General features: G+C 45.0%; 1 protein-coding gene across 1 annotated transcript; it reads right to left on the bottom strand.

Annotated features, from left to right (window-relative positions):
• Positions 1-11,471: 11,471 nt before the first annotated feature.
• cd63 (CD63 molecule) lies at positions 11,472-60,520 on the bottom strand. The gene is made up of 8 exons (XM_060821025.1): positions 60,289-60,520; positions 59,952-60,048; positions 24,272-24,460; positions 21,136-21,210; positions 19,715-19,807; positions 18,624-18,755; positions 16,206-16,289; positions 11,472-13,563 (listed from the first exon to the last, which is right to left on the bottom strand). The coding sequence occupies exons 2-8, from the start codon at positions 60,015-60,017 to the stop codon at positions 13,498-13,500; spliced, it is 705 nt and encodes a 234-aa protein (XP_060677008.1). The 5' UTR covers positions 60,018-60,048; positions 60,289-60,520; the 3' UTR covers positions 11,472-13,497.
• Between the last annotated feature and the right edge of the window lie 428 nt (positions 60,521-60,948).

A 60,948-nucleotide genomic window follows, 5' to 3' on the forward strand; every position in this document is an offset into this window, starting at 1 on the left:
ACATCAACTAGCCACAAAAAGACATGACCCACTCTCACTAGTATCCTTACATAGGGATGAGGAAGGACACCACTTCGACTGGGACAACACATCCATCCTAGGACAAGCCAAACAGAGACTCGCACAAGAATTCCTAGAAGAATGATATTCCAACCAAACTCTATCAACAAACACATTGACTTGGATCCCATTTACCACTCCCTGAGAAAAAGAACTGGAAATGACATCACCACATGAAATGACACCACCACAGGAAATGACATCACTAACCCAAGGCAATTCAAACATATAAATAGAAAGCGGACTACACCACCAGTGCTTCATTCGGAGGCTCACTGAAGATGTTACCTAGTAGGGTGATGAAACATCTGAAAATGAACCTTCCAGCTCAGTGAGCAAACCTACATCCATTGTAACTGTGCCCACATTCACCACTTCCTCTGGCAGTTCATTCCATACACAAACCACTGTCTGTGTAAAAAATGCCCCTCATGTCTTTTTAAAATCTTTTTCCTCTCACGTTAAAAATGTGCCCCCTAGTTTTGAAATCCCTCATCCCATAAGGTAACCCTCGGCTTCCTACACTCCAGGGAAAAAAAAGTCCCAGTCCCTCCTCCAAACTCAAACCCTCCAATCCTTATTCTATAGTTCAGCAGAAAATTAGCCACTGAATCAGAAAATCACTGAACAGCAGGAGGCCATTTAGCCCATTGTGTCTGCGTTGGTTCCATCTGCTCAAGCCAATCTCCTGCCTTTTCCTTGCTCACTATTTCTATCCCAATAACCATCCAATGTCCCTCTTGAATGCCTCAATGGAACCTGCCTCCCCCCACATTCCCAGGCAGTACATTCCAGACCCTAACTACTCGCTGGGGGAGAAAGATTTTCCTCACATCACCCTGGCTTCATCACTTTCAATCTCTGCCCCTCTCCTTTTTACATGAAGACTTTTAAACTGATCTGCAAACACTGAATGTTTCTTTGAACAGTCCAAATGGATCTTGCAGCCTCTCGGTCTCCTGTTGGGTTAGGAAGAAGGATGCTGACTCCTTTGGTGAAATGTAGAAATAAGACAAAACAAGATTGAGGTTAGATTAGATTAGATTAGATTCCTTACAGTGTGGAAACAGGCCCTTCGGCCCAACAAGTGCCACACCGACTCTCCGAAGAGCAACCCACTCAGACCCATTTCCCCTCTGACTAATGCACCTAACACTATGGGCACTTTAGCATGGCCAATCTACCTGACCTGCACATCTTTGGACTATGGGAGGAAACTGAAGCACCCGGAGGAAACCCACGCAGACACGGGGAGAACGTGCAAACTCCACACCGACAGTCGCCCGAGGCTGGAATCAAACCTGAGTCCCTCACTTCATCCCTTTCAATCTCTGTCCCTCTCGTTCCTGTTCCTTTTCCATGTGGGAACGGTTTCTCCCGATCTACTCTGTCCAGCCCCCTCCCCCCATGATGCTGGAACCCTCTCTCAGATCTCCCTCTCAGCCTTCTTCCCTCCAAGGGAGAACAGTCCCAATGTCTTCAATCTCTCCTCCTCACTGAAGTTTCTCATCCCAGGAACCATTCTGGTAAACCCCTTCTGCCCTCTCTCTCTCCTCATTTGCCCGAATGGGTGCAGCTCCACCAACAGGAAGCATCCAGGACAAAGCAGCCCACTTTGTTGGCATCCCACCCATCTGGTTAAATACTTCCTTCCTCCATCAACACACAGTGGCAGCTGGATGGACCAGCTATAAGGTGCACTACAACAGCTCAAGAAGGCTCCTTCAACAGCACTTTCCAAACTCCTAAGCTCCACCCCGTCGATGGACAAGGGCAGCAGATACATGGGAACACCACCCCCTGCAAGTTCCCCTCCAAGCCATTCACCATCCTAACTTGGAAATATATCGCTGTTCTTTCAGTGTCATTGGGTCACAATCCTGGAATTCCCTCCCTCAGGGCATTGTGGGTCAACATGGACTACAGTGGTTCAAGAAGGCAACTCACCCCCACCTTCTCAAGGGGCAGCTAGAGATGGGCAATAAGTGCTGGGCCCGGCCAGCGATCCTCCCATCCCATGAAATAAACCTTGGTTGGATGACAGCACCTTGGCTTTCTCTGCCATGCAGATCAACGGGCACAAACATCAGTGGGAGTCCTGGATGGCACCATTCATTGTTACTATGCCCACCCTCTGAGGAAGTGGCACCATCATCGCCATCTTCCGATGCCCGTTCTCTTCTGTTCCGGAGCCCCATCTGGTGAAGAGTGCAGCATGTCCTTGTTATATGTGAGCTCCTGGGAGACCCATGTTGGTGGGTGCCTCAAGATCGATTAACACACTGAAATTGCCAGGGTCCTGCTCAGCGGCGGTATAGACAATGGTTAGACCACATAGCAACGGCACTGTGTGCAGTTCTGGGATCCACATTATAGGAGCGATGGGTTGGCACTGGAGAGGAGGCAGAGGAAGATTTACCGGCAAGTTGTCCAGGGGCTGGAGAGTTTCGGGGATGGAGAGGGATGGGAGAGACTGGGGTTGTTTTCCTTGAAGCAGACGGAATTGAGAGGGGGGACATGATTGAGATGGACAAAACGACGAGGGGTATAGACAGGAAGAAACCTTTCCCCTTTGATGGAGGGACCAATGACCAATAGATTTAAAATAATGGACAGGAGGTTTGGAAGAGATGTGAGGAGTTTATTTTCACCCAGAGGGATGATGGGAATCTGGAACTCACTGCCAGTCAGGGTGAGAGAGGCAGAAGCCCTCATCACATTGAAAAAGGATTTAGATGTGCCTTTGCAATGCCAAGGCATTAGGGCTATGGGCCAAGTGCTGGAAATGGGGATCAGAATAGTTAGGCAGCTGTTTTTGACCAGTAACAGACTTGGTGGGCCAAATAGCCTTCTTCTGTGTTGTAGACCTCCATGATGCTAGTCAATGGGACAGGGTGATGTAACTGTATAACATGGAGAGGGGGTCGTTAATCATGTGTCTCACCAGCACATTCGACAGGGAGACGCAATACAGTCTTCCCACGGCACTCATCAACCCACGTGGACAGAGAGGATGCTGGGAAGAGGGTCATTTGATTGTCCATTCTTAACCCATCCCCCAGCCATTTTCACATCACCCTGCAGAAAATGCTACTTTTTTCAATTTCGCTCCATTGTGTCTGGATTTGAGAACGGAAAACTAAACGAACCAATTGATGCAGAAACAGCTCAGAATTACTCTGCTACTTCCAGAAACGTAAAGATGATCAGCTCAGGCCGGGAGCACTGGCTGTGTGTACTGGAGCGTCTCATGTGTGACCATAAATGACTTGGCATGAAGTCTCACAGCTCATTTAGAAAGCCATCAATCAATCTGGGAGGCATGGCAACACGACTTTGAAGGGTTTAATTGACTGGTTGGTTTGCTTTGGGAGTAATTAGCCTTAGAGCTGTGTACACCCAGAGTGGACCAGGAGCTTCCATTTTTTGCTGCTATATTCTAAGTTTGCATCTTACACATGGCAAGACTGCAAGATGCCCACTCATCCTACCCATAATAAACTCGTCTCTGTACCCTATTCGTGCCTGCGTTTTAAAGTACTGAAGTTAAAAAGCCTCCTATTACTTGGAATCAAACGTATAGATTTTATGACAGACCCCCTTTAGCTTCTGATATATATTATCATTCTTTGTACATAGGAGATGGGCCAGCATTTGTTCCCCACCCCTAATTGCCCCTTGAACTGAATTGCTTGGCCATTCCAGAGGGCAGTTCAGAGTCACAGTTATATAGCACGGAAACAGACCCTTCGGTCCAACTCGTTCATGCTGACCAGATATTCTAAATTAATCTAGCTCCATTTGCCAGCACTTGGCCCATCTCCCTCTAAACCCTTCCTATTCATATCCCCATCCAGATGCCGTTTAAATGCTGTAATTGTACCAGCCTCCACCACTTCCTCTGGCAGCTCATTCCGTACACATACCACCCTCTGTGTGAAAATGTAGCCCCTTAGGTCCCTTTTAAATCTTTCCCCTCTCACCTCAAACCTCTGCCCTCTCATTCTGTACTCCCCTATCTTGGGAATAAAGACCTTGTCTATTTACCTTATCTATGCCCCTCATGGTTTTATAAGCCTCTCTAAGGTCACCCCTCAGCTCCAGGGAAAACAGCCCCAGCCTATTCAGCCTCTCCCTATAGCTCAAATCCTCCAACCCTGGCAACATCCTTGCAAATCTTTTCTGAGCCCTTTCAAGTTTCACAACATCCTTCCTATAGAAGGGAGACCAGAATTGCACGCGGTATTCCAAAAGTGGTCTGGACAGCTCTCTGCAGGAAAGGACCCCACAGATTCACTCCCCTCAGAGAAATTCCTCCTCATCTCTGTCTTCAATGGGCAACCCCTTATTCAGTGCTGGCATCATCCTCAAACTGAGGGGCAGCCAGTGGTGACAGTGATGATTAAAAAACAGATATTGATGTGTTTGATTTGTCTGTTTTACACATGGGTATAGTTGTGTTTTGGTTGTACTGTCATATCTGTTGCCTTTTCCCCCTCTTTTTTGTTGTTATATGTATATAGAATAATGTTTGCTGATGTTGTAATTTATTTTCCTTTTTTGTAAAGAAAGAAAAGATTAATAAAATATCTCTAAAAAGGAGCAGATTTTAAATTGCCCAGCAGCCAAGGGGAGGCTTTGGATTCACATCTACACCCTCCCTCAGATGAGACGATGCAGAGCCTTTCAATATGCTGAAGGCAGAGGGAGGTAGATTCTTGGTGATCAATGGGATGAAAGATTATTGGGGGGATATGCAGGAATGTAGAGATGAGATTAAAATCTGATCAGCTGCGGTGTTATTGAATGGTGGAACAGGCTAGAAGGGCCAAGTGGCCCACTCTTGTGTGGCCCACTAATACAGGCTTTGGAATTGTTGGCCCAGTAACATCACCATGACATGGGGTGGCACAGTGGCTCACTGGGTAGCACTGCTGCCTCACAGTGCCAGGGACCTGGGTTCGATTCCTGCCTCGGGCGACTGTCTGTGTGGAGTTTGCACGTTCTCCCCGTGTCTGTGTGGGTTTCCTCTGGGTGCTCTGGTTTCCTCTCACAGTTGATAGATGTGCAAGTTAGGTGAATTGGCCATGATAAGTTGCCCATAGTGTTAGGTGAATTAGTCAGGGGTAAATATAGAGTAGGGGGGATGGGTTACTTTTCAGAGGGTTGGTGTGGACTTGTTGGGCCGAAGGGCCTGTTTCCACACTGTAGGAATTCTAATCTAATCACTTCCTCACGCCCCTGCTTTAAGCATAGTGACCACACTGCGAAGGTCACGAAAGGTGCTACATAAATGCAGGCTCTCTCAATGTGCATGTGGCTCAAGAACTGGCAAATGCTTGAAGCAAAGGCCAGTGGGTGCTGTGGGCAAGCTGCCAATTGACTTTAGATGCTTCGACACATTGTCGCATTGGCAAGTCACCGTGGGAATTGAAGGGATACTGTTTGGAGAAAAACTAAATTTCAGATAGGCCGATGGAAATTCATCCCGGTATTAATCAAGACAAAAGAAAAGCACTTATTTATGAAGAAGCTTCAAATTAAGAGTAATTCGAGGTTATTTTCTCATCACGATATTGAATGCTAATTTCGAGAACTATCTGACATATTATAAACAGTTCCCACGCAGCTGGCCAATGTAGAATTCATTGTCAGGTGTACTCAAGCACAGGGATACACAGATACAGTGAAAGGCCGTACAATATCCCCATTTCCGACGCCATTCTAGGCTTCCTTAAGGCTGGGAGTCTGCGCTATCCCTCACCTCAAGACCAGGAGTTCATGCTGGACCACACCTCGAGGCCAGGAGTCTCCACCACCAATACCGTCTGAGGAATGGAGGGAATTAGAGAGGAAAAAAAGCAAAAAGAGGAAAACGAAAATAAACAGATCGAGCAGACGAGCTTCAGTTTAGGAGGCCCACTCTGCTGCCATTTTGGAAGGCGTACCAATCTTAATTGCATTATTTGGTCTGAATGCAGAATGGCTTGGTGAAGAGGCAATAATGGAGAACCATCACTCAGTTCAATGGAGTCTGCCACTCACACGGACTTGAATTCCCTAGACGAGTGTTCATCTTGTCAGCGCTCTTTCAAGTACTACGACAATGTAAGCAGTGTGAGAGAAGCTGATATCTCACTTCCTGGCTGATCAGGAAATGTGACACTGAAACCAATTTAACAAAAGCCAGGCCAAGAGGCCTTCGAGCAGAACAACAAAAAAATCCCCACACGAGGCTTCACGAGTAAACTAACTGGCAGGAAGGAGGGGGTAAAAGACGAGTGTTTGTCAAGAACTCTTGGCCAAGGGACATGAGAGAAGCAGACCAGCCTTATAAAGGTCAAGATGAAGAAAACCATGTAAGAGGCAAGATTAAAAAAAAATGTGCAGATAGCAGATAAGTTTAACTGATGAGACAAAAAGAGAGTCTCTCACACACACACAACTGTTAAGGAAATTCAGAAGATGATTTGGCAATAACACAAAGATGTGCATTTATATGGCACCGCAGAACATTTTTTTAAAAAAGAAAGTGCTTTGTGTTGTCAGAATGTGGGCATCAGCGGCTTGGCCAACATTTATTGTCCATCCCTAATTGCCACTCAAAGAGTGTGTCTTGCTCAGCCATTTCAGGGGGAGGTTAAGAGGCAATGACATTGCTGTGGGTCTGGAGTCACATGTAGGCCAGACCAGGCCAGGACAGCAGATCTCCTTCGCTCAGAAGGAATGTCACCAGCAGTGGGACTCGAACCCATGTTCCTTGAGTATTTGCTTCGATTATTATCCAGTGACATGACCATTACTCTTTCCTTCATCACCACACAGCCCCATCCCAAAATTACAACCACTATCAAAAGAGGGACGTGTGGCAAATCTGCACATAGTAAGTTCCCACAGACAGCAAGGTCAATACAAGATTATCAGGGTTTTTTTTGTTGGAGGGATACAGATGAGCCAGAACTTTCTCGCCAAAAGCAATTTTACACTCAGCTGAGGGGGAAGAGATGGCACCTCAATTTAATGCCTTATGCTGAAAGATGGCACCCGAGACAGTGCCCTCAACATGGTACTGGCACAGGCTCAAGTATCTGGGAGTGGGAGTTGAACATGGAATCTTAACTCTGGAGGAGTTAATCTTGAACCCATGGTAGTGCCTCAATTTTGAATTAGGCGATGGTGCATCATTTTAGGCTGCGTTTCAGGGCAATATCACCACTGGGAGCACTGTGTACACATGTACAAAATTCACATTGCTGGGCTACATCACTCCAAAGTCAAATGGCTGTAGCGACCTGAATAGCCAAGATCAGGGGTGGGTGGGGGTAAGGGAAGTTGGCGTGGTGAGTATGTTACTGGAGTCATAGAGTCGTAGAGATGTACAGCACGGAAACAGACCCTTCAATCCAACTCATCCATGCCAACCAGATATCCCAACCCAATCTAGTCCCACCTGCCAGGACCCGGCCCATATCCCTCCAAACCCTTCCTATTCATATACCCATCCAGATACCTTTTAAATGTTGTAATTGTACCAGCCTCTACCACTTCCTCTGGCAGCTCATTCCATACACGTACCACCCTCTGCGTGAAAAAGTTGCCCCTTACGTCCCTTTTATATCTTTTCCCTCTCACCCTAAACCTATGTCCTCTCGTTCTGGACTCCCCAACACCAGGGAAAAGACTATCCATGCCCCTCATAATTTTGTAAACCTCTATAAGGTCACCCCTCAGTTTCCGATGCTCCAGGGAAAACAGCCCCAGCCTGTTCAACCTCTCCCTATAGCTCAAATCCTCCAACCCTGGCAACATCCTTGTAAATCTTTTCTGAACCCTTTCAAGTTTCACAACATCTTTCCGATAGGAAGGAGACCAGAATTGCATGCAATATTCCAAAAGTGGCCTAACCAATGTCCTGTACAGCCGCAACATGACTTCCCAACTCCTGTATTCAATACTCTGACCAATAAAGGAAAGCATACCAAACACCTTCTTCACTATCCTATCTACCTGTGACTCCACTTTCAAGGAGCTATGAACCTGCACTCCAAGGTCACTTTGTTCAGCAACACTCCCTAGGACCTTACCATTAAGTGTAGAAGTCCTACTAAGATATGCTTTCCCAAAATGCAGCACCTCACATTTATCTGAATTAAACTCCATCTGCCACTTCTCAGCCCATTGGCCCATCTGGTCTAGATCCTGTTGTAATCGGAGGTAACCCTCTTCACTGTCCACTACACCTCCAATTTTGGTGTCATCTGCAAACTTACTAACTGTACCTCTTATGCTCACATCCAAATCATTTATGTAAATGGCAAAAAGTAGAGGACCCAGCACCGATCCTTGTGACACTCTACTGGTCACAGGCCTCCAGTCTGAAAAACAACCCTCCACCACCACCCTCTGTCTTCTACCTTTGAGCCAGTTCTGTATCCAAATGGCTAGTTCTCCCTGTATTCCATGAGATCTAACCTTGCTAACCAGTCTCCCATGGGGAACCTTGTCAAACGCATTACTGAAGTCCCTATAGATCACATCTACTGCTCTGCCCTCAATCCTCTTTGTTACTTCTTCAAAAAAAAAACTCACTCAAGTTTGTGAGACATGGTTTCCCACACACAAAGTCACATTGACCACCCCTAATCAGTCCTTGACTTTCCAAATACACGTACATCCTGTCGTTCAGGATTCCCTCCAACAACTTGCCTACCACAGAGGTCAGGCTCACCGGTCTATAGTTCTCTGGCTTGTCTTTACTGCCCTTCTTAAACAGTAGCACCACGTTAGTCACAGGTGAGGTGGAGGATGGCTATCGATGATGCAAATATCTCAGTAAGAGGCCCAGCAATCACTTCCCTGGCTTCCCACAGAGTTCTAGGGTACACCTGATCAGGTCCTTGGGATTTATCCAGTTTTGCGTTTCAAGACATCCAGCACTTCCTCCTCTGTAATATGAACATTTTACAAGATGTCACCATCTAGTTCCCTACATTCTATATCTTCCATATCCTTTTCCACAGTAAATACTGATGCAAAATACTCATTTAATATCTCCCCCATCTCCTGTGGCTCCACATAAAGGCTACCTTGCTGATCTTCAAGGGGCCCTATTCTCTGCCTCATTATCCATTTGTCCTTGACGTATTTGTAAAACCCTTTGGATTCTCCTTAACTCTATTTGCCAAAGCTATCTCATGTCCACTTTTTGCCCTCCTGATTTCCCTCTTAAGTGCACTCCTACTGCCTTTATACTGAGGATTCACTCGATCTCTCCTGTCTATACCTGACATACGCTTCCTTCTTTCGGAACCGAACCCTCAATTTCTCAGTCATCCAGCATTCCCTATACCTACCAGCCTTCCCTTTCACCCTAACAGGAATATACTTTCTCTGGACTCTCATTATCTCATTTCTGAAGGCTTCCCATTTTCCAGCCATCCCTTTACTTGCAAACATTTGCCTCCAATCAGCTTTTGAAAGTTCTTGCCAAATACTGTCCAAATTAGCCTTTCTCCAATTTAGAACTTCAATTTTTAGATCTAGTCTATCCTTTTCCATCACTATTTTAAAACTAACAGAATTATAATCACTGGCCCCAAAGTGTTCCCCCACTTACTCCTCAGTCACCTGCCCTGCTTTATTTCCCAAGAATAGGTCAAGTTTTGCACCTTCTCTAGTAGGTACATCCACATATGGAATCAGAAAATTTTCTTGTACACACTGAATAAATTCGTCTCCATCTAAACCCTTAACAGTATCGCAGTCCCAGTCTATAACGTTCCAAACAAAATCCCCTCCATAACCACTCTATTATTCTTACAGATAACAGATCCCCCTACAAATTTGCTTCTCAATTTCCCTCCGACTATTAGCGGGTCTATGATACAATCCCATTAAGGTGATCAGCCCATTCTTATTTCCTCAGTTCCACCCAAATAACTTCCCTGGTTGTATTTCCAGGAATATCCATGGACTAGCAATTTAGAACTCCAGGCTTATTTTCAGGGACATGGTTTGAACTCTATTATCCTTGCATACCAAGTAGGGGAAAGAACCCGAAAATAATTAGGATGAAGAGTATATGCTTGAAATGCCTATTCTCCTGCTCCTCAGATGCTGCCTGACCAGCACCGCACTCTTCCCCTCTGATCTCCACCATCTGCAGTCCTCACTTGTTCCTGGGTGAGACACCAAATTTTCGAATCTGGAAACAGGCTCAGAGTTGGTGACCCTGAAATCTCCCCTCACAACCCTCCACTTGCAAAGCCCCATCTTAGCAGAAGAGATGGTCAAGCAACTCAGCTATTTGCCATCAAGAGAAAGGAAAATTGCAGAACAATTGGCAGCGACTTCTCCCAATAGTGGCACTGTACATTGGGCGGATTTAGTTGGTGTACGTCCACAAGAAAAGCTGGTTAGTTAATAGTGGGACATCCGTAAGCTTCTCTACACCTTTCATCTGGAATTGGAAAGCAGGCACAAGACGGAGGTCTTCTTTACAGCAACTTGCAGCAGAACAAGTGAATGAGGAACAATTTCTTCACCTTCAGGACTAATTTCCAGTCTAAAAGGCTCAGGAATCGATTTCCAGGTTTAACTAAAACAAGGTAACTCCACAGAGCTGGGGAGAATCACATCATGGAGATGGGGGTGGGAGGATGATGTACAAAAAGCTGGTATTGTCCCTACCTCAGCCAGGAGGCCTACATTCCTGTCTCACCTAAACTAGAGGTGCGTCATACTATCCCTGAACAGACTGATTGCAGGGCATTCGAGATCACGTCTGGAGTAGTGTTAAGTACAGTGACCAGTACTGTACAGAAAGATGTTAATGGATTAGCAGTTCAGAGAAAGTTTACTGAACTAATCTTCTCAAAATGCACTGAACTAATCCCTAGAACAAAGTGGATTGCCTTGTGAGGAAAGGCTGGACAGGCTAGACCCAGTGTCCTGTGGAGTTGAGAGGAGTCAGAGATGACTTAGTTGAAGCAGATAAAATCCTGAGGGGACTTGACTGGGTGGATGTGGAAAGGATCCTCTTGATGACCAAGGGGATGAAAGATTATTGGGGGATATGCAGGAATTTAGCGATGAGGTTAAAATCAGATCTGATAGCCTGTTCTGCCATTCTAAGGGCTGAGTGGCCTACTCTTATAGATATGAAGGATCTAGATCACAGATCAGAGAGACAATGTAAGGGCTAGGTTAGAGCAGAAATGGCTTGTACACCAGGTCGTGAACAAATCAGTGCTTTAGGACACAGGACTGTTTCAAATCAGAGAAATTCCCCTTTGTCCACCAGCTCCTCACCAAAACCCATCAAAATTAATGGCTGTCCCTAAAACCATCCGGCATCAAGTGGTGATCCTGGTAGAAAATAAAGACAAATAAAAACAGACATTGAGATGGCGCACAACTTAGAAAATGTTTATTTTGCCACATGAGAACACCAAAAAAATCTCTCTACATTTGAATATATGAGAAGCCATATTGAAAATAGCATGCGGTCACGTTTTACATGCTAAAGAGATTGTAAAAAGGAAAAGAAAAATACAAACTTCAAAATTCTACCAAGAGGTCTCCAATTCTCCATTATTGTACAGGGTTACAAAGTTTGAGCAGCTGTTGCAGACATAATCCATGGGAGAGGTTGATTAACCCCCAAAACTGCTCCCCCCCCCAAAACACTTCATGCTTGGTAAGTTCCACTCTTCATTTCTGTTGGAGCCAAATATTCTGAACTGGGTCAAGCACACTCATTTGTGAGGGAGGAGGTGGCAGCAAGAGTGAGTCCTTGCATCATGTACTCCCAAGTTCTAGAATTTCCCTGAAGTAATTGGAGGAAATGCGGCCTGAAGACTTGAGACGGCAACAGACCAAAAGTCAGATTCTCATCTTGGAGACAGTGATCTCCAGAAGGAAATCCGGCAGCCCCCTTCATTCTCACAAAGCTTTCAAGTCTCTACTGACAATCGCCGCCGCCCCCAACCCCCAACCGAGGTACCCATCAGCTCAAGGTAGGGGGAGAAAGGAGCACAGGAAGAAATAGTTCAAGTTATTTTCTGTTAAGATTGAACAGGCCATGTTTTGGAAGAGGTCCTACTGTGACACCAGGACATGCAAGATTGGGCATTTTGCAGTTAACCAGATGTTACATCTCAGCACAGGCAAATCTTCAAAAGAGCTTAGAGTGCTACATGCTGCAGCAACAACACAAGCAACTGACCCAAAAATACACAGTCCAGGAGTTTGCACAGTGGAGTCTGATTAATATACATGTGCACACACACAACACTATTGGAGGAATCTTACATATCCCTTTATGGTGCACTGTCTTCCACCAATGTAGTTAACAAATCTTCCCAGCGCTCACAGTACAAAGCCAGAGGGGAAATTCTTATCCTTACCCTGGATACTGGAGAAGTGAACGTGTGTGTAAATGCACTGAAGTTTTAAAGATTCAAGAAGGTTGCAAGCTGCACAGAGAGAGAAATTAAAAAAAAAGGATTCCAAGGACAGAAAGGAATCAGAATCAGGTTTAAAACATGCATTTTCACAAGCACTTGAATGAGGCACCGAACAACCCTTTTGCAACGGCGAGAATCTTTCCAAACTAAAAGACTCAAGTTTGCGCCTTGACAATATTTTTGGAAGAAATGAGAATCTTGATTGACATAAAAACCCAATAGGATGGTGAGGGCACAAGATGGTAGCTGGCACAGGCATGGGCCAATTTGAAATGCACAAGTATGTCACAATTACCTAGCTCCTTTAATAGGTGAATAAAAACCAGTCAAAATTTTGACCAAAAAAAAAGAGAGATTGCTTGAATTCCTTTGGCTGCTACCAAAAAGCTGAGGCAGAGGGACATTCTTGACCTCTACACACCTTAAATCAATGGCAATGTTTTAAAATCTTTCACACTTTGCACCTACAGTTCCCTCCATAAATGGAGGTGTGGTGTGTGCACACAAAAAGAACAGTCAGCACTGAAGCCACTCAAAAGGACAACGCAAGCAGCCGGTTGCCTCAATTCAAAGGCAGCATTTACCCACATGCTGTCAAATTCACCTACAACAAGGGAATAGGCCTCATCCAAAACCATGGCCTACACCAAATGACTACCCGACAGAAGTTGCTATTTTATATAAGAACGAGTGTGCCAAATCTTTGTCGTCCTCTGAAAGGAGGAATGAAGGTGCCTGAAAGAAACCAGCGATGAGCTGTATTTGAGCTGCATTTGGCAAGTCAATACATTTACATTTTAGTATTTATACATTTAAAAACAAAAATCAAAAGCAGGATAGAAAAAAAAAGGTACAGACATTTGTTTCCTTTTAAGGAAATAATTTTTCATTGCAATTAACATTCACAGTTGTGGCAAAAATACAGACAAAAATATATAATCAGACAAGAATTGGCCTTTAAAGATGGAGACTACATTACTTCATAGCCACTTCGGATGCCTTTCATCAGCACACAGGCAAAGATGATACCCAGGAGCTGGAGAAAAAAAGAACATTTTAAAAGACTACACAAGAGGTACTTTTATAAACAACAAAACAATGAACAGCTCATCATTCTCATTAGTAAGAGGGGGATCTCGGTACATACAAAATGGCCACCTCCTTTGCCTACTGCTGGGTATATTTTCCAATCTCTGTCATCTTGCAAGGGTACTCAATGTACTCGTACCAAATTTCTGCCCACACCATTTCAATATTGACATTAGCCCGAAACAATGCCATCAGGAAAGGAAAAAAAAACACTACTTCACTTTTGAAGTATTAGCTGTGAAAGCACGAAGATAGCAGATTTAAAAAAAAACTGAATTCTGTTCTGGGAATGGTTGCTTTGAGAGGCTATTTTCACTGGAGACCATTATAAAATTAACATTACTATTAGTGTGATTATGGAATGCAAACTTTACTGTCCACTCAAGAATAGGTATCTTGCTGGGAAGACAGCCGCCCAAGACCCTACACCGGCATTTACAATATCAACAACAGGAACAAGAGAAATGTACAGAGAACAATTTTCCGAGCATCTTATCCACACGAAATTCCCCAAGTTCTCTAAACAAATGGGACTTCCTCTTGTAAAAGTACCGACAATTCTCAAAATCCAAAAATGTCTGCACAACTATCACTTCTGTTTGGTCAGAGTTTGTTCTCCCATTCTTACATCTTAAAACTTTGAGCTCAACCACGGGTTAAGACTTTTACAAAATTTAAAAAACTCTCAACCCAAACAGAGGAAACTGACAAGTGAAATACCAGCAGGATTGGGCTGTGCAAAAATTTGGTGGTCACCACTACAGCTGGACAATGCTAATATACAGGTGCTGAAAATGTGTTGCTGGAAAAGCGCAGCAGGTCAGGCAGCATCCAAGGAACTACCATTCTTTGGATGCTGCCTGACCTGCTGCGCTTTTCCAGCAACACATTTTCAGCTCTGATCTCCAGCATCTGCAGACCTCACTTTCTCCTTGAAGATAACATACAGGTGCCACATGCTCATTTAATAATTTCACATCTTAGTAACTAGAAACATTTCTGGTGAGTCATTTACCCACCCCCCCCCCCCCCTTGGGAGTACGTGGGAATTGAACCTGGGGCTCCTGGCTCAGAGGTGGGGACACTACCACTGTGCCACCAGAGCCCCTCACTTCATAACTCTATTGACAAGTCTATGCCCTCCTGAACTGGAGGCAGAGTTCGAGCTCCAACTTAGTTGCCACTTGCCAGAAAAATTATGGCTGGGAAAACAGTATTGTTAAAAATAAACTACCCACTCCATGCATGTACATCAATGAAGTAATGGCTCCCAGACACCCAGGTCATTGATCAAGCCATCCTGTATGCCCTCTGGAAGTCAGCCAGTGGCAATTCACGCCAGGCCAGGAATTGGACACTCAACAGCCACTCAGGCCTTCAGATCACTAGGCTCCTGGAAATTATAACAAGCAGCCATCTGGCCTTTAGTTAGCAGTCTTAGATCAAATTTTATCATGCTTCTTGTTTGCCTCTCCAAGCCTCCATCTCCCTCTATATCCCTCTATTACAGACAGCTTTCTCGCATCTTTCCTCATGACTTTTGAGTTGATGACCCCTTAAGCTCTCCCAAAGGAGGTAGTCGCTCCAAGCTTGCTGGATCAAAATGCTTTGCACACAGTTTTAAAAAAACATTGCAAATTTGTTTCAGCTTAAGCCTCAATACCATTTTCTCTTTGCACATCACATTCCCAACCCAAGGGGAAACCAAAAGATACTCATCGCTTAAAAAAAACAGCCTAGCCTTAGGAACAACTCCAGCTAGCTTCAAAAGAAGATTGAATTCTAAAGAAGGATGGGTTTTTAATGATATCACAAAATGGATTACAGCACAAGAGCAAACAGGAAACCCCCTCTTCCGAAATAATTTACCTCATACTGGGAACAAGCAGTTTGCCTTATGAGGAAAGGCTGGACAGGCTAGGCCTCTATCCTCTGGAGTTTAAAAGAGTCAGAGGTGACTTCATTGAAACCTCCTGAGGGGACTTGACCAGGTGGATGTAGAAAAGATGTTTCCTCTTGTGGGAGGATCTAGAACTAGGGAGTCATTTTAAATGAAGGGTACTCCCAATTAAGACAGATGAGGAGACTTTTTTTCTGTCTGTGGGGTGTGGCTTTGGAATTCCCTTCCTCAAAAGGCAGTTGGGTGTAGAATCGTTCAATATTTTGAAAGCAAAAGGAAATGGGTTCTTGATGGCCAAAGGGTGATGAAAGATTATCGGGGGGATAGAGGGAATATTTGGGGATGCAAGATTGGAGGTTAGAATCAGATCAGTCATGATCTTATTGGATGGCAGAACAACTTTGAAGGGCTGAGTGACCTACTCGTTTGTACATTCATATGCACATCCATTTTTGTACCCTTTTGGAGGCTCTCACTTGGCTCGCTGGGAACATAATTATGTAGCAAAAAGAACCATACATGGGATAACGTATTTACCAGCTGCATTTCAACAAAGACAAAATAAGAGAGAGAGATCGCTGGCCTCACGCAAGTCAAAATGAAGCAGCTGACTGAAAATGGCTTATGTCACCTGTTAATTTTACTTCAAGCCCACAGCACACAGACTATAGAAGTAACTTTTTTTTTACCTGGAATAAGGCAATGCCAAGAGCCACACCTGCAACAATCACAATGTTGTTTTTGAGCCACATGTTAATGACGCTAACACAGCCCTGTGGAAAACAAGATGGTGGAAGGGGGGGGGGGGTGGGAAAGAGAAGAGAAGGAGGAAAAAAACCATGAAATAACAGCTTACTTAAAAGCTACAAAAAAAAAAAAGAGAGCAGGGAAATTACCAAGCTCACAGCAAGACTGCAGAACAAGTAACACCACAAGCTGAACCCGAATTGACTCACGGTACAAGAGCAATTTGGAAAAACGATTTCTTTCCCATCAAAACAAAATGCCCCGTTCAAAGAGTCCCAATAGTAGTACTGCCCACAGTAGGAGTTCAGCTCCAAATGTTGCACGGTCTCTCTCCAGACAGATATTAAAACTTAGGCCAGTGGAGAGTCACAGCAAGATGCTGTCTCAATCTGAAGGCTATCCCACCACCAGCTCACACCAGATCTGGCTGAGCCTGCAGTGACTGAACAGGAAGTTCTGGAGCACAAGCAGAGAGCAGGAAGCCCACCAAAAGGGTCTTCATCCTTCTCTACTTTGAGAACTCCAGGGTGTCGGTATTGCTGGCATCTCAAATGCCCGTGCCCCAGTATCTCCGATGTAGTGGAGTAGCTCAGTATCAGAGCTGCCCTCTGACGTGAGGGGTAGGGGGTGGGTGGGTGAGGAAGAGGAAGGGAAGAAGGTTTGTCTGCAAAAGGACAGCAGTTTCCCCTTTCTGAAGGGAAGGGCATGAGGTGAGACTAATATACTGGGGGGGGGGGGGGGGGGGGGGATTTGCAAGAGCTGCGCAGGAGGATTTAAAATTGTAAGTGGGACTGGGGCCCAGAGAGATAGTGAGGAAAGAGATCAGGCCGAGGCTGGTGCAGTTGAGAAAAAAGGCCAGTCAAAACAGACAGACAAATCAGTCAGGAACAAAGCAGAGAACGAGGTAGGAGCAATAGATTAAACTGTATTTATTTCCAATGCAAGAGGCCTAACAGGGGAGGCAAATTACCTCAGAACATGGTTAGTAATACAGGAAGGACCAGGATATCATAGCAATCAGAGACATGGTTAAAAGATGGACAGGACTGGCAGCTTAATGTTCCAGAGGACAGGTGCAATATATAAAAAAAGGGAGAGGGAGGAGGGGGAGTGACATTTTTGAGGGGGGATAACATTACAGCTGTACTTAGGGAGGATATTCCTGGAAGTACACACAGGGAAGTTATTTGGATGGAACTGAGAAATAAGAAAGGGAAGATCACTTTATTGGGATTGTATTATTAAACCCCCAATAGTCAACAAGAAATTGAGAAACAAATTTGTAAGGAAATCTCAGTTATCTGTAAGAATAATAGGGTGGTAATGGTAGGAGATTTTAACTTTCCAAACACAGACTGGGACTGCCAGAGTGTTAAGAGCTTGGATGGAGAGGAATTTGTTAAGTGTGTACAAGACAAATTTTCTGATTCAGTATGTGGATGTACCTACTAGAGAAGGTGCAAAACTTGACCTACTCTTGGGAAATAAGGCAGGGCAGGTGACTGAGGTGTCAGTGGGGGAGCACTTTGGGGCCAGTGACCATAATTCTATTCGTTTTAAAATAGTGATGGAAAAGGATACATTGGATCTACAAGTTAAATTTCTAAATTGGAGGAAATTTTGATGGTATTAGGCAAGAACTTTCAAAAAGCTGATTGGGGGCAGATAATCACAGGTGAAGGGACAACTGAAAGTGGGAAACTTTCAAAAAATAAAAATGAGGTAACGAGTTCAGAGACAGTATGTTCCTGTTAGAATGAAGGGCAATGCTGGTTAGTGTTGGGAATGCTAGATGATGAGAGAAATGGAGGTTCTGGTCAAGAAAAAGGAGGCAGAAGTAGACACAGCAAGGATCAAGTGAATCTGTAGAGGGGTATAAAGGCAATAAGAGTATATTTAAGTGCGAAATCAGGATTGCAAAAAAAAGGGACAGGAGATTGCTTCAACAAAGAGGATTAAGGAGAATCCATAGGTTCCAGATCCACTTCAATGCCCGAGTATTCAGTCTGATCGGTCACCCAATTGGTTTCTTATTGTGACCAAACCTGAAGGGGGATCTTTGGCATTTTACAGCATGCATGTAGACGCGCACATGCAAAAAAAGTGACTACGTGGAAGTAAGGCATGTTCTGAGGAGGATCCTCTTGCTGCCATCAACTGTCAAGCTGCCCCATGGCAGTGATGGCAACAAACAAAGAGATCAAGTTAGCCAGGTTTGTCCCAAAAAAGTGTGCCGAGCTGTGGCCAATCTCTGTCGAATACGAAATTCAGAGCTGGGGCACTCGCATCCTCCCTCAATATGCCTCCCACTCCCAGCAGGCACTGACTTGAAAGATTAAGAGTCACAAACGGGTACTCACCGCTTCGTAAACCTTGTTCGGAGTAGGAGTTTTCCCACAGTTTTGAGTCTCATTTTTACAACAGGAATCTGGGACGGTGTTGTTCAATATTGTAAGCCAATCTCTGTAGGAGGTACTGCCACAACAATGAAACTGAAAAAAGAACAAAGATTTCAAGTGAGGAGCTGGGCATTGGGCTACAGAGGTGTGACCATGGATGGGTACACATTCAAATGCGCCAATTTGGGGCAAGCAGAGTTTCTGGAGGGCTGCCAAGTGGTCAGTGCAATTTGAAGTAATGTCCCTGAGCTCACTACATCTCATTGCAAAGTCCCGGTCCAGTGATAAAGAGCAGGTTTGATTTCCCTTGCAGTCCCATTCAAAAATGAGTGAACTCCTACTTTCAGGCATCGCAAGAGGTGCCGTTTCTGCAGGAAACCGGCAAAGAAAGGGACTGGTGAAAAGCAAACTTCGTGAAACATGGAGAAAATGAGATAGCAGTTGCACTGGAGTCCCAGTATGGAATATCCCCACTGGATTTGCTCACTCACAATTGCTTCTTTGCTCAATTCTAAGAACAGTGCAAGAAAATGTGGGCGACACGGTGGCACAGTGGTTAGCACTGCTGCCTCACAGCGCCAGGGACCTGGGTTCAATTCCCGCCTCAGGCGACTGACTGTGTGGAGTTTGCACGTTCTCCCCGTGTCTGCGTGGGTTTCCACCGGGTTCTCCGGTTTCCTCCCACAGTCCAAAGATGTGCGGGTCAGGTGAATTGGCCATGCTAAATTCCCCGTAGCCTTAGGCAAGGGGTATATGTAGGGGTATGGGTGGGTTGCGCTTCGGTGGGTCGGTGTGGACTTGTTGGGCCGAAGGGCCTGTTTCCACACTGTAAGTAATCTAATCTAATCTAAAAATCTCTGGAACACACACACAAAAAAAAAGATAAGGTGGCTGGTTTGGGGGTGGGGAGAACATGAAGAAATCTGCCCAAAGAGTATATTCATGGTACCTTTCATTTCCCCAGCCCCCCCAAAAACAAAAAGCTTCACTATTGGCTCCTCCATTTTTAAATGAAATTTAAACTCAAAAAGGATCAAGAGTTTCAAGCTCACCTGCTTCTGCAACTCGTCAATGTTAACAGCGTTTCCCGTTTTGTTGTAATTTGCCATAGTATCGTTAAACGATTTCTCAAAGACCTCACGGATCTGTTGAAGGAAAATAAAGTTGCTAATAAAATCAAAAGCCTTAAAAATTACAAAAGAGGCACACACACACACAACTTCAAAATGTGAAAAAAAGCCACACCAGCCAACCACTGCAACAAATTACAAAACTCAGCCGAAAATCTTTCACAAGGCAGTTTGTGTTCACAACATTCCAAAGTAGAAGCTACTTTGACTAGGAGGTTACACAGACCAATCAAAACCCATGACTGTTTAGATTCTCTTAACTTGCATTATCCAGTTGGAGGTAGGGAGGCAAGTTTGAACGAAAACTCACTCAAGTAGGAACACGTACAGTTCCAACCCAGAGTCTTGATCTATGTAGGTAGGGCAAGGAGGAAGTTCCCAAATCCATTCCATCTGAAATGGGGATTGAACACTCTACTATTTGATCTAGATTGCCCATCTAGCTAACTGAACTTCACCGCACACAAAAAAAAAGGAGTCCAAGTTACTGTGACAACACATTTATCTGCACGTTGTATTCCAGAACTATGGATGGTGACAAGAAAAAGGCACCGGTTTTTTTTTAAAAATCAATTACATAGCTAAATAAGAATTTCTCTCACTGTTACTGCCTGTCATAGCAGTGTGTCAGAAGGATTTACAACTGAATTGGCCATCACATCCTGGAAAGAGATTGGAACTCTTAAGGTTTAGACTCCCTGACAGGGATGCTACCCAATACTGCAAGTGGTAACAAGGAGTAGAAAAATGGAAAAGGTCAATTATATCAGCTCCCCTTTGTTTTCAATCTCACCACCTTCTCCACCCCCAAAACTACAAATAAACAAACAATTAATAAGTTTAGCATTAACTTTTTAGCTTAAGTGGGCTTGTTAGTGTCCAGATCGAACATTGCGGTCTTCGTCAAAAAAGGAGGCAACGAGATGGAATTCAAGCTAACTGGACACAGTAATACATAAACATGCATTTCTCATGCAGTCAGAGTTTTAATAATAAAAAAAGCAATTGTGAAACCAGACAATAGAAGAATGGCCCTCTGAGGAAAGGCTGATCAGTCTCGGTCATTCCATCAAAACCTTGAGCTGGCCAATGCACCCTCGTGACAATTTGGCAATGTCTGATTAAGTCGTGCTCAATTACTACAAAAAAGTCAATAAAAAAGTCTTTGGAGCAGAATCATCTTGGGGAAACACTTACAAAACTCGAAGAAAATCCATTCACCCGCACAGAGCATCAGGGGAGATGGACGGCACACAGTCTGGCTTCGCACTCAAAGAGAACAGCTCCACTTCCAAACGAACCATCCATGCACTTTGGAAGGGATGGGCCAACGCTTTACTCACCTGATCCTTGAAGATGTAACCAGCAATGGCAGCAGCAATTTCTACAATGAAAATCAGGATCAGCAGAACTGCAAACTAAACAGAAAAAGAGAGGGAACTAGTTTCACCAGCAAAACACTTTTGAAATTGGCTCCTTAAATCAAATGCTAAATTTCTAAAAATTGTGGGGAGACAAAGGATTGCCATTACATTAGATAGACTGCACAGAAGGAACATTGCAGACAGAGACAGCGAAGTCAGTTGTGATTCACTATTGGTCTGTACCCTCTTCCTCACCTCCAACCCAACTAATAATTACACCAACAAGAAAAATTCTTTTACCACACCCAAGAAACAACACTTTTCATTCTGGAAAGTTGGTCAAAAACACAATTGGCTCAAAAATGAAAATTGAAAGCCTCTTCAAATCCTGGATGGCAGAGGGCCAGAAGGATAGCACTTCCAGACAATTAAAGCTGGTCACACCAAGTTACTGCTCACCACTGGACAGTCTCCTGACTCGTCACTAGCCTTCGCATTTCATGCCTGCTCTTCTCAACCATCCTTCCTCATTCTTCTCAGTTTGGGTTGGGGGTGCGGCAGGCAGGGGGTTGGAATATTGGGTTTAAAAATGATACCATATTGCAAGTCATAATGAGGCCACCATTTAGGACCTCACATCAGTACAGGTCTTGCAACAAGGAAAAGAAGAAAGCCCTACACGTTCACATATCAGGCTTGGGTTGAAGTGTTGCTAGTTTCTCATGTTTGAGATGGCCATTGCCCGAGTCAAGAGAAAATCTAACCACCGTGCCTGGACATTCATGGTCATTACCCATTGCCAAATCCTACCACGATTGACCAGAAACTCAACAGGACTTGCCACATAAACAGTGGCCAACAAGAGCAGGTCAGAGGCTAGAAATACCATAGGGAGTGACTTACCTCCTGACTCCCTAAAGCCTGCCCATCATTGACAAGGCACAAGTCAGGAGTGTGATGGAATACTCCCCACTTGCCTGACACCACATCCACAGTGGCTGCAACGTGCCCCATTCACAAGATAAAACTACAGCAGCTAGCCAAATTTCCTCAGACAGCACCTGCCAAACCTGGTGACATCTACACTCTCGAAGGGCAAGGGCAGCAGATAGACGGGAACACCACTGCCTGAAAAAGGACCCCTCCAAGCCACTCACCATCCAGACTTCAAAGCTGGTTGCAGTTTCAGGACTTTTAACCTTGTGAAAGTGAAGGAACCCCTTCCCCGACAGCACAGAGTTCGGTCTGCAGCAAACAGGCTAGAGCAGTTCAAAGCAACAACTTGCCACACCTCCCCAAAAAATTAAATGGGTAATACATTCTGGCCTTGTTAGTGACATTTGCAGTCCATATGCAAATATTTAAAAACAAAAACACACTAACCAGAACTTAATAAAATCCTCTTCCACTCAGACTAACATTGCAAAATGCTCAATCAGATATCAGGACAGTAACAGGCCTATAATGGTTATCAGGATAAATTGCTCACATGTACAAGAATGCATTCCTTCCACTAAGGCTCCTCTTAAGAGCTAGATACAAACCCAAAGAGAAGTGGAGAATACAGGGGTCCTGAAGAAGGGTTAGACCAAAAATGTTGACCTCTCCACCTCCTGATGCTGCCTGCCTTGCTGTGTTTCCCACCAGCCTCCTGCCTGTCCCTCCTGATGCTGCCTGGCTTGCTGTGTTTCCCCAGCCTCCTGCCTGTACCTCCTGATGCTGCCTGGCTTACTGTGTTCCCCCAGCCTCCTGCCTGTCCCTCCTGATGCTGCCTGCCTTGCTGTGTTCCCCCAGCCTCCTGCCTGTCCCTCCTGATGCTGCCTGCTTTGCTGTGTTCCCCCAGCCTCCTGCCTGTCCCTCCTGATGCTGCCTGCCTTGCTGTGTTCTCCAGCCTCCTGCTTGACTACTTTGGATTCCAGCATCTGCAGTTTTTTTTTGTCTTTAACCTGCATGGGGTGGCACTGCCAACGTGGAAGCTCACAAACCAGTCTTTCCAAATGCTGGCAGAGAAATGCAGAAACTTCCAAGTGAATTTAATTTAGATAAATGCAACATGTTCCATTTTGGTAGGACAAATCAGGGCAGGGCTTATACACTTAATGGTAACGTCTTGGGGAGTGTTGCTGAACAAAGAGACCTTGGAGTGCAGGTTCATAGCTCCTTGAAAGTGGAGTCGCAGGTAGATAGGATAGTGAAGGCAGCATTTGGTATGCTTTCCTTTATTGGTCAGAGCATTGAGTACAGGAGTTGGGAGGTCATGTTGCAGCTGTACAGGACATTGGTTAGGCCACTTTTGGAATACTGCATACAATTCTAGTCTCCTTCCTATGGGAAAGAGGTTGTGAAACTTGAAAGGGTTCAGAAAAGATTTAAGGATATTGCCAGGGCTGGAGGATTTGAGCTACAGGGAGAGGTTGAACAGGCTGGGGCTGTTTTCCCTGGAGTGGAGGCAGAGGGTGGCAGTAGGGTAAACGGACAAGGTAGTTTGGGGGGGGGGGGGGCATTGGAACATTAGATGGCATAGACTTATAGCGAGGGGGAAAAGATTTTAGAAAGTGGACCTAAGGGGCAACTTTTTCAAGCCAAAAAAAAGGTATGGACTGAGCTGCCAGGGGAAGTGGAGGAGGCTGATTCAATGACAACATTTAAAAACCATCTGGATGGGTATATGAATAGGAAGGGCTGAGAGAGAGATGGGCCAAATGGGACTAGATTTATTTAGGATATCCGTTTGGCATGGACGGAGTTGAACCCAAGGCTCTGTGCTGTACAACTCTAATGACTACAATCCAATTAACCAGTGTTTAGCAGTTACTGCAAATCCCATACGTTAAAAACATCAAATACGTGAGAAACAGAAAGCTGCAAACGTACTAATCTGCACCATATTGTGGTTTTTGGATCGTTAGGACCAAAAATAAAAAAGTGACGCAAAAAACAAACTGCTAGAAAAGCTCAGCAGGTCTGGTAGCATCCGTGAAAAGAAATCGGTGTTGAGTGAGCAGTCCTCAGAAGGGATGTTCTTGATGAGAAAGCACTCCAGGGTTGGCGAATAGCCGACTACATTCGGAATTTCAGTTGACGGGGACGGTTCAAGCAGTGAAGAACCACTTACCGTAGTCACCATGCAGTAGTTCTCCTTCCAGGCACCACAGCAGCCGAAGAAGGCAACAAAGTTGATGACCACCCCAACGATGATGATGACGATAGGAGCTCCAGAAGCAGTGACACTGGTGATGTGCAGAGTGCCATTCAGTTTGGTCTGCACCAGAATACCAATCACAATAAGTGCAATGCCAGAGACCTGGAACAAGGGAGAGAAAAACCAAGAGGAACAATTAATACCTGGGTGGAGGAACACACAAAAAAAAGGATTGTAACACATCTGAACTCCTGCTCCTTCAAGAATTCACAGCAACCAAAATGCTTCTCATCTCTCTTGCAGCAGTGTGCAGACTGAAGGATAACTACCATGTCATGCAATACATAAAAAGGAAGTCATTTTCACCTTCCTTCTCTCCCCAGCCCCAAAACCAGGCAGCAATTTGACTTAGACTTGACTCATGGTCCCCACTTCTGCCACCCTTAGGAACAGAAAGATACCAGTCACTGCCAGTCTTTCTCACCCACGTCTCGCTGACCAAGCCTTTAAACTGGTGGCAGCGCTTAGTCCTTGAAGAGTTTAACGCAGAGGCGAACAGGTTCATCTTTGGGCCACCACTGCATGTCAGGCAGCATCCAAGGAGCAGGAGGGTTCACACTCCGGTATAAGCCCTTCATCCAGAAGGTGGAGGGGGAAGGGAGCCAGAAAACAGCCCCCACTTCAAGCAACAACCAAAAAACAACAAAAACCCCACCAGAATCTTTGAAATCAAGAGCTCAAAACAGTAGAAAGAGCAAGGAAATTCCCCCACTGCCAGTAACTCAAGTAGGCAAAAAATAAAGCCACACACACACAAAAAAAAGGCAGGACTTTCCGATTCTCTCTCTCTCTCTCTCTCTCAGAAAGAGATGAATTACAAAATATCGCTTCACACATGAGTCTGAGTCACTGCTACGTGTCTATTGCACCATGAATTGGCACAGGCAGTAAATGTGAGCTTTAAGACAGATCATTGTCTGAAAGGTGGTAGATTGGGAAAGGGGAGAGGTGCAATGAGACCTGGGTGTCCTTAGGCAATCTCTGAAAGCAAGCATTCAGATACCATTTACAATCACTGCCTGCTGTATGTTGGCCTTCAATAGTGGGAGGATTCAAGAACAGGAGCAGGGACGTCCTGTGGAATTATACTGGGTCTTGGTCAGACTCCACCTGGGAGTATGAGGAGCATTTTTGGTCTCCTTCCCTGGGAAGGTGTCATTCTGGATATGGAGAGAGTGCAGCGAATGCTTAATCAGACCGAGTCCTGGGTTAAAATTATCTTATCAAGGGTTCGATCCAAGGGTCTGGGGACAAAGCAGGAACAGGGGACTGAATTGGATGATCAGCCATCATATTGAATGGTGAAGCAACTTAAAAAAGGGCCGAATGGCCTACTCCTACATTCTAAACATACCTCTCGATTCTTTGGTTGTTTTACAAAGAGGAGGAGGAGAAAGGATAGCAACCGAACCAGGTCTAACTCCATCAGCTCCTCATGCCTGCACACACAGCAGGCATTACTAGCTGACGGGAGATCAGGCATTATGCGTTGCTGCTCTCTCCACCTCCCAACCTCAAATCTACAAGTCCAACTACTGCTCTGGTTTGAATTGGCCAAGAACAGGCAAAACAACCAGAGAGCTGCCAACAACACACCGACTGATTGGAGACTCTTTTGCTCAATGTGGCCCTAACTGCTGATAGTTCCTGGAGGAAGTACAACTCAGTCCAAATGAGAACATATGCCAATGGAATTTCTTTAAAATTGGAAGAGGTAAAAAGCAGCTTGGGCAGTGAGCAGAACATGCCACTGGCTTTCAATGTAAGGTATCAGAGGTATCCTAGTGGAATCAACTCCTCAGAGTTGTTACAGTGCAGAATGATGCCACCCAGCCCATCATGCAGTCACCTAGTGCCAACCTCCTGCCTTTTCCCCATATCCCTGCACTCAATTACAATCCAATTCACCAAAGCTCCTCTTGAATGCCTCCATCCCATTTCCAGACAGTGCAGTGCATTCTAGACCTGAACTACTTGATACTCTGCACATAAAAACACTAATGGGTGGCTCAGTGGTTAGCACTGCCACCTCATAGCGTCAGGGACCTGGGTTCGTTTCTGCTCTCTGGCAACTGTCTGTGTGAAGTTTGCACATTCTCAGAGTGGGTTTCCTCTGGGGGCCCCAGTTTCCTCCTAGAGTCCAAAGATATGCAGGTTAGGCGGATTGACCATGGGAAATGTGGCGTAACAGGGACAGAGTAAGGGAATGGGCCTGGGTGGGATGCTCTTCAGAGGGTCACAGTGTGGACCTGATGGGCCAAATGGCCTACTTCCACACTATGAGTAAAAAGAGAGCTCTTCTCATATCACCTTTACTTCATTACCACCCACTCTTCTCCACCCCCCACCTCTGAAGTTAGAGCTGACTCAATCTTGGCTGATATGCTCTTCATCCCCATTTTCCTACCTTCTCTCCACATCCCTTTAACCCACAGACGTTTAATCCCTCAAAGTTTACTCACTGTCCCAGCATCCACCACACTTTGGGGTAGCGAATTCCACAGAATCACAACCCCTTGCGAGTAGTAGTTTCTCCTCAACTGTCCTAAATTTGCTATCCCTAAGACTAATAACCTCTCATCCTAGAACACCCCACAAGAGGAAGCATCTACTGCACATCCATTTTATCCATAATCAGCTTGAATCCCTCCATTTGATCTCCCCTCATTCTGTTAAATTTCAGAGAGTATAGGCCTAAACTGTTCAATTTGACAACCCCCCCCCCCCCCCCGCCAATCATTGGGTTTGGGTGGGACTGGAAACGAGACAAAAGGAGAATTGAAGAAAGGTCCTTCTGCCTCATTTACTGCATAGGCCTTGGATCCGGTTTCTGTATTTGCAGACTGCAATGGAACAGTTACAAAAGGCAGGGGGAAAAAGGGAAAACATTCTACAGCATCTAACAGCTGTGCTTGGGATCCAATGGGAACACAGCATCTCATCTCTGGCGTCTGATAGAAAGAACATGTTCCTGTCAGCACAGGAGACAGCCATTTGGCCAGTGAGAGAGCAGCCTTTTGACAGTTTAGGATATTTAACCGTGACGTGTGCATTCACTCAGCAAGGAGGCACGACATCTAAAGAAACTGACTCCATAGACATTGCTACTCATGCACAGAATGAAAAATAGCTGAGAGACCACACTTGCAGCACAGTGGTAGTAGCACCGACTCTGTGCCAGGAGCCCCAGATCCACATACCATACCTCTGCACAGACTGAAGCAGCATTTTGTTAGCAAACCACATGAACGAGACAGGGTTGGGAGAAAAAGGATTAAAATGCACAACGCTTCAGATCAGAGCATGTGCACGCAGAAAGCTACGTACAAAATTCTTTAATGTGCAGGCACCGGTGTTGGACTGAAGTGGATAAAATCAGAGTTCACACGACACCTGGTTATTAGTCCAACAGGTTTATTTGAAATCGCTTTTGGAGCGCTGCTCCTTCATCAGATTCACCTGACAAGGGAAGTTTCGACAAGAGCCCCGAGCACAATGGAAGTGTGTCAATGCTGTGAACAGAACTAAAGACGCAAAGACAGGAGGTGACTTCATTTAAAAACAGGGACAGGAAGGCAGTTTTCTTAAAAAGGGGGGGGGGGAAAAAAAAAATCACTGTATTCCTTTTCAGACCGCCACACTGGGGGGGGGGGGAGATGAGAGTCCTCCCCAGAGTGCAGCAGAGCTCTCATCCGAGAGAAAGACTTGAGAATGTCACAGCAGAGGAGGCTGTTCAGCCCACTGGGCCCATACCAGGTCACAAGTCACCTCCCAGTCTAGTCACTTAACTCAGACTTTGATATTTGGAGTGTGTAGCTTAAAAGGGTTCTTTCCTGCATGGCCCTTTTAGGGCAGGGACATGTAGATCCCAATAAACCAGGGGAAACTTTCCCCCACTAAAACGAAAACTCACCAAAACAAAAAAAGGTAAATATTTAGGCACTGGGTCCCTCAGAGGAAAGATATTGCATGCAATTCTGGTCACCCTGCTTTTGGCAGGATGTTGATACTTCAAAGGGTTCAGAAAAGATTTGCAAAGGACGTTGCCAGGGTTGGAGGATTTGAGCTACAGGGAGAAGCTGAACAGGCTGGGGCTGTTTTCCCTGGGGTGTCAGAGGCTGAGGGGTGGCCTTATAGAGGTTTACAAAATCATGAGGGGCGTGGATAGGGTAAACAGACAAGGTATTTTCCAGCGAGATGGGAGGGTGGGGTTGGTGGTGTCCAGAACTAGAGGACATCGGTTGTATGTGAGAGGGGAAAGATTTAAAAGGGACCCAAGGGGCAACTTTTTCACACAGAGGGTGGTGTGTGTACGGAATGAGCTGCCAGAGGAAGTGGTGGAGGCTGGTATAATTACAGCATTTAATAGGCATCTGGATGGGTATTGAATAGGAAGGGTTTAAGAGGGATATGGGCTGGGTGCTGGCAGGTGGCACTAGTTTGGGTTGGGATATCTGGTCAGCCTGGACGGGTTGGACTAAAGAGTGTTTCTGTGCTGTACAACTGACTAATAGACAACTAGAGTTCTCTCAATACTATGGGGCAAAATATTCTTCTTCCTGCAAAACGTGAGCCAATGAAGATCAACATTGAAATTATATTCTGGTAAAGATCTATGGAGGGTTAACAGTTTAATGACTCTCCTATATCAGTGCCCTTCCCCCATGTCCTTAAGTATGTCTCGCTCCCATTGGTCTAATATCTTGCAGTATTTCAGAAAGTGTGGAAGTGCCAGTGAATGGGCAACCACACAGTGTTACAGGTGGAAGAGAGAGAGCGCATACTTATCTGGTGGAGAGTAAATAATTCATTACAAGAAAGCAAAAAAAAAAGCAACACATCAAGTCTCAGTCATTCCTCCCCCCCCCCCCACATGACACTTTCAGGAGGGGAAGGATCAAAATCAAATGAAGGCAAAACCGAAATGGTGGGTATGAGGTAATCCTGCTGGCAGCTTACTAAATCCTCATGGGCAGAGTGAAAGGAGGTTCGAAAGAGGTTAAATAGCAAGGTCGGAATTTTAAGAGAGCCTGAAAATCAGCTGCTCCTCTCCAGTCCGAACACAGCCACATGAATTGCTGGAATGTTCCTACTGTGATATTTGCAAGAAGGATACTTTCACCAATCCTGTTGTTATGTGGAAGCAAAGGACAATTTGGTGGACACAGAACAACTGATGAATCTCAAAAATGGCTAACGATATGGTTGATTGCATGGTCGACTTAGTAGCAATATCTAATGTGACTTAGCAATTAAGTCTACGAGACATGACTCGCCTGTCCCCTTCAAGTCAAAGCTAATTCTCCCAAATTCCCCCACCCATTGACCAGATTAGTGGCGCTTAACCCTGGTCTTAAAATAGGCAACATTGCATGGTTAAATTAATCTTAAAAAGAATCAGTAAAATCTTCTGAATCAGACAGACAATCTGAAGGCATTACTAACACACCAGTCCCAACAGTTACTTGGGTTTCTGATGACCAGAACAAAGCCCACACTCATCCCAGTTCAATGATTCAACACCACATGGCAGTGCCTGGCAGTTCCAACAAACAGGCTTGGAGTACAATGTTTTTGAATGGATTCATGGGAGAGGCTTTTATTCAAATTAGATTGGGAGGGTTTAACTAAATTAACACTCGGGGAAAAAAAAAGGAACAGACAGAAGAATTTCAGTTGTTTCTCGGGAGTTTACAAGAAAGGTCATGCATTACAAGTCACTATTGAAGTAAGGTCAATGACAACATTTGAAGAGATGTAGGATAATGAGCCATCAGCAGAATGATGGATGAGCTCAGTGTCATATGATTACAGAGAGAGACACAAAATAAATTCTCTAGCAAGGGAAAGATTTGTTGAGCCTGAGAAGAGCATTCATTCCTATTCCCAAACAAAGAATGCACAGTACAGACAGTGTAATGCCAATCCATACTTGTGCACTTCAGCAATGCAAGAATCAATAGGTAATCAACTGATGGAGACTGGAGAAAAACCCTTAAGGAGCACAGTCAACAGGTCTCATCTCAGTATTCATCTGCCTTGCTTCCACAGGCTTTAACCAACCCCCCCAAACAAACCCACTTCACAAATTAAACGGGCAAACATCATTTTTATATTTGTATCCATTTGGATACAGAACTGGCTCAAAAGGTAGAAGACAGAGGGTGGTGGTGGAGGGTTGTTTTTCAGACTGGAGGCCTGTGACCAGTGGTGTGCCACAAGGATCGGTGCTGGGTCCACATCTCCACCATTTATATAAATGATTTGGATGCGAGCAAAGGAGGTAAAGTTAGTAAGTTTGCAGATGACACCAAAAATTGGAGGTGTAGTGGACAGCGAAGGTTACCTCAGATTACAATAGGATCTTGACCAGATGGGCCAATGGGCTGAGAAGTGGCAGATGGAGTTTAATTCAGATAAATGCGAGGGGCTGCATTTTGGGAAAGCAAATCTTAGCGGGACTTATACACTTAAGGGTAAGGTCCTAGGGAATGTTGCTGAACAAAGAGACCTTGGAGTGCAGGTTCACAGCTCCTTGAAAGTGGAGTCGCAGGTAGATAGGATCATGAAGGCAGCGTTTGGTATGCTTTCCTTTATTGGTCAGAGTATTGAGTACAGGAGTTGGGAGGTCATGTTGCAGCTGTACAGGACATTGGTTAGGTCACTGTTGGAATATTGCGTGCTATTCTGGCCTCCTTCCTATCGGAAAGCTGTTGTGAAACTTGAAAGGGTTCAAAAAAGATTAACAAGGATGTTGCCAAGGTTGGAGGATTTGAGCTACAGGGAGAGGTTGAACAGGCTGGGGCTGTTTTCCCTGGAGCATTGGAGGCTGAGGGGTGACCTTATAGAGGTTTATAAAATCACAAGTGGCAAGGATAGGATAAATAGACTTTTCCCTGGGGTGGGAAGAGTTCAGAACAAGAGGGGATAGGTTTAGGGTGAGGGGGGAAAATATAAAAGAGACTTAAGGGGCAACTTCTTCACACAGAGGGTGGTGTGTGTATGGAATGAGCTGCCAGAGGATGTGGTGGAGGTTAAATTACAACATTTAAGAGGCATCTGGATGGGTATATGAATAGGAAGGGTTTGGAGGGATATGGGCCAGGTGCTGACAAATGGGACTAGATTGGGCGGAGATATCTGATTGGCATGGACGAGTTGGACCAAAGGGTCTGTTTCTGTGCTGTACATCTCTATGACTCTATCAGCCTTCTGCCTTAATGGGAGCAAATTTGAGCTCTCTTAATACGGTGGGAGAAACTGTTAGTCCGCCTGCTAAGTCGTCCCAATGAAGTGGCATGGTGGCTAGCTCTGCTGCCTTCCAGCAGTAGGGACCTGGGTGGGATTCCATCCTTGACTGACCGTGTGGAGTTTGCACAGTCTCCCTGTGTCTGCACAGGTTTCCTCCCGCAGTCCAAAAGACATGCATGTTAGGGTGGATTGGCCGTGCTCAATTGCCCATAGTGTGTTAGCCATGGTAAATTCAGGGTTATAGGAATAAGGTAGGGGTTGCGTCTGGGTGGGATGCTCTTCGGAGGGTCAGTGGGTCAAATGGCCTGCTTCCATACTGTGGGGACTCTATGAAGAATGGTTTGGGGGAAGGGACTGAGTTCCAGATTTAATAATAGCCAAAAAGAATAGACCAGACCAACATAGAAATTATATTCTGATGAAGATTTATGTTAACAGTTTAATGACTCTAAATTGGTGCCCTTCCCCCAGGTCCTTGTTACATCTATCTCCCATTGGCCTCCTAACATCCTACAGTATCTCACAAAGTGGAAACGCCACTGAATGGGCAGCTACAAGTGGAAATGAGAGAGTATACTTACCTGACAAGATTAAATAATTCATTACAAGAAAGCAAAAAGCACATCAAAGTCTCATTAATTCCTCCCCCACCCCAGCCCCAAACGATGCTTGGGGTTGGTCTGGTTTTGAATGTCTGTTAAAACTCAGGCTGGAGGCACAACATTGGAAACAGCATGTGCTTTTTCCCAAAGAAAGTAACTCTGACCTTGACAAGACATATGGCTGGTAATAGGTACACAGCTTTTAAACTGGTAATCACCAGCAGCATGCAGGATTGAAGTTAATCACCATGCCCCCATTTCATGGCTTGTAGGGCAGTCTAAGATGGGGATAGGATTGGTTTCTGATTCACATTTCTGCATTGGGAAGACCAATGCTGCCCTTGGGATTCAGTGATATGCTAAGAGGCCATTCAGCCCCCGCCTGCCAGTCTGTCCCATTTCCCCCAAATCTCTATTGATTGCAGCGAGAGATTTGAATTCCATCCTCTGTTCGGATAGCAGTTTCCAAGTCTGGACTCACTGACACCCTCATCTTGCCTCTGACCTCATTTTTTTTACTCGAAGATTTTAACCTACTGCGAATCCTCTTGCAAGGATGCCTTCCTTGAAGAAGCTCTCTTCCTCCCTCTACAAGGATTTCAGTGAGTCTCTCTCTCACTGCACCCTCCAGGTCATACCTCCTTCCACCTATCCCACCTCCATCGCCCCTCCCCCAAGTCCCTCCTCCCTACCTTTTATTTTAGCCTGCTTGGCTACACTCTCTCATTCCTGATGAAGGGCTTATGCTCGAAACGTCGAATTCTCTATTCCTGAGATGCTGCCTGGCCTGCTGTGCTTTGACCAGCAACACATTTTCAGCTGTGATCTCCAGCATCTGCAGACCTCATTTTTTACTCTCACTGGGTTATAACTCCCTTTAACCTTTGAACTCTCACCTTGTTTGGATGACAGCTTTACCATAAAAGGAAGGCAGCTTCCAACGCAAAAGGAAAATGTGACAGTATGGATGCTCGGGTAAACTAGTGGGGAGGGATTAACTGCCTCTAGTGTAGTTTTCTTTCAAATGGGACAGAATTAAAACAAATAGGCCTGTAAAGAATAGACTGATACAAACCAGCAGTTGCAAATCCAGTGAAAAGGGACATCCATTGGTCCGAGTGAGGAATGCACTGCAGTGAATTTCCATGGGCACTCTCCCCATTACCTGGACAACGCCCAGTTTCCACATGGATCAAGGAGTGGCAAATGGAGTTTAATTTAGATCAATGTGAAGTGCTGCATTTTGGAAAGGCAAATCAGAGCAGGACTTCCACGATTGGTGTTAAAGGTCCTGGGAAGTGCTGCTGAACAGAGACTTGGAGTGCAGGTTCATAGTTCCTTGAAAGTAGAGTTGCAGGTAGATAGGATAGTGAAGGAAGCACGTTGGCCTTTATTGTTCAGTCCACAAGCATAGCAAATCACTAGGTCATGTTGTGGCTGTACAGGACATTGGTTAGGCCGCTTTTGAAATGCTGCATTCATTTCTGGGCTCCCTGCTATAGGAAAAACATTATGAAACTTGAAAGGATTCAGAAAAAGATTGACAAGGATGTTGCCAGGGTTGGAGGATTTGAGCTACAGGGAGAGGCTGAACAGGCTGGGGCTGTTTTCCCTGGAGCGTCGGAGACTGAGGGGGTGACCTTATAGAGGTTTACAAAATTATGAGGGTCATAGATGGGGTGACTAGACAAAAGTCTTTTCTCAGAGGTAGGAGAGTCCAGAACTAGAGGGGCATTTGTTTACAAGGTGAGAGGGGATATTTTTAAAAAGGGACCAAAGGGGCAACTTTTTCAAACAGAGGGCATTAGGCGCATGGAATGAGTTGCCAGGGGAAGTGGAGAAGGCTGGTATAATTACAGCATTTAAAAGACATCCGGATGGGTACATGAATAGGAAGGGTTGAATGAGACAAAATTAGGTTAGGATATATAGTCGGCATTGATGAGTCGGGCCGAAGGGTCTTTTTCCGTGCTGTACAACTAGAATCTGGTTGTTCTACAGGGTGGGGGCAGTTCAGAAATACTAGAAAGTATGGTGATCCACAGCTTTAGAGAAGTTACAAATTTTGAGGGAGGGGGGGAAAATTGGGTAGACATAGGCAAGGTTCACTAAACCAATCCCTGCCAAAGATCAGAGGGAAAGGGGAGCTGTATCCATTGGAGTGAAGTAGAAGAGGTGGTCTGAAACTCAAAAGATCCTGAAGAGATGGGAAAGAGAATGCTGAAAAGCTGCTTTTCCAGGGAGAAAGCTGAACTAGGGGACAGTTTAAAACAAGGATTCTCCCAGTTTATTACAAAGAGGAGGAGAAATGTATTTCTCAATGTATTTCAAAAAACTTCCCAGAGTGAGTGAGTATGTGATGGAGGCAGTTTTATTCATTACTTTCATGACAGACGTATAGATTCTTGACCTAACAAGGTTTAAAAAACGAGACAGGCAAGAATGTGGAGTTAGGAATCGCATTCCAAGTCAGCCATGATCTTCTCAAATGGCAGTACAGAGAAAGAGCACATTTTAGGACTTTCTAATCAAAAGAGAAAGGTGATGGTGAAGTCAGGGAGGCTATAAGCAGGCTCGTTCAGATTCGGAGGGATCGGTACAGATATGTAGTGCTTTAAAAGCTTGTAAATTAAAGGCAAACAAACCTCAACAGTGTAGCAACAGCAGTTATCAGCTTGATCATTCCCTCCCTTTCTCACAGGATGGGAAAGCAATTGTATTGTCACAGAAGTTACGATTAACTTGCTCAGTGGAGACTGCCGATTGACACCACAGGGAGCTTTGGTAAAATGCTCAATTCAATATCTAGTTTTAGGAGGAGAGGTAGGGGGGGTTCATTATAATGGCTAAAACAGATTGCTTGACTCTTCAAAGAGTCTGGCAACAGAACCGGTCTCCACAGTCAATAGATAGGAGACTGAAAACGCACAGGTCAGTCAGCCATTGAGAAGCAGGCCCTGACAAAGGGTTTGGGCCCTAAACGTGGACTTTCCAGCTCCTCGAAGGCTGTTTGACCCGCTATCGACTGCAACTTCCAGCGTCTGCAGTCCTTACTGGTCTCCCAGTCACTGCACAGTCAGGTGACTGACAAGAACCACCAGCCCAACGGTGGTCAGAGCAGGCCGCATTGCTCCCCCCCCCCCCCCCCCCAAAAACACTTTGGTCAAGGATGGGCATGCTGTTGGGGCAAAGTGGGTGAATAGGTGAAAGGAAGAACACCTAGCAAGGCACCAGGGTTATTAAAATAAAACACTCTGGACACAGCACCTGCCACAGTGTTACAGTGAGATCAGGAGTAAATGGCTGAAGCCAAAGCGGTGGATATATATCCTGTAAAACCCCTGAGTTCACCAAGTGGGTGACCACCAAATTCAACTGGAAGGGGGAGAAGAGTGTTTGGTGTGTGTAAAAAAAAATAAACACAAAACCCATTGCTCAAGAGTGGCCCCCGTGATTTCTTCCACATATCACAATCAATGCATCCTCCACATGCAAACGGATGGGAAATTGGAATTAGATTAGATTCCCCACAGTATGGGAACATGCCACTCGGTCCAACAAGTCCACACCAATCCTCTGAAGAGTAACCCACCCAGACCCTTTTCACCCACCCTATACTTACCTCCAACTAACGCACCTAACATTACAGGCAATTTAGTATGGATAACTCACCTGACCTTTAGATTGTGGGAGGAAACCAGAGCACCTGGAGGAAACCCATGCAGACACAGGGAGAACATGCTCCACACAGACACCTGCCCGAGGCTATAATCGAACCAAGGTCCCTAGTGCTGAGGTAGCAGTGCTAACCACTGAGCCACCGTGCCACCCTATTAACTGGATCTCTCTGAGCTGTCCACAAGAGTGAGACACAGAGCAAGCAAAGTCTCTTTCGTTCACGATTATAGCTGATCAGATTAACTTTTTCCAAACCTATCCTCAATAGCCTTTCAACTCTTTGCTCAAGATGCGAGCCACTTAGAACTTCGAACAATGGCTACGCTTCTGGGACAAGAGTTCCATAGACTCATGACACACAAAAACTTTCATTGGTCACTGGTTTAAAACCATTGCTCGAGGAGGAAACAGCCTCTGCACATCCTGCCCTATCAAGGCCCAGCAGCTACAAACGCAGCCTGTCCAACTTTTCCTCAAAAGCAACCTGCCCATTCATCCAGTCCAGCAAACCTCAACAGTTTCCAATGCACTTACCCCTTTGCTTAAACAGGAAACCATACGCCAGATATCATCTCACCAATTCGCCCTTCATTACCAATGAAAGCAGCCAGAATTCTGCTCACTCAAGATAGAACCCAAAGCTGTGAACAAATTCTATCAAAAGGAAGATCAACTGGACATTAGAGAGAGTCCTGAGAGGGTTCACTCAGCTGATCCAGTGTATGGAGGGGCTGTCTTATGAGGACACAGTGAGTAGATTGGGCCTGTACTCAGAGCCATACAGCATGGTCTTTGGTCCAACTAGTCCACGCTGATCAGGTTCCCAAACTAAACTAATCCAATCTGCCAGTGTTTGGCCCATCTCCCTCTAAACCTTTTCTATTTATGTACTTATCCACATGTCTTTTAACTGCTGTAACTGTACCTGCAGCAACCACTGCCTCCAGCAGTTCAGTCCACACACCAACCACTTGGAAAAAAGGGTTACCCCTCAGGTCCTTAAAACCTTCTCTTACCTTAAAAAGATGCCTCCTAGTTTTGAACTCCACCACCCTGGGTTGGGGGGGGGGGGGAAGGAGAGAACAAGAACAGACCCTTGCTATCCACCTTATTCATGCCCATGATTTTATAAAGCTCAAAAATTTTTTAAAAAGTCACCCCTCAACCTCCTACACTCCAGTGAGCAAAGTCCCAGCCTATAATTCAAACCTTCCATTTTGAGCAACATCCTGGTAAATCTTTTCTGAACCCTCCCCAACTTAATATCCTCCCTACAGCAGGGCATTTAGAACTGGACACAGTATTCCAGAAGAGGCCTTACCAATGTCCTGTACAACCTCAACATGACGTCCCAACTGCTATACTCAAAGGACTGAGCAATGAAGGCAAGAGAGAGTGTTAAACACCTTGTTCACCACCCTACCTACTTGCGACACAGCTTTCAAAAGAATTATGTACCCAAACTCCTCAATCTTTGTTCTACAGGACCCTACTGCAAGTCCTGCCCTCGTTTATTTCACTTCACATTTATCCAAATTAAACTCCATCTGCCACTCCCCAGCCCACTGACCCAATTGTTCAAGATCTCTTTCTAATCTTAGATTACCTTCTTCACTGACCACTATACCAATTATGGCGTCATCTGCAAACTTACTAACCATGCCTCCTCTACTCTTAGCCAAATTGTTTGGTAAATTGGACCTGAACCCAAGTCAAGAGCGAAAAGGGGATCTTGGTTCAATCTGAAATTCTGAAAGAGCTAGACAAGTGAGAGAGACATCATTTCCACAGGCAGCACAATCTCAGCATAAGCAGCAAGCCATCGAGGACCCAGATGTGCAATCGTTATTTCACACACAAAAAAAGTTGCAAATCTTTGGAATTCTCTCTCCCAGATGCTTATGGATGTCCCCTCATTTAATACATTCAAGACCAGGATAGAACGTGGTTTCAGGAGGGAGGAAGGCATGGGCAGGAAAGTGGAGCTGAAGTCAAAAATACATTGGTCCCAATTATTTCACTAATTCAGATATCTAAGCAGTTCAGGACATGGATTTGAAAGAACGGTTGTGTGCCTGTGTGCGGAATTTGCCTTCTGGACAGCCAGATTATAAAATGCTGCAAACACAGGAGAGAGACTGGTCAAATTATAGTGAAAAAGAGAAAGTTATGCCACCATTTTATACATCAACTCTGATCCAACTGCACAGGAGTATTCAACAAAACAGATCATACTTCATAGCACTGAATTGCAATCAAACTGCTTCAGTGAAAAATGTCAGGAGTCTAACATCCTAAAATCGCTTACTCAATTGGCACTTAAACAAAAACAAATTATATCCTGGTGTACATACCTTCATCTGGCAGTGAACAAGAACACAAATATGCTACCGAATACCTTGCCATTATAGATTAAACAAGAGAAGGGCCCAGAATATTTTGTAGAACAATGGCAGCAGCTCCCAGAGACGAATAGTTAATCTGCAAACATCAAAGATGATCACAATCCTGCTTAGGAGAGCTTGCTGTGCACCCTACATTAGTGGCTTTTATTGCTTGCCAGGCATACAAAGGGCACTGTGGTAGTAGTAACACTACCTGTGGGCCAGAAGATCTGGGTTCAAGACCCACCTACCCTGGAGTCAGGTCATAACATCCAGACTGGTTGATTAAAATAGCTACAAATACCATATATTCCCTATGTGAATAAATATGACATCAGAAACCATCACAGGACACTTGAAAAACAAAACAAAAAAGGTTACATTTGCTGAAAAGCAGCTTATATTATTTTTAGGGCAGCCTACAGTTTTGAGTAGGTTGGAACGATCGGCGATTGCTCCCACCATCCTAGAGACTTTGCAGTATGTAAAACAAGATTACTAGAGAGCTGAGATTCAGACAGACAGACAGTCATTCTACTTGCACAATGTAAAACTTTCGATTTTTTTTCTGAAAAAAAAGTCAAGAGACAGTAACCAACTAGTCCTTCCCCAAGTGCAGTTAGTTTTCTGATGCACCTCAGGTATAGCTCAGGCTATTGACTAATAAGAGTAATTGGGTTCAACCTCAAGTCAGGAGTAGCTGTTTGAAAGATTTATAAATGGCAGCATGTAACCCAAATGACTCACATTTTAGCAACACAGACTTAAAGTGACAAGGAGCCATCTGTTCAACTTTCTCTGGAAGATTGTTTGCCATTTACTGCTTGCCAACACCCATTGTTTCCCACCATTCTCCATTTAACAACAACCAGGATGTGGACAGACTTCCCTAGGTGAGGTGAGACAGCCAGAGGACAGGATCAACTTCCTGCTGGATTCAGAAACCTTGGCTACAAGAGCAGGCCAGTGGGAGGGAACTGCTGCATCAAGTAATGCACCTCTCACCGTCTGCAAGATGCAAGCTGGGAACTGCAATAGAATGTCAGCCAATTGCCTGAACGGAGTGTAGCTCCAGTGGCACCCGAGAAGCAGCTCAACACCATCCAGATGGCCCACCAGCCCAACTGTAACCACTGCTCCTTCAGTGTCACAGGGTCAAAATTCTGGAACTCAGCCACAACACTGTCCAAGGGCACCCACTGCTAGGACTGCAGTGGCTCAAGGCAGCAGCTCATCCATCATCCTCAAGAGAGGATGGATTCTAGCCTTGCTAACAATGCCCAAACCCCACAAATAAAAGTCCTTGTGGTCGATATAAATTCAAGCAAAGCATTGACAAATAAATCCTTGTCCTCAATTGCACAGGGCCTTGGCGAGACTATACCTTAAGTATGGTGCACAGTTTTGGTCTCCTTATCTGAGGAAGGATGTTCTAGCGATGGAGGGAGCGTAGCAAAGGGTTGCCAGACTGATCCCTAGGATGGCAGAGCTGACACACTAACAGAGACCGGATCAGTTAGGACTATATTCACTGGAGCTTAGAAGAATGAGGGGGGCATCTCAGAACCCTATAAATTTCCATCACGACTAGACATATAGATGCAGGAAGGATGTTCATGGTGACCAGGGAGTACAGAACCAGGGGTCACAGTCTACGGATACAAAGTAGGCCATTTAGGACTGGGATGAAGAGAAATGTCTTCACCCAGAGACTGGGGAGCCTGTGGAATTCTCGGTCACAAAAAGCCTGAGAGGTAAAAACATTGAATGTTTTCAAGAAGGAGTTCAATATAGTTCTTACGGTCAAAGAGTTTGGGGAGAAAGTGGGAAAAGGGTGCTGAATTGGACGATCAGCCATGATCATATTAAATGGGGGAACTCAAAAGGGCCAAATAGCCTACTCCTGCTCCTATTTCCTACGGTATTTTACAGGCAACCTACATACAGGTACACAAGCCAAGTGAAATGCTGCGAATCCTCTGCAGGTGGGCATTTGATGCTCCCACAGTTCAGCAAGGCATTTCCCAAGACAACAACAGCTGATCCATTTCACAGAAATGGAAGGTTTTCCCCAAAATTACAGCAAACAAAAAAAAAAGGTGCGGGGAAATGAATGACGATCATGGCACCAACGGGGCATCACATTCTTCCTTCTTCGCAGCCATGCAGTAAGACTCACCCAGTGCTCCCTCCTCAAGCTCACCATCTGGATCCTCCTGGCAATGTGTAGCTGAACTGGTGCTTACAGACGGTGCTGAGGGGGACACAAGGGCCTGTCCTGTTCTTGGCCATGAATAGCCTGTTCTTCCAGGCCTACGGTGACAGAGAAAGGAAGTCACGTTAGAACGCTGCTTCCCGAAATACACGTTAAAAGTAAAGCTTACAATTTGAAAAAAAAAAGACACACCTTTAGCAAAGTTTGCATTAAGCCACACCTCAAAAAAAAAAATCCCCAGTAATTTCATTCGGACATTCCTTAAAATAAAGTTAGCATTGCAATGGACTGGTGTTCAACTGGTGAGCACGGAAGTCAATAAGAAAGCAAAAACGAAATAAGGACAGTACTAGCCCAGAGGTGAGGAGAGGTCTCTGGCCCCACTTCCATGCAAGGCTCTTGTAATAGCATCCTAGGGAAAAAAAACAGGGTCAAGGACTGATCGGGTGCTTGTTTGATTTGGGGCTTATGGATTTTCTGTCATATTGAATTGCAAACAGTTCAGTTGCGATTGAATACTGGCTGGGAGGACAGGAACACATCTTGCTGGTGGGAGTGACTGACCACAGCTGGGCAGAGTTACTTGGCTCGTGTGTGTGAAGCCTTTCAAAAAAAACGGTGGGCAGGTGCTGGGGCTTTCAATTGTCAGTTTGAATGCGCGAATTTGGGGTTGCATGACAAAAGCAATGCTCAGTCGCTGTGGGAGAGAGAGAAAGTGTGTCTGCTAACCAGGCACACACCAAAGACAAGACAAAAAAAAATTTGCTACATGCAGAGATGGGCCAACGACCCAGCGTATGGTACCATTGCGCAGCCCGTACCTTGGCAGTTTCCACAAGATGGCCTCTCTTCGTCCACACGGTTCCAAGTTTCTGTAGATAGCGCACACATCCGAGTGGCTGGCGATCTTGCGTCAGCCATGTTGCGTTGCTGTCCTCTGGGAAGGTTGCCGTGAAGTGCTAAACCGGCAACCCTCCCACCTTCTAACCTCAAGCCTCTCATCCGCTACAAGGCCGCCATTTTGTCATCGGCTCAATAGAAGATGTAGGAGCAAAGGGAGGCCACTCAGCCCATCGAGGCTGCTCTGCCATTCAATGAGTTCACAGCTGAGCTGATAAGCCTCAACTCCACTCTCCTGCCTTTGCCCCAGAGCAGGTTTTCAATTCCAGTGCTACACCAGAAACAGAGACAGAGACAGACTGCCTTTTCCGGGCTCCTCTCAGATTGAGCACCCAAGAGTATTCATTTGTCATCACTGCCACTTTCTTGCTGTTAAGTTGCTTAAAACAAAAAAAAAAAATGGCAGCGTTCAGGAGCTGTAACTGCAGGCCCCATTCTCTTTGCTGTGCAAGCTGGAAATCGTGGGAGAGATTGCAGAAATGCAGCCATCAGGCAACTCCTGAAAGATTTGGTGCAGGCAGGAGAGAAGGCTCACGAGTCTTTCAACCACGTGACCAGGATAGAGTCAGCAGTTTCCAGGGAAGCTGCTTTCCCTGGCTCCAAATCACTCAAAGACTCCATTTTGTCAGGAACCTTGGAGCTCTGAACGGCTCTGGGGCTGGCTCTTCACTCGAGATTTCCCAGTCTGCTTTCTTGCCATCACTGTCCAGATTGGGAGTGGAAAGCCCAGCAATTGCCTTCTCCGGTTGCAGTTTTCCCTCCCTCAATGGAGGAGGAGGCCTGACAACATAAATTTCCCTATCCAATCCGGGTGACCAGCTGCAGGATTGGTGGTGGGAAGCCCATAGGGAGTTTGTTGCATGCTGGTTTTTCACAAGAGAGAGAAGGGCTTTACCTCATAGAAGGCAAAATGTGCATTTTATATAGCGCCTTGCACAGCTACAGGACGTCACAAGCAGCCAAATTGCAAACAGCAAGCTCCCACATAGAAGAGACGTGGGAAACCGGGCTCCCAGAAGGTTCATGCCTTGCTTATAGGCTCCACCCACTTCCTAAAGGCCTGCTCAGAAAGGCAGGCCTGTCATCAGGAGATCAGGAGCCACTGCAGGAGGACAGTAGGCCCTCATCAGCTGAGTTGGAAACACAAGCAACCAGAACCTCCACGGCACAGGGGAGAAGCAGCCCATCAAAAAAGACCAGCCCTAGAGATGCGCCCAGAGCCAGATTTGCCTACTCTCAACCAGTAGCCACAGGCGTCAAGCTTCTAACAGCAACGCGGCACTGGGCGGGAAAGACATTGCGCATGGAGCTTCTGTTGGAGTGCTCGGTCTTCACTAGCCCCCCCACAGGTAGAAAGAACCAAGCAGGGGGTGTCACAGAACAGACAAAACGTGATCCATCTGCATCCGCAACAGCTCGGAGGTTCAGCCTGCAGGTACATGAAGGGGAAAAGAGAAGGATGGTTAAGCTGCAAAATCAAAAAAAGTTTATATTTTAAAAAAAGTTAAATTATTAGAAACCAAAAGAATATCCTGGAGTCATTTGAATCTTGTTAAATAAAAACAGGAGTCGGGAGGCACATGCAAGCAATCGTGTACAAACCCCCTGGCAGATGTTCAGGGGGTTCAAACTGCAGCTACATGTACATTGCTTTCACTGGATTAGTGGTGCTTTGCAAAACATGTACTACACAGGAGGACCAGTTAAACTGGATTTGACACTGACCCAGGTGGGGAGGGCGAAAAAAAAAAGGATGTTCAGAGCTTCTCTGGGGAGAGGGAGAATTTTAGAGAAACTTCCACCACTTCATAGCCATAGTTTCAGCTTCTCATGGGTCAGAGAAACTAAACATCAGGAGTAAGTGACCACAACCGCACATTTGGAGGACCAGAGATAGGAAGGGTTAGACCAAAGGAGCTTTTAAAAAAAAAAAAGTGTTTAAAAAACAAAATCAACAAGGTGGTGCAGAAAAGAGAGCTGATACAGCGCAGTGAAACCAGGTTAAAGTATGGCCTACAAGACCCACCGATATAAATGTACAAAGCCCCATTCTACTTGTACTTGGCTTTCTGTCTTGCTGCTTGATCCCATTATAATACAGAGAGCTTGCATCAAAAGAAGGGGCTCGCTTTAGTGCGGTTGCCTCAATACTAAATTAACACACCAAGAATCATTGAAGGCCACAGCAATGGAAACATTTTGTTTGCAGTATTTGGGAGAGTGGGGGGGGGGGGGGGGGGGGGTCAGGATTTGATCCACATGGATTCCCAGTAAAATACTGGGGAAAAGAAGAGAAATGCAAAAAATAACAAATCAATTCCACAAGTTTCTTGCCACAGTACTTGAGTATGACAGGACAGCAGACAGCGCAGGAAGAGTTTACCCACTAGGCGCACTGGGAGGCAATACAACTTCCACCACAACAGAGGTCAGTTTTCCTCTTTCAATCAGCCATTAAAGGCAATTGGAGGTACGACAAATCCTTACTATCCACAAGCATGGAGATCCTGTGGATAACACTAAGTACAAAGGTTTGTCAGGCTGACTCTTGGGAATGCCAGGACTGATGTATGAAGAGAGACTGGATCAGTAAGGACTATATTCACTGGAGTTTAGAAAAATAAAAAAGGGGTAGGGGATCTCAAATCTATAAAAATTTCACAGGACTAGACAGGGAAACGTAGGCAGACCTCATTTTTTACCCGAGGGTAACATAGGAAGTATGTTCAGGATGATAAGTTTAAAAGGATATGGGGTAGGCCATTGTATTACAAGATAATACATGGCTTGGACGCTAGGAAATTGTTTCCATTAGACGTGGAGACTAGGATCTGTGGACACAGCCTTAGAATTAGAGGGGGTCAATTCAGAACAGAAATGCGGAGACATTTCTTCAGCCAGAGAGTGGTGGGCCTGTGGAATTCATTGCCATGGAGTGCAGTGGAGGCCGGGACGCTAAATGTCTTCAAGGCAGAGATTGATAGATTCTTGTTGTCTCGAGGAATTAAGGGCTACGGGGAGAACGCTGGTAAGTGGAGTTGAAATGCCCATCAGCCATGATTGAATGGCGGAGTGGACTCGATGGGCCGAATGGCCTTACTTCCACTCCGATGTCTTATGGTGGGTGGAGATGAGGAAAAATGTCTTCATCCAGAGTGGGGAGCCTGTGGAATTCTGTCACAGGAAGTGGCTGAAGCCAAAACATTGAAGGCTTCAAGAAGGAGTTAGATATAGTTCTTACGGCTAAGGCATCAAAAGGGCATGGGAAGAAAGCAGGAGCAGTTGGACGATCAGCAATCGGATTGCATGGTGGAGCAGGCTGGAAGGGCCTACTCCAGCTCAGATTTTCTATGATGCGGTGGTTCAAAAACGTAGATAGCGTGACTTCCTATTTAGCACAAAGTGCTACACGATCTATCAGGAGCTTTCAAATTTGGGAAAAAGGAGAGCCTGGAGCCAAAAACAAATTCACAGAGAGGCGTGGAGCAAATCTGATACAAAAAGGAGAGTGTGTAACACTTCCTTTCAGGTTTGCTTTACCCACAAATATTTTTTTTAAAAAATGGATGATTTGCAATTAAAATTGGTAGACAATAGGGTAGGGCCCAAGGAGCGTCAATGAGTTTTTGTTTGATGCAAATCCAGATTGAATTTTGGAAGAAATGAACAGAACTCCGGTATATTAGGGTTGAATGGGGGAGAAAGGAAGTCCTTCAAGAATCTGGTCGGATTTTTATCTTGAGAAATGGAGGCTCGCCTCAGTTGCTGCGGAAGAGTTTGTTGCAACTTGTCAAATACAGGAGCAGAGTTTTCAGGGCAGGTTGCTAAGAGGTGGATTGACCCAAAGCCTCATCAGAGTAGAAGATATTGAAGATTTTGCTTTCAGCTTCATAGCAACAGGGTGTTAACTAGGCAAGGAAAAAAAATTGCAGCAACATGGAGTTAAAACAGCATGGCAGAGCGCTTAGTACTTAGGTAATTAGACTTTTTGGCTTGGCTGAAGATAAGAGGGTGGTGACAGGGCAGGAGAGAAGGAAGGAATGGATTTAAAAATGCTGATAAGTGGGTAATCTCCCCACAAATCTACTTCATACTCAAACTAAAATCGACAACCTGGCAGGCCATGACCTGCTTCCACGATTGCAATTATTAACCCTCAAATGAAATAGGGGGCTTTTGGACTCCTACATTCGGTGTGGTTTTCACTGACTAGAACCACAGGATGTGACTGAGCAACAGCTTCAAATGTAGCAAAGTTGGAGCCATACTCTGCTTACAGGGAGAGGTGTTTTTATATAAAAACACATTCGGTCACAGGATATAGTCACCGCTGAGTAGACCAGCATTTATTGCCATCCCCAATTGCCCACAGAAAACTGCATTGCTGTGGGTCTGGAGTCACATGTAGATGAGACCAGGAGAAAGTGCGGACTGCAGATGCTGGAAATCCGTTGAGCGCGTGGTGCTGGAAAAACACAGCAGGTCAAGCAGCATCCGAGGGGCGGAGGGGGAAAACAACATTTCGGGCAAGAGCTCTTCATCAGGAATGAGGTTTGTGGGTCAGGGGGCTGTGAGATAAATGGAAGGGGGGGGATGGGAAGGCAGTGAGTGCGTGATGGTAGATGGAGGTAAGTGTAATGGTGATAGGTTGGAGCAAATAGGTGGGAAGGAGAATGGACAGTTAAGACAGGTCATGAGGGCAGTGCTGAGTTGGATGAGGAAACTGGTGTAATCCACATTGATCCAGTATGGTTGGGAGGGTCCCAAGGCAGACGATGATGCATTCTTCCTCCAGGTGTCAGGTGGTTAGGGTGTGGTGATGGAGGCAGCCCAGGACCTGCACATCCTTGGCAGACTGGGAGGGGGAGTTGAAGTGTTCAGCCATAGGGGTTAGTTGGTGCGGATGTTCCAGAGAGTTTCTCTGAAGCGTTCTGCAAGGAGGCATCCGGTCTCCCCAATGTAGAGGAGACTGCATCTGGAGCAATAGATACAGTAAATGATGCGTGTGGGAGAACAGGTAAAACTCTGATAGATGTGGAAAGCTCCTTTGGGGCTTTGGACAGAGGTGAGGCAGCGTGGGCACAGATTTAGCAATTCCTGTGGTGGGAGGGGAAGGAGGGTTGAGTGAGGGGGCAGAAATCGATCTGACAAGAGAGTAGGAGAGGGAATGGAAAGCAGATGGGGTGGGAAAAGAAATCTCTCTCTGGGTGGTGGGGTCAGTTTGTAGGTTGTGGAAATGATGCCATGTATATGGAGGCTGGTGGGGGTGGAAGGTGAGAACCAGGGGGACAGAAGCCAGGGGAGGATAGCACCTCCCTACCCTAAAAAGGGGCGTTAGTGAACCCATTGGGTTTCTGCAACAGTTTCACGGTCATCATTGGACTCTGGATTCCAGATTTGAATGGAATTCAAATTCTACCATTTGCTGTGTTAGGATTCGAACCCAGGTCCCTGGAGTAATCGTCTAGTGATAATACCACTAGGCCATCAACCATGGCCTTGAAGCCTGCACTGTCTCACTCCGAGATGGGAAAAGCACCACTGAACTAAAAAGCTGCACAGCGAAAATATTTTCATTAATTGGTCTTTGGATGGAGGTTGGTTTCCTGAAGCCCATTCCTTTTAAAAAAAGGGGAAGGATGTCCATTTTAGAACAAAAAAAAAAGGTTTGATATTGTCGAATTTTAGTAATAAAGTGAGGTGATGTACCCTCATCCTGGCAGTCAAGAGAACAGAATTCCTGTTTTGCAAGACAAAAATACATTTTGTGTTTACAATACCAGCAGCATCACTGCTACCTAAACAGAGGTCAACTGGAGAGGGAACTGGCTTTTACCAGATTTATAAGCAGACACAAACACACAAAGCAAGTGCAGACAAATCTGAAAAGCGACTGGTACCAAACTGACATGAGGGAATAGAACCAGTACACACTGGATGGACCCAATTGTTTCCTTCGAGGCTGTAACAGGTTTTTTTTGGGAACAGCAGCTTCTCCACTCCCAGCTGTATAATTCAGGGAGAAGACACCTCTTGGACCACTGTTCAACATCCTCTGGAATGGGAGCAACTAAAAGATTTCTCGAACCAGAAAGAGCTGCTGCGTTTGCTGTTGCACATTTAATGCTTAGCTGCTTTTATGCGCAGAGTTGAGATGCGGTTTTGCGCAGGCAGCCCTGTTTCTGTTCTGCAGAGTCGGACTAATGTACTACAGCACTAGGCCAGAGTAAACAAACACTATTTGGCAATCCCAATGGAGCTTTTTGTAAGAAAAAAGGGAGGGGGGGGGGGGGGGGGGGGCGGTGTCTAACATGAGCCAGCGATAGCAAAGCTGGCCTCCACCAGAGACAGTAGATTCTGATGTAGACATTTCTAACAGCCCTTAGCCAAACTTTGGCCTCTGGATGTCACTTGGAAAGTTCCAGAATAAACCAAGCAAAGCCTAAATCATGGCTTAAAGCATTTTTTAAAAAAGACAATTTTGCTGCTGCATTTGATATATGTTACAAGAAAGATTCACCCACCCTCCCTGCCGAAATGAACTAGAGGATTAATCCCAGAAGGGGTCAAGGGTCAAAAGCACCCATGACAACAAGCCATGAAGCAGTGACTAGACAGTGTGGGTGTGTCAGAAACCTCCCACTAGTTTGATGATTCATTTAACCTTTCCTCATGATGTGCCAATCGGACATTCCCACCTCCTCCCAAGACATAAACCAAACAGTAATTTAAAGGCCTCGTTGCTTCCTCAAAAAAAAAGTGAGACCGTCATGGGTTTACAAAGCCTGCCCAGAATTTTTTAAAAGAGGAAAAAAGAGGTTTTGGTGGTTCAGCCCCCAGATCTCAAACACACTTAAAAAAGATAACATCTAGAGGATACATGAAACAAAAGGCCATTCTTCACACTCCCAATCTCAGCCCCACCCAAACCTAACTCAACTGCAGAGTCAATACAGTGTACTAACACAGAGGCACAAATATTGCTCACGAATGACAAGATAACAGACATTGGCAAGAAAGCACTCAGGAAGAGCAGCCCAGGGCTACGAGCAATAACTACTAATTGAGGGGTGATAGATTTAAGGCAGATGTCAGAGGCAGGTTCTTTATGCAGAGAGTGGTAAGGGTGTGGAATGCACTACCTGCTAATGTAGTCAACTCAGCCACATTAGGGAGATTTAAACAATCCTTGGATAAGCACATGGATGATTTTGGGATAGCGTAGGGGGGGCGAACTGAGAATAGTTCACAGGTCGGCGCTACAGAGGGCCGAAGGCTCTGTTCTGCAATGTTCTATATCTCACCTTGTGCTACAGCAGCAGGTAAGCACAAAACTTCTGACCCAAACCAAACCAAAAAATGCTCAAAGATAGGTTTTAAATGTCTGCTTTGAGCCTTTTAGGTATTTTCTAACCAACCCATTTCAGAGATATTATTACACATCTCTGAACAGGTGGGACTTAAACCCCAGTCTTCTGGTTCGGAGGTAGGGATGCTACCACTGTGCGGCAAAAACCTTGGCACTGGAGATTTGTCAAGAAGGCTCCGCGGTCCCTTAAACAGTCAAAATGATTTGAAGATTCAAATCAGAGATAAAAAAACCACTTCCACAAAGTTGCCCCAATCTTCTGCTAAAACAGTTCCCACCAGCTCACACGGCCAACTTTCGCATGTGGTTTCCACACCACAGAAACAGGCCCACGCTGCTAAATCTTCAACACACCTGTCGCATCAAAAAAAAATTGGACCTACTTTCCAAAAAGAAATCGCTCTGCCTGAAAAATCTTCCCATACCTCACTTGTCCCTCTCACCTTGCTCTACAGTATAAAATCCATCACATACACACCTAAGGGACATTGCTGGAATCCAACGTAGACAAACAGGAAGCTGGAAAAACACAGCGAAGCAGGTCGCATCAAGTGGCGGAGCAGTGAATATTCGGGACACTTAGATTTATCTGTAGCTTCCCCAACCCCCACAATCTAGTCCTGAAGAGTTTACACCAGAAACGTTGACTTCTCCACCAGCCAATGCTGCCTAGCATGCTGTATTCCTCCTGACTCCGTTTACCAACTTACACGTTTCTCTTCAGATCTGAACAGGCACATTTGACTAGAAGTGCCAAGCTCTCCACAGATGCTACAATTCTCCAGCACTTTGTTTTTATTGCATCTATGTAGCACCTTCCATTACTTCAAAGCACTTCAATAAGCAATTAAGTTTATAAAATAAAACAGTCAACTTGTGGAAGTCCCATATCCAGTGTGCAGATAACCTAAGAGCAGTACATCTATTATATAGAGACATAAATTATTCAGCTCTGAGACTCGCTGTTGGGCACTTGATGTTACAGCATCATTCAGGAAGTGGCACTGCCAACTGCTTAGCAGTACCATCGTGGGCATTATCGTGCCAGTCACATCATCCAGAGGCAAGTGAGAGCCTCAATACCAAGAGGCGGCTGGCAATGATTTAAAGAAAACCATAAATTAGGCAGACTCCACGCTTTTTATCTACAGTGCTTTAGCTGGTAGGAAATTATAAGTCAGTTTAAAAAGAGGAAATGGTGTTAAAAACATTGTTCTGGGAGGGGAAGAGGGAAAATCACTGCAAAAAAGGGGAAAGGGATGAGTAATGAACAAGGCCACAAATTGCAGGAGTCCTGACACACCCATGTGCTGTTTACTGCAAGTCACAATTACATAATCCCACGAAACTGTGGGAGGCAAGGTAATGCAAAGGCATTTCCAGACCCAGTTCCCCTCCCTGAGAGCACAGATTCTCTCTGGGGCAATAGTAATCCCAACTCTGATCTCATAAGGGCAAGAGCCTTCTCCCACTCACCCCAGAAAACAGGCATCTTTTGACATGACTGATTGGACCCGGCTGACACTCAATGCCATGAGATGATAGCAGCGTTGAAGCAGTTTTCTTTCAGGTAAGATATTATGGCAGAAAGTCCCCTCAGTCTTCCAATCAAGTTTACTCCATAACTGGCCATTTAGTCACTGTCAAATTCCTGTTTGTGGGAGTGTGTACGCACGTGTGTAAAATGACAGCCATTTCTTAGTGAAAAGACTTTTTTTTTTAAAAAGCACTTTAAGCAGTTGCAAGACATCCAGAGTCCAGGAAAGGTGCTGCATAAACGCAAGCCTGTTCCTCATTGGGAAGTCAGAGTCAGATGTATAGCATGGAAACGGACCCTTTGGTCCAACCCGTCCACACCAACCAGATATCCCAACCCAATCTAGTCCCACACCCCTCCTATTCATATACCCATCCAAATGCCTCTTAAATGTTGCAATTGTACCAGCCTCCACCACTTCCTCCGACAGCTCATTCCATTCACGTACCACCCTCTGCGTGAAAATGTTGCCCCTTAGGTCTCTTTTATATCTTTCCCCTCTCACCCTAAACCTATGCCCTCTAGTTCTGGACTCCCAATCCCAGGGAAAAGACTTTGTCTATTTACCCTATCCATGCCCCTCATAATTTTGTAAACCCCTATAAAGGTCACCCCTCAGCCTCCGATGCTCCAACCCTGACAACATCCTTGTTAATCTTTTCTGAACCCTTTCAAGTTTCACAACATCTTTCCGATAGGAAGGAGACCAGAATTGCATGCAATATTCCAACAGTGGCCTAACCAATGTCCTGTACAGCTGCAACATGACCTTCCAACTCCTGTACCCAATACTCTGACCAATAAAACAAAGCATACCAAAAGCCTTCTTCACTAACCTATCTACCTGTGACTCCACTTTCAAGGAGCTATGAACCTGCACTCCAAGGTCACTTTGTTCAGCAACACTCCCCAGGACCTTACCATTAAGTGTCTAAGTCCTGCTAAGATTTGCTTTCCCAAAATGCACCACCTCGCATTTATCTGAATTAAACCCCATCTGCCACTTCTCAGCCCATTGGCCCATCTGGTCCAGACCCTGTTGTAATTGGAGGTAATCCTTGTTGGAAGAAACACGAATGCATCAGTTTTGAGCAAGTTAAGTCTCCCTTAAAATGGCAGCAGCTAGTGGAAACGGGAATGTTGCAGTACAAATGTTTAAAATCATAGCCAATTTTTCTCCCACTCTGGAAGGCAACAGGTGCCAAGTCTCAACTAAGAGCAGGAATCTAACTTGGAATCTTCACGTCAGATTGGATCAATGCCTTTCCAAACATGCCACAGGAAGTGGATCATGTCCAGAAAGAACGACAGACATGTCTTTACCATTAAAAAAAGTTAGTAAATCATCATGTGGCACCCATTTTACTAAACTTGAATTGATTAAATTGATTGCCATCCTTAACACCTCCCTGACAATTAATGAGACAATTAATGCTTCAAGTGCAGAGGTGGAACGTAAAGCCAAATGTATGAAACAACGATCTTCTGGCAAACGACTCGTACGCCCAACATTGTCATCGTAATATGAAGACGACCTCAAGTCACGAAAATTAGTTTATACAAGGGCTTTTCCCTCGGTAGACACTGGTTACCGCAAAAAAAAGTAAAGACGGAGTAATTGTTAGCTCCAGATAAGAAATATTGAAGGTTAAATTTATTGCCCAGAGTGGGACACCATGCAATACCAAATGATTCATTCACGCCCAAATAAATCACAAATCAATTTGGCAGCGTTCTATGCACATGCAAAGTTGTCAGAGCCAAGGGAGTGATTTAGAAATTCCAGTCAGTGCTGTTATACAAGACAGGACTTTGCTGAGAACAGACTAGCTACACCAAATGGCAACGCAGCACAGGAATGACATTGTTAAGGATTCTAAAAATATATTCCCAATGAGTAAGACAGATATTTCTTGATCTTCTTGTTCAGAGAAGCCATGTCAAGTGGATTTATAGAGAGCACGAGAGAGCGCACAAGACAAGAACAGTACGTACCAAGCTGACCACGTGGTGAACTCAGCCTCTTGTATTCTGTACAACGTATAGATTCATGAAACTCTCAATCGGTGAGGACTATATTCACAGAGTTTAGAAAAAAAGGAGGATGTGGATTTCACAGAATCTATAAAATTCTACAGGACTAGACAGGGTAAATGCAGGTTGCATGTTCCTGATGACCAGGGAGTCCAGAACCAAGGGGGTCACACAGTCTGGGGAAACCGGGTAGGCCATTTTGGACTGATGAGGAGAAAATGTCTTCACTCAGAGTGGGGAGCCTGTGGAATTCTGTCACAAAGTGGTTGAAACCAAAACACAATGCTTTCAAGGAATATTGAATGGCGGTGTAGGCTCAAAAGGGGCCAAATGGCCCAGTCCTAGTTTGTTTTATTACCCTCCCACTCCATCCTGGCCAGTTTCCAACTCTCCCTCCAAAATCCACCAGGCTCAAACAAAAAAGCACCCCACCACCCAGTCACACCCAAGCACAGGTCAGGCAGCATCTGAGGAGCAGGAAAAGAGAGAAAAAAAAATTGACGTTTCAGGCATAAGCCCCTCATCAGGAATGAGGCTTGTATGCCAGGGGATGGAGAGATAAATGGGAAAGGTGTGTCTGTGTGTCTGTCTGTGTAAAGGAGGAGGAAGAGATGAGGAAACTGGTAAAATCCACATTGATCCAGTGTGGCTGCAGGGTCCAAAGGCAGAAGATGAGGCACTCCCTCTTCCTCCAGGCATCAGGTGGTAATGGTAACGGATGCGACCCAGGACCTGCATGTCCTTGGCTGAGTGGGAAGGGGAGTTGAAGTGTTCAGCCATGGGCCGTTGGGGTTGGTTGGTGCGGGTGTCTCAGAGATGTTCTCCGAAATGATCTGTAAGTTGACATCCTGTCTCCCCAATGGTAGAGGAGACCACATCGGGTGCAACAGACATGGTAGATGATGGTGGAGGTGCAGGTAAATTTCTGTCAGATGTGGAAGGATCCTTTGGGGCCTTGGACGGAGTTGGGGGGGGTGGAAGAGCCAGAAACAAAAGTTCAAAATCAAAACACAGTATAGTCATCAACTATGGCAGATCTTATCCCTTAGGTTTCATCTCATAGCCTTCCACATCTGCTCTCAAATTTCCAAATCTAGATAACTAACATTATCTAAACAAGATTAGAAACTTCAAAATGCCTTGAAAGATTTTGCTCAAGTTGCTCCCAACACAAGGCTTGGAGATGCCTTCTCTTCACTTGGAAAACAATTGGTGCCTCAAAGTGTCAATCAAACATCGAAAAGCTAAACATCAGTCTGGGGGGGGGGGGAACAACAGAGCTCACCGTTTCTTTAATCAGCTGGACATAAAAACAAAATGGAGCACGTGGTGACTGTTTACTCTCAGAAACATCAGTCTTTGTAGTATTTGGAAAAGCAGGAAGACTGAACTTTTTTGTTTAAAAAAAAAAGACAAGCAGCAATCCCTTTCTAAACCATTCTTCTGTCACACGGTTGGTGTAACGTGCACACAGATCCATAATTTCCCTGGAGCAGAATGGCTGCATTTCTCAACTCACTCGCCGATCTGATCTGTAAGTTAGGCGGACAAACAAATTCTGTAGCTTGCATAAACAGACTGCACACAACCCTGATTGCCTTAAAAGCTGACTTGTAGCCTTTGAACCTCACTCCCCTTTTACACCTATATTCAGTTTACTCCACACGCCACTTCCCAATTTGCCTACTTTCCTCATGCCTACTGCTCTCCCTGCCTACGGTCCAGTTTATTAATAGATGAGCCGAACCCTGCTCTGGGAGCGCTCCTTGGTTTCTCATCATGCCCTTATTCCATTATGGGATGTGGGCATTTGTTGCACGTTCCTAAACTGCATCTTGCTTGGCCATTTCGGAGGGCAGTTAAGAGTCACATTACTGTGGGGACTGCCGGCCAAGGACAGATTTCCTTCCTTTAAAAAGCACATTAGTAAACCAGGCAGGTTTTAACTATTGATGGTAGCCGTCACGATCAGCATTGCAGAGACAAGCTTTCAATTCCAGATTTATTCATGGAATTTTCAATTTCACCAGCTGTGCCAGGATTTGACCCGATGCCCCCAGAGAACAACTCTAGGCCTCTGGATTACTTACCGGAGGACATTAGCATTGTCTCTCCACCTCAGGCTTCTGCTACTCTCGCTTACTTCTTCCAACCCACCCACTCGGCCTCCATCCCTATCTTTCTGTATCACCCTTCTGCTGCCCATGAGCTTTCCCTCACCCCCCCCTCCTTTTCCTCAGGTTTCACCTCCCCAAAAATAGGATGGTGCAGCAGTTTGAGGGCACAACGGACGGTGGTGCAACCTGGATTTACACGAGGAGCAAATAGCCAGGATTCTCACTTAGTTGCCATTCGCTTACCCCTGTCAGACATCAGCTGGCAACAAGAGAAAACTTAAACGCAATGAACGCCAGCCAGCACAACAGCCGAGGCGGCGGCTAATGGAAACAGCCCCCGCTTAGCTAGACACTAGTGGGTCACTTGCAAAGCCACAGTTTGACAGCCACGCTGATCTGGTTAGGTGTTGCATTCTGTTGCAACATTTCTGGCAACGACCCTGCTGCACTTCTTAGATGTTGACGCTGCTTGAATGTCCACAGAGACAAAAGGAAATGAGAGATAAGGATGAAATAAATATATGAGACAATTCAACTTGGTTAGCTTGGGCAGGGCGGAATAAAATATTGTTCAAAAGGCAGTCACAACATTGGCGTACCATTCAGAAAAACATGGCCGGGGCAGGGTTGATATAAAGGAAAAGGAGCTAGAAGCAAGAAGAAAAATAATCATTGGCTGGCCTAGCCCCACGAGGGTACTAAACAAAAATGACTTCATCTCTACAGAGAAAACTGAAAGGAAGCATTCTGCAAACAAAATGACAACTATAATATACAGTCTAAGAAAGCTGATGCGGGCGGGGGGAGAAAGCCTTACAATTAAAAACCTCCCTTTAACAATCCAGGTTAGCTATCCTGCAAATCTTCAGGAGATTGTGGAGAACAACCCAGGTGAAATATTAGGGGACCGTTAAAATTTAAAAAAGGTTGCCCCCATCTCCAAATGCTTTTTTATTAATTAGAAACTAAAGAAAGAGACTATTGCACAGGGTGGGGCAGTTGAAAGTCACGTGATGAAACCTTAAAGTTGGCAAGCTTAGCATTATTGCTCCGGGGCTAGGAGGAGAAAGATTTTTTTTAAAACAAAACAATAAGTTCAGAAAGCTTTAATTAGAGCTACCAATTTGAAGAACTTGTGCTTAGGCCCTTAGGAAAAAATTTACCTGCCCATTTCCCATCATGCACACAGGGTGCTGGGCATCATGGGGGTGCCATGCCTGTTGAGGAAAAAAAAACCCGTCAACTGACACCTGAAAGAGAAGCCTCAGCATCCTTAGAGCACGTCCAGCTAAAAACAACCATCTGAGGTAAAGCACCTGGGACAAGGCTGGAAATGGTCTTACAGTTGAGTGAACGGGGAGCAGACAATCAAAATTTGTGCCTACACTAAAGTGCAATAAGGGGTGAAGGAGAAGCAAAACAGAGCGCACCACATGGTTAGATGAACTGTAACCATCTGGCTTCAAATCTACACCAAAAAACAAACAAAAAAAAGAGCCTAACACACTCTGCTTGCCAACTGGCAAGTAATATCCAAAGCAATAATCTCAGCAAACTATTTGCTTTCTCAGTAATAATCAACCTTCTTCCCAAAGGAAGAATGTACACTTCAGAGAACCTTTAATGAGGCAGGTCATTAACTGAACAGTTCATATACCCGCCTTTTGTCCCATTTGAATTTTTTTAAAAAATTCACAGGATCCAAGTGGCTCTGGCTAAGCCAGCATTTACTGTCCATTCCCCAGAGACAACCACATGGCTGCAAGTCTGGAGTCAGACTAGATGAGGCTGACAGGTTTCTCCCCCAAGGGGATTAGTGAACCATGGGTTGCTCCCCCCATCCCCCAACAATTAATGGATTAATCATAAAACACTTAATTCCAGATTCTTTAGGGTCTGCCATGGCAGGATTTGAACCGGAGTCCCCAGAACATTAGCTGAGTTTCTGGATTAATAGTCAAGCAATAATACCACTAGGCTATTGCCTCCTTCAATACTTATGACCTAAGATTTAAATGCTACACCAAATCTAGCTTACCATTTGCTGAACCGAGCTCCAAATCTATTCCCTCTACAAAGTATGTTTGCACATGCATTAGAAAAGATATGTTTATGCTCAAGTACTTGTGGTGAGACCAAACCATACCAGCTATTTCAGTGGAGGAACTGACTCAAAGAGCAGACTTTCTGATTCAAAACTGAAAAAAATTAACCTCACTAATTAAAAACTTGATGTCACACCTATGACTGGTCAGTCTACACCAAGGCAAAGCTACATTGTGTTTCTGCAAAAAAGGTGAGGAACTGCTTTGAACATTTGCGACAAACACTAGTCACATGCAATACTGAGCTTGACACAACACTGTTCTTATTTGAGTGAGCAGAGTTCAATGGAACTTTTATAGTTTTGTCATAAAAAAAAGGTCACCTTCAAGCATTAGGAGGGAGAGATCCAAGAATGGCAAAATAAAGAGCCATTCAGACTTAAGTCTCAGACACGTGCTCATCCAAAACTCTAGCGGCCTTACAAATCCCAACTCCCATTGACACATTATCCTGTGCTTAATGTTAGTCAAAAAGCACATGTCTCAGTTCAAATGCCTGTGTTTTCAAATCACTCCACAGCCTTACCCTCCCGGATGCTACACTCCTCCAGCTTCCTATATCCCAAGTTTCACCGTTGGTTGAAAGTTATAACAGCCAAACCCAGGAAAACCCCTCATAAGCTTCTCTTGCCTTCCACGAGAAAAACCCATCATCGCTTCAGTCAAGCCTGAGACCCGGGTTCAATTCCCGACTCAGGCGACAGACTGTGTGGAGTTTGCACGTTCTCCCCGTGTCTGCGTGGGTTTCCTCCGGGTGCTCCGGTTTCCTCCCACAGTCCAAAGATGTGCGGGTCAGGTGAATTGGCCATGGTAAATTGCCCGTAGTGTTAGGTAATGGGGTAAATGTAGGGGTATGGGTGGGTTGCGCTTCGGCGGGTCGGTGTGGACTTGTTGGGCCGAAGGGCCTGTTTCCACACTAAGTCTAATCTAATCTAATCTAATCTAATCAAAAAACTGTCCCAATATCTCCTTACATTATCAAATAGTGCACCACTGGGCAATGCTCTGGTGAAACATCTCAAAATACCTTTGTATCGATGCCTGGAATGTGAAACAAGCTGTCTTTAAAAAAATCAGTCAGGGTTCGGTAAGGCAATGGGTATATGACTGTTTCCTGGGATTATAAAGGGTTATCTACGGAGACCACTCAAGTCTGTATTCATTGGCATTTAGAGGAGAGGTGAGCTTATTCAAACACTGGTCCCTGAAGGAATTTGACAGTGAGGAGGTTAAAAGGTTGCCCCTTTTGAGAAAGGTTTAAAAATGCCAGATGAGGAGGAGGAAGAAATGAGGGTCATTTGGAATTATCATTCCTAAGAGAGAGCAGTGGAGGCTGGGTCATTGAATGTATTCAAGGTGGAGTCAGAGAGAGAATGAAGAAAGGAGAGAGTGTGTCAGGAGAGTGAAACGGAGGCCATTATCAAGCCAATCACTATCAGAGGGCATACCAGGTTCAAGGGGCCGACGGCACGATTCTGCTCCAAATTTACATTTGAATCCTTTGACAGGTAGATGTCAGGTGTCTTGTTGGTATTGAGTATTTAAGATGTGCATATGCAGGATTTTAAAATGGTCATAATAAAATCGACTGGCCAAGATGAAGCCTCACCTGCAGTCACAACAGCAGCAACCAGTTCGGAGTCCTCACCTCATCAGGGAGGGACAGGGTGGCAAGGTCCTGGCTCACAATACATAGGCTCTGGCCCGAAACGTTCCTTGGATGCTGCCTGACCTGCTGTGCTTTAACCAGCAACACATTTTCAGCTCACAATACATATCAAAAGATCAGTAAGGGGCTAAGTGAGGCTAGACAGCGTGTCAAGTTCCAAAGCAGAGCCATGTTGGACTCAAAAAAGGTTAACTGTCTCAACAGATGCTACCTGCCTACCCCAGCATCGTGCTTTCAGTGCAACACTGTTACTAGGCCATCGTCCACTTGCTGTTTCACCACAGGCAAAGCTCCATTGAAAAGCTCTGGGTCCCAGATGAACTGGGAGAAAGACAGGACATCCTCTTATTCAAAGCCAGAATAAGAGTCTTCGCTGATTCAGGCACTCCCAACCCTAGCGGTTTAACCCTCTCCTCGAACAATTCTAGAAGTATCTATTTCTAATCCAGAAATAAAACAGCCCCGGGTAAAAAGGCAAACTCACAGTATTTCACCAGCACAAGACATTAAATGCAACATTAAAATCAGTAGGAAACTGCTGAAAGCAACAATCAAATGATATAGTCCAGGATTCCAGTGATACTTTTGGGTTACACGTTCATATAAAAAAAAGGGGGCTAATTGCAAATAATTTGACCCAACAAAAAAAAAACGTTGTCGATGCGAAATGTTGGAAGTTTCTGTCTCCACAGAAACGGCCCGACCTGCTGAGTTTTTCCAACACGGTTTGTTTCTAACGCGTTAAACAAACGTTTCCTCCCCGCCCAAACAACCTTTGCATTTGCCTGCAGAAAATTCTCAGCTGAAAACCTGAAAGTCCTGTCTGGAAACAGATTGGAGAGAAACGAGAGCGGGGAAAAAACCAGCACCGCACCCGGGAGAGGGGGTGAAATCAAAACTATTCTCGCAGGCAATACAGGTCACGACTTGTTCAAATTTTAAAAAGAAGTCACAATTCAGCAAAGCTTTTACCACAACGCCGCTGACTGCCAACCAAAGGAAAAAAAATCCTTTCTAATTTTTCTCTCAGGTAGGAAGCTGATTTTTTTTTCCCCTGGAAGAATTCCCTCCCTCTCAACACAAAAAGTGCTATCCCACCCAAAACAATCCTATTTCCTCTCCCCCATTCTGGTTGAGAAAAACAAATCTCATGTACGTTTTGTTTTAAAAATCCACACAAATTTCCTCCCTTTCTGGGTGAGGGAACCTAAAATGAAGTCCTCTGCACAGATCTTGTATTTCTCAAGTCTCTCTCACACATGGGTGATTTCTTAATAGAAGTCTCTGTCCACGTAGCTACTCCCTCGGATAATAAATAGGGAGCCTCCACTTTTTTTTTTGGCAGAGAAACAAGGTTTCATCCTCAGAACATTAGTGTATCGACTTGAGCATAGAAAACAATGTTTTTTTTTAAAAGAAGGGGGGCAGCACGGAAACTTTAATTAAAAACCCTATAATCATAGACTTAAAGAAACAATAAAATGAGGTAAGGTTTAAAAAAAACTCATTTGTAACAAAATGCAGTCACCATACAAGAATATAATCAAGTTTGATTCAACACTTACAGTAACATTTACTAAACCTACTTTTCACTGAACTATAATTCAGTTACATCAAAAAACAAATAAATTAGGATACAGACACTGACCCCCTCATGACCGCGCCGTTCTTGTCCTTTCCATCCCAGACATACACAAAAAGGTTTGAAAACTGACATGAAGCTAACACTCACCCAGAACAAGAAGTTAAATATGAACATCAAGTACTTGACGCACTTCATCGCTCCTTCCACAGCCATTTTCTTTTTTTGTAAACTGAAATTGATTCCTCTACAAAACAAAGGAATAAAATGGTTGTTTTAAAAAACGCTTTGACGATTTAAAAAGAGGAAGTCGAGGGAGGGGACAGGGACCAAGCATCATGACTTGAGGACGTGGATGAAGGAGTTTTTTTTAAAAAAATCCCAAACACAGCCATATTTCTCCACAGTCGGAGATACTGAAAAGATTTAGCGTTGAGACACTATTAAAGAAAACACCAAACGCTTATAAACATCATTAATCCCCTACCTGAAACCCTAGCACTGACAACACTCTTGATCCAACAAGAACTACCACACTGGAGCACAGGCGAGTATTTGACACTTTTTTTTAATCCACTGATTTGACGTCAAATTTCGACGTAAAGGGGGCAGAGTCTACATATTTATTTTTAAAAAAAAACTCAAACCACGCCAAAAGGTCCAGCCCCTGGAGGAGAAGCAGGCGGGGGGCGGGAGAACTGGAAAGCTACAGGAGCAGCCTTCTAGCTGAATGGGAAAGCACCTCATACGTATAAACCGGCAAACACTAAATGCTGCACAAACGGTTGCCCTCCCGCAGCTTCGATCATTGTCAACAGTCACAGGAAAGGGAGGCAAGTCACTGCCACAAACTGGCAGTGATCAAGACACGGACTGGATCGCCAGACACAGCCGGGGAGGAACACAAGCCGTGGGAGGTAGTTGGTTGCAGAGTTGGGGGTCAAACTAGATTTTACTTTGAGGTATAAAGTCAGAGTCATCCAGCACGGAAACAGACCCTCCGATCCGATCAGTCCATGCCGACCATGACTCCAAACTGAACGAGTGTGTTTGCCCAAGGAGGAGTTGAATGATTTACCCATTTATGAAATGCATTCTTACTTCATTTGACAAGTGCCGTCAGGGTCGTTTTCTTTGCTCATTTCCT

Source organism: Hemiscyllium ocellatum, chromosome X (assembly GCF_020745735.1).
Source record: "Hemiscyllium ocellatum isolate sHemOce1 chromosome X, sHemOce1.pat.X.cur, whole genome shotgun sequence".
In the NCBI taxonomy this organism is placed as follows: Eukaryota; Metazoa; Chordata; class Chondrichthyes; order Orectolobiformes; family Hemiscylliidae; genus Hemiscyllium; species Hemiscyllium ocellatum.

Bases quoted from the DNA above. Each gene is read 5' to 3' on its own strand.
- cd63 (XM_060821025.1), bottom strand. From the start codon at position 60,017: ATGGCTGTGGAAGGAGCGATGAAGTGCGTCAAGTACTTGATGTTCATA. The intron at 19,808-21,135 runs GTGAGTAAAGCG...TTCCTTCAACAG, and splicing joins GTTACATCTTCAAGGATCAG to ATCCGTGAGGTCTTTGAGAA. The intron at 16,290-18,623 runs GTGAGTACCCGT...TGTTTTCCACAG, and splicing joins CGAACAAGGTTTACGAAGCG to GGCTGTGTTAGCGTCATTAA.